Source organism: Apium graveolens, chromosome 2 (genome assembly GCF_009905375.1).
Source record: "Apium graveolens cultivar Ventura chromosome 2, ASM990537v1, whole genome shotgun sequence".
Lineage (NCBI taxonomy): Eukaryota > Viridiplantae > Streptophyta > Magnoliopsida > Apiales > Apiaceae > Apium > Apium graveolens.
The window spans coordinates 151,593,898-151,665,986 of NC_133648.1; the positions used below are offsets into that span (position 1 = coordinate 151,593,898).

Here is a 72,089-nt window from a genome sequence, read left to right on the forward strand (position 1 = left end):
AAATCATAGAATTTCAAAAAGAAGAGAATTTGATATCATAACGGGACCAAAATCTGAATTTGAGAAAAAATATTATTGAAATGAAGGAATAACTGAGAGATCAATATGATCAAATGAACTTGGTATTGCGTGTCTAAATTAAGACATTACTAAAGGTTGTTAACCTTCATGTATTCACAACACACACAAGTGATGGCGTCCCATCCAACTCCTATCACACAGACAGGTATACCTTGTGTCCCCTATAGTTAGGGTTGTTCATCTCAGTCAGAATAAAAGAATATGAAAGGAATTGAAAATCAAATGAATAAAGCTGAAAAGATTTCAAAGTTGATATTTCTGAAGGAAATGAAATCCAAAGATCGAAATTATGTCACCAAATGAGCAAATGGTGTCACATCATCAAGAAACTATCCACCAAATAAGAAAAGTGGAATTAATTATCATAACTTGACAGAGCTATCAAAACCTGAAAAATAGGCTTCATGACAGCCTCTGGCACATTTAAAACACAGTTATGATTGAAAATGAGTGTTATGGAATATATCCTCTAACAATTACTTCTTTTGAGAGAGGCCAAAAAAAATTATAGAAAGAGAAGGTATTGCCAAAGTCTTAATGCTTATCTTCTGTTTGAATTCTTCTGCTGACTCTGTTGGATTTTTAAACGCAGCGGGGCGTGGAAAAAATACTTTTACACATACAAAATCCAAATAAAAGCATATAAATCATGAATAAAAATTCGAGGGATCGAATCTAACCTTTAAAAATAATTCGGAGACAACGATCAGAGATCCTTAGCAGTTGCTCCTCAAGTGTGAAGCACTCCACCGGTATCCACCATGAAAACGATGTTAAGGAGGAGGAAGGAGGTGGAGAGAATTGGGTTTTCCAAACTTTTTGGGTTTTCGGGTTTGATGTGGGTTCGAATAAGATAGGGTCTATAATAGTGTATTTATAGGCAAAATTTTCAGCTAAAATTTTCCCATAAATAATATTATTATTATTCCATTTATTATTCTCATTAATAATTAAAATACCTTTTAATTATTAATCCTGTTTCTAAACACTTTAGAAATAATTCTCTCTCTTGATTTAATTTCCAAAAATTAAATCCTTAATTAATAATATTAAGAACTTTTCTTAATTAATTTATAATCAATTAAATCTCATTTAATCAATTATTAAATTTTCCAATTAATTATTTATTTCATAAATAAATAATTATTAGCCATTATTAATTAATTCCTCCACCATTAAATCATTCTCCTTTTATGGTGTGACCCTGTAGGTTCAATATTAAGCCGGTAGTAGAAATAAATAATAATAAAACTATTTTATCATTATTTATATAAATTCTCTAATTTATTAAATATGATTAATTAATTAATAACATTTATTCTACATCGTGAGTGATGCTTCTCAACATATCACGACTATCCGGATAATATGAATTCACTGCTTAGAATACCAAGAACCTGTCAGTGAATAGTTACCGTACAATAAACTCCTTCTACCCTACAATGTTCCGATTAAATACAAGGCATGGATCTCGTGTCAAACCTATTTAATTTAATCACTTGCTTACCATTTACTATGCTTTGTTCTATGCAAATTAGAAACTCCTTTCTAATTTCATTCACTCTGGCCAGAGATTCCTGAACTAGCATAAGTGGATCAGCCTTGAACATTCGCTTCCTTCACTGGAAGGGGTAGATCCTTTATTGATCATACACTATCTTCGTGTACAAATTCCTATACCCAGAAGAGCCCTAATAATTGTCCCTGGAGACTAAGAACTAAACCAAAGCATAGTTCAGTGTACACAAGATGACTATGATGACCTCAAGTCTAAGGATACTTGTACAACTATCACTAAGCGAACAACTGCTGACACGTGAGTGAACTCCATCAGTTGTTCAGCTGGGCGAGTCATGTTCAGTGAACTTATTCTATAATAAGCACCTACATACTAGCTATAGTGTCACCATACAAATGTCTATGACAACAGACATCCTTCATAATGAAGCAAGCATAGTATGTACCGATCTTTGCGGATTATTAATTACCAGTTAGTAATCCTATGACCAGGAACTATTTCAGTTTAGAGTTATCATCTTTTTAGGTCTCACTATTATGATCTCATCATAATTCATAAAAAGCTTTACTCTAAACTATGGTATATCTTATTTAAACACTTAAATAGATAGAGCCCGTAATAAAAACAAAACAAGTCTTTTATTAATATCAATGAAATCAAAACAGATTACATAAAAGTTATTCCTAAATCCTAATACATGATTGGACTTAGGACATATTCCTTTCAATCTCCCACTTGTACTAAAGCCAATCACTCTGGTATCCAATACCCATCTCATCTTTATGACGATCAAAGTGACTTTCAAAAAGTAGCTTTGTGAGTGGGTCTGCTATGTCGTTATGTGTGTCAACTCTACTTCAATACAATATAAGAAATGTTATCGCGCTCCCACTAACCCTTTTGTAGACGCATGGTTCATCTACGTTTTTGATAAAATCAAACTCTTTGATTGTCTCATCAAAATGAATGTTCCATCTTTCGAGAAGCTTGCTTTAAACCACATATGGTTCGCAGCAGCTTACACACTAGGTTTTCATTTCCCTTGGAAAGAAAACCATCTGGCCATCTGCCAGATTTCATAGTCGTAGTAAGCAGCAATCGCAAGCAAAATCCGAACTGATTTTAACAGGGCTACAGGTAAAAGGTTTCATCAAAGTCAATTCATTGCCTTTGTTTGAATCCTTTTGCCACAAGCATGGCCTTATAGGTTTCCACCTGGCCATCTGCTATAATCTATCTTTTATATACCGTATACATAGATTCCATTCTGGATTTCATGGCTCTATGCCATTTCTCTGAGTCAACACTACTCATAGCCTCATTATAAGTCACAGGGTCGTCATCATCAATGATCGACAACTCATTGTCATTCTCAATGACAAGGCCATAATACCTCTCAGGTTGGCGAGACACTCTCCATGATCTATGAATGGGCTATTCCATAAAAGGTTGTTCAGTCAGAACAGGTGTTTCCACTTGATCCGTAGTAGTTTGTGCTTCTTGAACTTCATCAAGTTCAATTTTGCTCCCACTGTTTCCTTCAAGGATAAACTCCTTTTCCAAGAAGGTAGCATGTCTGGATACAAACACCCGATGATCGGTGTAAAAGTAATACCCTAAAGTCTCTTTAGGATATCCCACAAAACTATATTTTACGGATCGATATTCCAGCTTATCTGGGTCAACTTACTTGACATAAGCTGGACATCCCCCAATCTTAACGTGTTTAAGACTCGGTTTCCTTTCTTTCCATATCTCATACGAAGTTTGAGGAACAGATTTGGAAAGCACCTTATTCAGTAAATATGCTGAGTTTTCCAATGCATAACCCCATAGGAATACTGGAAGATTTGCATAGCTCATCATGGACCGAACTATGTCTAACAAAGTTCGATTTCTCCTTTCATATACCAATCTGGAGGAGTCCACTGGGAGACTATACCATTTACTTTGAGATAATCCAGAAACTCTCCATTCAAGTATTCACCAACTCGATCTAATCGAAGAATTATAATACTATGTTTGGTTGTTTCTCCACTTCATACTTATACTTTTTGAACTTTTCAAAGGCTTCAGACTTGTGTTTCATCAAACACATATCCGAATCTAGATCTATCATCTATGAAAGTAATGAAGTATGAAAATCCACCCATGGCTTGCGTAGACATTGGTCCACATACATCTGTGTGTACCATTCCTAGCAAATCTACAGCCCTCTCTCCATGTCCACTAAATGGAGACTGCAGTGCCACTATAAAGTGAGATTTTCATCATCCCTTTTCTTTTATTAGTTTGTTCAATCTGAAGTAAATTATGTCACATTTATACAGAACATTATTTAAAGCACCACGTCCATAAAGAATATTATCTCTAAGAATAGAACATTCATTATTCTCAATAATAAATGAAAATCCAGCCAAGTCTAACATGGGAATAATATTCCTCACAATCGAGGGAACAAAATAACAATTATTTCAAACAATAGTCTTGCCCGTAGGCCTATGTAAATGAAATGATTCTACATCTACAGCAGCAACTCTTGCTCCATTTCCCATCAGTAGAACCACCTCCTCTTCCTCAAGAGTCCTACTTCTCCTTGGTCCCTGCAACAATTGCAGATATGAGAACCACAGGCGGTATCGAATACCCAAGTAGAAATTTGATTTAATGACATATTCACTTCTATCATGAACATACCTGAATCAAAAGCGGTAGTCTCACTACCCTTCTTCTTCTTCAATTCTGCAAGGTAAACCTTGCAGTTACTCTTCCAGTGCCCCACCTTGTTACAGTGAAAGCAAACAATTTTGCTCTCGGGGTCTTCAGCTTTTGGTGGAACCGGCATTTTCTCACCTACTTTCTTCTTCTTGGAAGAGTTCCTCTTCCTTTTCTTAGGATTGGAACCTTCACCAATTAGAAGAACAGAACTCTTCTTAGGGGGGAAATTCGATTCCGCAGTCTTCAACATGTTGTGGAGTTCAGGCAGGCTGACATCCAACTTATTCATGTGAAAGTTCACAACAAACTGCGAGAACGAACTTGGAAGCGATTGCAAGACCAAGTCTTGGCTCAGCTCCCCATCCATGGCAAAACCAAGTTGTCCAAGACGTTCAATCAAATTGATCATCTTAAGTACATGGTCATTCATAGATGCTCCCTCAGACATCCTACAACCGAACAGCTCCCTCGATATCTCATATCGAGCTGTCCTCCCCGCCACATCATACAACTCTTGTAGATGCATGAGGATAGTGTGAGCATCCATATGCTCATGTTGCTTCTGTAGCTCAATGTTCATGGAAGCTAGCATGATGCATTGAGCAACATTTGCATCATCTATCCACTTACGATACACAACATGTTCATCATTATGTGCATCACTAGCAGGTTCAGTAGGCTTAGGTGAGTCAATCACGTATTCCAGCTTCTCAATTCTGAGAACAATTCTCAAGTTTCGAAGCCAGTCAGCATAATTAGGACCAGTCAATTTGTGAGCATCCAGTATGCTCCTAAGTGATAGTGCAGAAGACATAATGTATATTGTAAACCTATAAATGATAAACACATAACAACACTTAACAAATATTCGAATTCATTTTAAAACACTATATGAATCGGGTCTTTATTCATAAGTGGCTCCCACTGGTTTTCCTAATTTATTCAACCCCCTACGTGAAAAATTAAGCATTCATAATGCTAGTGGGAATAGGGATCCTACATTCCATTACACGACCCCGGCTGTAGCACGAACCGCCATGTAATGTTCAATAGGCAGACAACTCTTGTCAATTACATCTCATGTTATTCCCTAATCAAACTTTAGCCTCTTGAATAATTGAGTCTCGGCTGTAGCACGACAAACTCAATATTCTAAGTCAAGTCTATCCCAACATTCCGTACAGTTGAATCAGTCCCCAAAGGCCCACGGCTGTAGCACGTACCGACCTTTAGATTCTTATTCAATGTACACATCTCTATGTAATAGACAAGTATTTCTTATTTCGAAATCAAAGCCCTCGGCTGTAGCACGAACCGACAATGATTCAAAAATAAGAACTACTTTTCTATCATGTTGGAAGGCTATGACCGACACAAGCTCGTTGTATCATTAGCCAATTACTACTTGATATTATTTAATTTTAGAGGGATTATATTACGTTATAATCATAATCATATTATAAAGAAATTCTTCCTTTTAAATTAAATATTTCAAATCAATAATCAATAATCAGACGATTCCCAGATCGGGTGGAGCATTGTCAAGAGGCGTCACTTAATAACCCTTTCTTACAGATAGAAATCTGTTGTTGACAGAATCATCCTTTCTCTCATATCGAAAATTCATATTCAATTACGTGTTTCACAAACACAAGAATCTCATGATTGTATTCATAATATTTTTCTTAAGGTTATGAAACAATTTCACTGTACTAGGTTGACTAACAAACGCCTTATGTTCATTTAAGTTCACCTAAATCTATCATCGCATGATAAACTAAGCATATATCACATATATCAACATGAATAAACATCAAGGTAGGCATGTTATATCATCTAGCACATTGGTCTAAGCAATATACATCTCTATGTATCACATGAAGCATTTAAAAGCAATTTAAACAGTTAAAAACAGCTTAAAAACACTTCTCTTAGCTATAAACAGTTTGAAACAATTTCATAAAATATCATATAATATACCATTAGAAGCGTCTCGAAAAGACGAATCCAACGGCACCAAAATCGCCCAATTCTGAACTTCCACGCGCCCTCACGCACCCTAAGAAGGTGTCCCACGCGCCGCCACGCGCACACGCGCTGTCAGGCGCGTGTCAGACCTCCCCCCACGCGCGCCCACGCGCCCACGCGCCTCACGCGCCCCTAACCCCTATGCTGATGTCAGCATGACGTCACCAGCGCGTGTCTTCCACGCGCCGCGCGTGGCACGCCAGAGCGTGAGCCCCACGCGCGCGTGGTCGATGCGCGGTCCTCCGTCCTTTTTCAGTCAGCCGCTGTTTTTCTCTTCTCGATCCCCGTGCCGACGTCTGACATTCTCTACCTTCTTTCTTTCCGTGCACAGCAGCACAGACAACAGCAAGCATATTTGCAGATGTGCAGATAATACAAATATATATATATACTATATATACATATAATTATACTTATTAAATTACGAATTTAATTGTAAAAACTTCAAAAAATCATAATAAAAAATCTATACATCATAAAATTATGAAAAAAATACCCAGACGATCTACAACACTTGTAGAACCCAGATCAACATTCAAAATTAGTCTGAGAAACGATTTCTCATCAGGCAAAATTAATCCATAATATAACTTGTAAAAATCATAATTAATTCATACAAGCACATAAAATTCTGAAATTTTTACCACAGATCTATATGCATACAACCTATGCTCTGATACCATTGTTGGATTTTTAAACACAGCGGGGCGTGGAAAAAACACTTTTACACATACAAAATCCAAATAAAAGCATATAAAGCGTGAATAAAAATTCGAGGGATCGAATCTAACCTTTAAAAATAATTCGGAGACAACGATCAGAGATCCTTAGCAGTTGCTCCTCAAGTGTGAAGCACTCCACCGGTATCCACCAAGAAAATGATGTTAAGGAGGAGGAAGGAGGTGGAGAGAATTGGGTTTTCCAAACTTTTTGGGTTTTCGGGTTTGATGTGGGTTCGAATAAGATAGGGTCTATAATAGTGTATTTATAGGCAAAATTTTCAGCTGAAATTTTCCCATAAATAATATTATTATTATCCCATTTATTATTCTCATTAATAATTAAAACACCTTTTAATTATTAACCCTTTTTCTAAACACTTTAGAAATAATTCTCTCTCTTGATTTAATTTCCAAAAATTAAATCCTTAATTAATAATATTAAGAACTTTTCTTAATTAATTTATAATCAATTAAATCTCATTTAATCAATTATTAAATTTGCCAATTAATTATTTATTTCATAAATAAATAATTATTAGCCATTATTAATTAATTCCTCCACCATTAAATCATTCTCCTTTTATGGTGTGACCCTGTAGGTTCAATATTAAGCCGGTCGTAGAAATAAATAATAATAAAACTATTTTATCATTATTTATATAAATTCTCTAATTTATTAAATATGATTAATTAATTAATCACATTTATTCTACATCGTGAGTGATGCTTCTCAACATATCGCGACTATCCGGATAATATGAATTCACTGCTTAGAATACCAAGAACCTGTCAGTGAATAGTTACCGTACAATAAACTCCTTCTACCCTACAATGTTCCAATTAAATACAAGGCATGGATCTCGTGTCAAGCCTATTTAATTAAATCACTTGCTTACCATTTACTATGATTAGTTCTATGCAAATTACAAACTCCTTTCTAATTTCATTCACTCTGGCTAGAGATTCCTGAACTAGCATAAGTGGATCAGCCTTGAACATTCGCTTCCTTCACTGGAAGGGGTAGATCCTTTATTGATCATACACTATCTTCGTGTACAAATTCCTATACCCAGAAGAGCCCTAATAATTGTCCCTGGAGACTAAGAAGTAAACCAAAGCATAGTTCAGTGTACACAAGATGACTATGATGACCTCAAGTCTAAGGATACTTGTACAACTATCACTAAGCGAACAATTGCTGACACGTGAGTGAACTCCATTAGTTGTTCAGCTGGGCGAGTCATGTTCAGTGAACTTATTCTATAATAAGCACCTACATACTAGCTATAGTGTCACCACACAAATGTCTATGAGAACAAACATCCTTCATAATGAAGCAAGCATAGTATGTACCGATCTTTGCGGATTATTATTTACCAGTTAGTAATCCTATGACCAGGAACTATTTAAGTTTAGAGTTATCATCTTTTTAGGTCTCACTATTATGATCTCATCATAATCCATAAAAAGCTTTACTCTAAACTATGGTATATCTTATTTAAACACTTAAATAGATAGAGCCCGTAATAAAAACAAAACAAGTCTTTTATTAATATCAATGAAATCAAAACATATTACATAAAAGTTATTCCTAAATCCTAATACATGATTGGACTTAGGACATATTCCTTTCAGACTCGTCATCCGATTCTCGACACTTCTTCATATTCCAGGGATATCAATAATCTTCATCGTCATCAAATCGTAGTAGCCTCGGAAGATTCCACCATAGAAGTTTGCAGCTTCCCGGATTTCCATCCAGCTCAACACAACCATCTCAAACGAATGCGCCTATCTTAACTTACTCGTTGGAACTATATCCGATAGTCCAACATGAACTCGATATGAGCTCAAACGTCCTCACATAGCTATACACACTCCTACACACTCTCGTTTCTAGTATACTATAACCTCAGCTCTGATACCAACCTGCGACGCCCCCAAATCCGGGGTCAGAGGATTTGGTCGTCACTATGAAACCTCAATCTAAATCAACCTGTTTAATCAATAAATAAATGCCAGCGGAAGATATTTAATATAAATGACCCCAACTAATCCAAGATATTTTAAGGTTACAGCTCTAGAAACAAGATATCAAAATTCTACCAATAACTTTTTCGCTTTCTTTTAAACATTTTTCAATAAATTCCAACTCAAAACTAAACCCACTAGTATAACTTCGAATTGAAGTACACTAGGCCCAAATAAAATATACAACTATAATATAATATAATATAAACAACTTTACACAATAAAACTTACACTAGTCCGCAACCCTGGACCAACCACCTCCCAAAAACTTCTTCTTTGCTTCCTCGAATTACGCAGCTAACTAGCGCAAGCTAATCCTCACTGGAGGTTAAATTTAAAAACAGAAAAGTATGAGCGGAAGAAATGCTCAGCAAAATCATTATAGCATATATATATGGTCGTTTTGATATAAAATTGACATCTGCATTAGTGCAGAACATTTTTAAAATCATAGTTGCTGAATCTTAAAATTTTAGTTGAGGAATCCTAGATTTAATTCCTTAATTATATTCAAAACCATTTTGATATTTTTGAGCAAAATGCTTCAGCAATACTTTGAATCTTGACGAGAATAAAACTGGTAAAACAGTGTTTACGGAAATATCGTAAACAATTCTAACATGAAACAATGATTCTGGATTGAATCGTAAACTTTACTCAAAACCGAACTCTTGAAATTAATACTTATTTTGTTATCATATCAAATTAGATATCACTACGAACTTTGATGCTCACAACATCCCATACTGAAGTCAACACCAATTATCTGTACTAATACCACCTTTGATATTTAACAACAAACTAAGCATTCTCAAAATAAGAAACTGAATCAAAACCATTTTTCATCTTTTATCTGAAAACAAAATACTTAATAATTCATTCCTTGTAAGATGTCAAAAGCAATATAATAATTTAGATTGGAATCCTCGAACGACGGTGTGTTGCCGCCGGTGATCAGCCGCGGAGCAACACCGGTATGCCGAAGCATATCTAACTAAACAAAGGGGTACCCAAGGCACATATCGGCCTAGCAAGGTGTTGTATCCTGTATAACACATAGCTCACGCTGGACCGCCGCCACGGCCTCTTACGCAACCATCCAATCTTAAAACATTTTTATTGAAAGGGGTCATAATACTCGACACCCTTATAAATTTTATTCGCCTATTCACTTGGGCAGAAAACCAAAACAACGTCATCTTTCTCAAAATCCAAAAATTTATAAATCCGATAATTGGATAAGTAAAATCACTTAGCTACTCTGAACATAGAATAGCGGAAGAATACTTGCATAAACAGAATTATTTAATTCAGCGATATGTAAAACATTTATCGATTCTAAACTGAGAATAGGGAAAGCAATACTTGCATAATACGATTCAAAATAAATATCACTTGAACAATAAGTGATGATAGAAATACTTGCCTTTGGGTTTTAGCAGTTAGTCACACTCGTAAAGACGCATCTATTCTGACATTCTGTCTTAAAACATCACCGTCCTTCTTTTCAACACTTGACTGATATGCTGCTCCTGTGATTGCTAGAAGCCAGTTATCCAATTTCATTCCATCTCACTCTTTATCCAACATCTTGTCTTGATTAACTCGAATGATCCGCATCTATAATTAAAATATAGAACTTTAATTTTCTAATTGATAACCACTCGACGAACTACGCGTCAAAAGCCTATCGTCTATCCATACGATAGCCCACACATAAATATAATAGACAAATATAGGACTCTTGATCAACATATGCACATAATTCACATAGCACATAAGCACATAATTCATATATCACATAAGACTCGGTTCATCAGAAGGGTCGACTCGGTACGTTTAAAACGGAAATCGGGTCAAAAATATAATTTTTTGATCAATAATCGACTCAAAATGACTCGTGAATCAAATGACCCTTTTGAAACAAAAGATTTTGGGTCTCGAAAGTATTTTTAATGAAAGCGGAATATTTTTCTGAGTCTAGAGGCATTCGTTTCGTATTAAACGGGCGAACGGTTGATTTATTATGAATTTTTGAACATTTTTCAGAATTAAAACGGGTCTCCGAATCATTTAATAATTAAATAATAGGGCTCGAACTCCCAAAAATAATTTTATAAGAATTATCGAGCCTGGAAAATAATTTAAAAAAATATTTTAAAGCTCGAACTATTTTTCGGAATTTTTAAATCATAAGAAATAATTAACTCGAATTAAATAATCAATTAAAATTCATTAACTAAATAATTTGGATTTATTTTCGAATAATAATAAAAATAATAATCTTCAGAACTAAAAATAATATTTTCTTAGAAATCGGAGAGCACCTCCTCTATTTCTCGGACTGCCAGTCGATATCATATCGACACAACCAACAACAATCAACACAATAATTTATATTTACGTGTATAAACACTCCAGAAATGAAAAACGCGGTCAAAAATGACTTCTACAACCACTTCTAAAAATTACGAAATAAATATATAAACACCGACATGCTATAATATACCCAAAATATAAAAGCAGAAACTCGGAATCCTTACCCAAAATAAATTCTGGTCACCCTGAGGAGAATATCTGATGTCCGGAAAATATCTCCAAAAAAATCCGAAATTAATAGCCATAGACATATACACGTTGAGATGCCATGTGGAGTAATCAACACCGTCATACTCCTTTTTAATGTCCCGAAAGTAAATTAAAACGGAAATATAACGGAAATATGCCCCGCAAATTTTCTTCTCAAAATCTCGCAATATATATACCTATGTGTAGGTATCGAAGCGCTGATCGTTTATATATATACCAATTGAAATTTGGATAAACGATTTGTAAGATATGAATTTTTGAAAATTAAAAATAAATAAAAATATATAACAAAGAGGAGGGGGAGAGGAGGCGTTGGATAATAGAAAGGGGGTGGTTGTGCGCCTAACAGGATAAGTGGAGGGGTGCGGGTAGTTTTAGGTTTTTTTTTATTGTTTTTTTTATAACTAAAATCAATACAATATAATCAAAATTAGCCCAGAATTAATAATTAGAGGGGAATAATATTAAATCAAATAAATATAAAATTTATATCAAAATATCCTAAAAATTATGAATATTTCAAAACTGCAAAAATATAAAATATTTGGAAGTCCCCCAATTTTATAAAAATAAAAGTCTGATTTTTGTGGGGTTTGACATCCCGATAGTGGTCTGGTCCGATAATTTTTTTGAAACTGAAATATTTCTAAAATTCTCGGAATATTTTAAAAACTAATAAAATAAAATTTTCATAATTTTAAAACATTTTTATAAATCGCGTGTCATATCCGTATTTTACGATTTAACGAACAAACGTGCGGGTAAATATAACCCGAAAATTTTTCGAAATAATTTTAAAATTCTCGAAATATTCAAATACTAATAAAATATAAGTTTCATGATTTTTGAAATATTCTGAAATTTAATACTGAATTTACACTTATATATCGGATCCAAAAATAGATTACTTAGCCGCTAAGTAACTATATAACGATACAATTTAATACCAGATTTAGATAATTATCAAAACCGAACTTCTTATAAAACACCCTATGAGAAAATATTGTAAGAATATCTCGTCTCTCGAGAATAAGGGTTTTATTGATCTACCGAAATGATTAGCGTATCGAAAATTTTGCGCTGGGACACGCATAGGTCAAACCGTAATCCGGATCGAAAAAGTCAAAACACGGAAAATGTCCGGAATTACCAGATTTAATTAGGAAGGAGTTTTTCGAAGAGTTTCGGGTTGTAAAAATGCAAAAACAGTTGAGGTTGGACGATTCCCGGCTTTATAAAATAGTTTTGTAATTATTCAGAAAATAATTAATAAATCCATAAATCATTATAAAATCATCTAACAGTCCAAAAATTACCAGAAAATTATCACAATTATCTATATTTTATTCTGAGCACATAAAAATTAAAATACTCAAATAATATCACATATAAACACCCAAACACCAATTCCAATATCAGATAATTCACCAAAATTCACATAAAAATCACATAAATAAATCCAAATAATTATAAAATAATATCTGAAAATATGGGATATTACAGTTCCCATTAAGACTCATATTCAAACCGGTTGGTTGTCGAACAATGCTACTGAAGCACGAAAATTGGTTATTCGAGCACTAAGATACTCTTTGATAGATGAAATTCTGTATAAAAGATCTTTCGTGGTTCCCTACTTAAGGTGTCTCAGGCCCGATGAGGCACGCTTGGCTCTTGAAGAAGTACATGAAGGCATATGTGGGCAACACTTGGGGGCAGGGCCTTAGCTCATAAGATAACCCGTTTAGGCTTCTATTGGCCAGAAATGATGGCTGATGCCAAAGAATATGTGAAAAAGTGTGACCGCTGTCAGAAGCACGCACCAGTCGTTAGACAACCCCCCGAGATGTTGACCTCCATCAACTCGCCCATCCCCTTTGCTATATGGGGAATGGATATATTGTGGCATTTCCCCATGGCCACGGCACAAAGGAAGTTCCTGATTGTAGCCATTGATTATTTTACTAAGTGGATGAAGCCAAGCCTTTGGCCAAAATCACAACTAAGCAAGTTGCACAATTCCTGTGGGAAAATATCATGTGCCGGTATGGAATTCCCCGCATCCTAGTCACTGACAATGGAACATAATTCAATAATGAGGAATTCAAGAAGTATTGTGAGGAGAATGAAATTGAGTTGCGGTTCACCTCTGTGGCTCACCCGCAAGCCAATGGGCAAGCGGAAGTGGCGAATCGAATAATCTTGGATGGACTAAAGAAGAGGATCGAGAAGTCAAGGAATAACTGGGTGGATGAAATACTCCCAATACTATGGGCCTATAGGACTACATGTAGAGTCACGACTGGAGCAACTCCCTTCATGTTATAATATGGTGCAGAAGCAGTTGTTCCTGTAGAGATATCACATTCCTCCCCCAGGATTCAAGCTTTCAATGCTGAGGAAAATGAAGAAGGGCAAAGGTTAGCCCTGGATCTAATTGATGAAGTACGAGATGAGGCACATGCGAAGATAGTGGAATATTAGAAAAAATCTTCGTTCTACTACAACCTAAGGGTTAAAGAAAGGTTCTTCAAACAAGGTGACTTAGTCTTGAGGAAAGTGGAAGCTTCTAGTGTAGGACAGAAAGGGAAACTTGCCCCAAATTGGGAAGGGTCATACAAAGTCAAGAGCGTTCAGGGTAGAGGAACCTACAAGCTGGAGACTATGGATGGTTTTGAAGTACCGAGAACTTGGCATGCCCAAAACCTGAAGGTTTACTATATGTAGAACAGTTAAAGTATGATTCTCACTTGTCAGAGTGACAAGTAGGTTTAAAAGCACCTTGAAGTTTTGCTTCCTTAGGATTTTTTACATAGAAGATATCTTTAGATTTTATCAGGGTTCGACTTAAGGTATCAAGAATACCAAGTTATAATAAAAAGCGTTCGACTTAATCTTAGCCTATTAGATTGATGCATTATGAAGGATAAAACCAAGTTATGAACTTGAGTTTGAAAACTCAAAAAAAATACAATGATACGTGGGCAATACAACTAAAAATAATAAAAGTCAATTACAAAGTTCAATATTGTCTAAGAAAGAAAAAATACATAAAACTTAGGCCTTGTAAGGTTCAGACTCTTCGGAATCACTATCCGAAGTCTCCTCGGGCGTCTCTTCAGTCGGTCCCTCGGAAGTCTCTTCGGAAGTCCCCGCAGAGGTTCCCTTGGAACTATCCTCGGACGCTTTGGATACCGCAGGAGATGCTGGCTTAGGGGATGCTGGTTTTGGAGACTCTTCTACCCTGGCCTTCTTTATAACGGGCTCAGGCTCCTCCTCAGAAGAAGATTCCTCCTCTTCAGAGCTAGATTCAAGCTCCTTCCTTTTTTGGCCTTGGCCTTGACTCCCCGATGGGTCATCCTTAATATGATCGGCAAGCTTATCTGCAACGCCCCCAAGTGCTGGAACTTTCACAGGGCAGGGGAAAGAAGATTGTTCAAGAACCTCAGGAAATTCTTCCTGAATAGCCTCCACAGCAGCGTCCCAGCCTTCCTTGTAGCTGACTGGATGTAGGAGGGCGTCATGCTCCACCATTAAATCCTTGAATTCCTGAGTATCCATCCAGCCGTCAAAAGCTTTGTCTTTTTGAGCCTTGAGGATAACATTCTTAGCCCGGGCCGTTTCAAGGTCAGAAGTTGATGAGGCGAGTTGGGCTTCAAGGGCCTCTATCCTCTGGTTGACCTCCTCCAGCTTCTTGTTTGCATCCTCTAGGCCAACTTTCCAATCCTTGGCTTGGTGAATCGCCCCTTGAAAATGGACATTCGCCTACAGGATACAAAGCAAAAGTGAGAAATGAGAAAAATTACGGCAAAAAGCTATGAATGTCAAAATAAAAAGACGTGTCGTCGCCAAAGCCTAAGCTCCGAAAAGCTCGTTAGCCTCCAAGTCCTGTTGAAGGACAAGGTCATGATAGTCAACCGGGGAAATGGAATGCATAGACCATTCCTTGGCAAGCACTGTGTTTCCAACAATCGAATCCTTGTCCCGGATTCCCCACGCGGGTTGGAAGAAAGCCCCTGGTTTTTGTTTAGTACGTAAAGGTTGGCTGGGGCCTTCCTCGCTTGGTTCCTTCGCCTGGAGTAGGAACTCCGGGAAATGATCCCTGAGGCGCGGGTCTTTGAAGACCTTCCCAGCACGTTTCATCCTGGTTGTCTCCAGGTCTTTAGGCCTTGTAGCCTCCTCAATCTTCTCAGGCACTGCAACAAATAAGATAAGTGAGTTTAGAAATTAGCAAAGTAAAAGATGGAAGAAACGAAGACAACTAGAGAAGGAAGGAAACATACTCTTTCTAGGAACGGGAGAAAGGCCACGTTCTACAAGAACGGTCTCCCTGATGAGATCCCAGGAGTGGGAAGTCCCATTATCTTGAGTAAGGAGGTTGAAAGCTCTGGTCTCCTCCTCAGACAAAACTATATTGTTAGGGCTCCCATCTACAGCTAGCCCAAAAGACGAACGAAAGAGGGTGCCCCAATCGCCGCCCTCCCAAAGAACGTACAGAAAATCTTTCTTCCACCCCAAATTATTGTCGAGGATGGACTTCCCATTCACTATGTGGGGAACGGTTGGGCGCTGGTTCAAAGAAACCCACCCCGGATTCTTGTCGGGACTATTCTTGAACTGAAAATCTTTCTAAAAACGGCAACCGAAGTAGGGACGTTGTGATTGGCGCATTGCGACAAGTAGCACAGAATCAACCACCAAGAGTTTGGAGGGAGTTGGCAAGGGCTGACGCCCACATCAGCTAGAAAAACCGGGACAAATGGGTGAAAGGGGAGTCTGATACCTGCCCTTAGAGTGTCCCTGTAGACACATAGTGCCTCCTTCCTCCATTGACAGGCCCTGTCGGCCGGACCCGCAATAACTAGCTTGAAAGGTTCCTTAATTTTGAAGCTAGCACTCAACTTGCTTAGCTCCTTTGGATCTCGCAAGACACTGATGTGGTCGTGCGCGTCTAAATGCGCATCAGACGGGTACTCATCCCCTCGGGTGTTGATCATATCAATCAAGGAAGTGTACCTTGATCGAATGGGGAATTCATTGGACTTTCTAGCCACGTTCATCTTGGCCAAACGAGTCATTTTCTTATCAGCCATCTGAAAAAAAAAGGGGGGGCACATAAGAAGACAACTTTAAACTCAAATTATGCAAAAACAAGCACAAGAAGAAAAAAGGGAAAAGTGTTTACCTGATGTAATGCTGCTAAAAGAGGTTGGCTTGCTAAATGGAGGCTTTGGGGCTCAAAGAACTCCGACCTACAGTTATTTCTCTGAGATCCTTAACAGAAGAAAAGAGAAGGAGAAGTTAAAAATAAGAAAGTGAGGAGCAATAGACTTTACTCACTCCTTTATATAGGACAAAAAGTGAAGTTGAAGGGACAAAAAGCCCAGTAAGATTAAAAGCCCAAAAAAGAAAGCCCAGAAATGGAACGTTCCAGAATACTCCAAGAAATTCCAAAGGAAATAAATAAAAGTTCCCGAGAATTCTAAAGAAGGTGTTTTAACATATTAAAGTCCAGATTAATATGGAAGAGGCCCAAATCCAATTAAGATTTCGAAAAATAGAAGGCCCAAATCCAATTAGGATTTGGAAAAATAGAAGGCCCAAATCCAATTAAGATTTGGAAAAATAGAAGCCCAAATCCAATTAGGATTTGGAAAAATAGAGGCCCAAATGCAGGCCCAAATGCAGGCCCAAGTCAAGGCCCAAATCAAAGCCCTAAAGAGAGAAGGCCCAAACAAGGCCCAATCCAAATTGAATTAGGAAGAAACCCAATACAGATCAGGATTGAGGTCGAATTCCAGGTCGTGAATTCTATTCGAATTCTTTCGAACAGGTGCCCAAAAATTATGAGTAAAAAAGACCATGATTGAGGTCGAAATCAGGTCCTGAATTCTATTCGAATTCTTTCGAACAGGTGCCCAAAAATTATGAGTAAAAAAGACCAGGATTGAGGTCGAATTCCAGGTCGTGAATTCTATTCGAATTCTTTCGAACAGATATCCGAAAATTACGGGTAAAAAAGATCAGGATTGAGGTCGAAAACCAGGTAAATTAGACCAGGATTGAGGTCGAATTCCTGAATCAAGCACAATATTTTTCGAGAATAAGCACAGAAATCTCGACTAGAATCCAGGTCGAAGGTTCGACTAGGATCCTGGTCGAAATCCAGGTCGTGAATCCTAGTCGAAACCTTACGACTAGGAAGCAAATAAGCTCAAAAATCTTGACTAAAATCCAGGTCGAAGGTTCGACTAGGATCCTGGTCGAAATCCAGGTCGTGAATCCTAATCGAAACCTTACGACCAGGAAGAAAAGAAAGACACAAATTTCGACCAAAATCCAGGTCGAAGATTCGACTAGGATTGTGGTCGAAATCCAGGTACTGGATCCTAGTCGAAATCCTTCGACCATGATTGAAAGGCTGGCCCAAAATTCGACTAGGATCCAGGTCGAAATTTCGACTAGGATCCTTGTAATAACCCCAAAAATTTTCAACTTTTTGTAACCCTTGTGAATAGTGTTTTAGCTGAATGAGAAAACTTTTCACGCCACACTATGTAGGGGTTCTGTTATGGATATTCTGGGATATTATTAGTACTCTATGAAGTATATAAGTGTATGTAAAGATCGTCAGAATCCAATTCCGAACACTTTGGTTTTTCCCGGAAATCCACAAGATACGGAGAGAATTGAGTATAAGGTAACAGGATAAAAAGGATTTAAATTAAAGGATTATAATAGAGGATCATAAAAAGGAATATAATGTATTGAGAAAGGTTAAGGGAACCTAAGTAATAAGATCCTGGGTGTGATCCTTCAAACGATAAACGAGAACGAAAGTTAAGCGAACCGTATAACAGATCAGCGGTCATTAGGCAAACGATTAGGAAGTTAATCAAAGGGATTAGCGGGAAGGATGTCATCCAACCAATAGAAAGAGGACAAGGAAGGGAGGATGACATCATGAGGATGACATAAGCATGACATGGGAAGGAAGGAGGTGTGGTAGCTTTGTAACCACACAATTTCAAGGGCAAGAAGGTAATTGACTAAATCAAATACAAAACAAGTCAACCAAGCCAAGTAAAAATCATTCTCATCAAAAATCAAAAGCAACCAAGGCATGAGTTCTTCATTTGCTCTCGGCTTTTAGCTTTTTTAAAGGAATAAAATTTCAAAACTCAAGATCCAAGCCTCCTAAATTGGTAAGATAATTCCCTAATCATCTTCATGCTTAGTTAGGACTATATCATGAGTTTAAGCCATTAATTCTTTCTCAATCTTCTTCATTTAATCAAAGAAGAAGACAATGAATAGTGTTTTCAAGTTTTTTAACTTGAACTTTTCTTGGTTTTCTTGAAGATCCAAGCATTCTTAAGACTTCTCCAAGCTTCTTAAGGCTTCCTAGCTCCACCCACCACTTCAAGGAAGGTATACCATCTCCAAACCCTAGATTCCTATATATTATAAGATGATTTTGATTAGTGGGTTGATATTGTAGCTTGTTGTTATGATTTAGAGTTTGGGATTTGGAATGGTAGTGAAATGGAATGGTAATTGTTGTGGTTTTGATTTAAAGGAACTTAAGTATGATTAAAGTTAAGTTTAAGCATAAGTATGAATGATTAAATTGAATTGGTTGGGGTTTTTATGATGTGATAAGGATGGATGTTGGTTGTATGTTGGATTTGAGGTTGGTTTGTGGTTGGTTTTGTATGGTTTAAAATTTGGAAATCGCGTAAACATAGCCGTCGTAACGTCCGATTTTCTTTGGACTGTTTTTGTGCATAGCATTAGGACCCGAGAACCCCCTGCTAGATTAATACCACTGCCATGATTAGATAGCTCATGTTACGAGCTTCGTTTTGATATGTAGTTCGTTCAATTCCGATGCACGGTTTAGGAGAAACGACCGTTTCAAGTAACGGCGTTTCGCGAACGAAACTTTTTCCCTCGCCTTACTTTGAAACATAGGTTAAAGACCAAAAAGGGTTAATTAATGTATGAAACATTTATGGTAAGTGTGTTAGGCAGTTGGTAAGACATTCGCGAAGGAATCGCTTTAAAACTCGTAAAGGTTAAATTATTAAAAATGGTGGAGCCGAGGGTACCCGAGTGACTTAAGCGAATCGGTGAGCGCAAAACAAGCGTTAGAGTCTAAGTTAGTTAAAGTATAGGTTTACAAGTGATTTTGGTTTAATTCCAACTTACTTGTTGTTTATAGGTTATCAGACTTGTCCCGAGCCTTTCTCACCCCCAAGTCGCTCAGGCAAGTTTTCTACCCGTTATACTGTTGTTGTGATGTATATGTGTATATGCATGATCTTGTGATAAATGCATATTTGTTATTAGCAAATTCTTGCGATATATTGTAGCATGTGATATGGTATATATGCATGCCTGTTTCGTATTCTTGATTTATATATCTGTTGGTTCAAATGCTTATTCGTTGCATAATACCTATGCTAGAGATAAGCGGTATTTGCGTATACCCTTAGTATAGGGAATCAAAAGGTGAACTTTTTCTAAAACCGGGAGGCGAGGCTCCCGAGTATAATATATATTTATATATATATATATATATATATATATATATTGATATAGTTTTTAAAACTATTAATCGAATAAGGTTTATTCGATAACTTTATTTTATTTAATGAATATTATTACGAATATTCATTCGAGGACTTATGACTCCTTTATTTTATTTAATGAATATTATTACGAATATTCATTCAAGGACTTATGACTCCTTTATTTTATTTAATAAATATTATTACGAATATTCATTCGAGGGCTTATGACTTCTTTATTTTATTAAATGAATATTATTTTGAATATTCATTCGAGGGCTTATAACTTCTTTATTTTATTAAATGAATATTATTTTGAATATTCATTCGAGGGCTTATGACTTCTTTATTTTATTAAATGAATATTATTTTGAATATTCATTCGAGGACTTATTACTCCTTTTATTTTATTATTTGAATATTATTTGAATATTCATTCGAGGGCTTATGACTCCTTTATATTATTTATTGAATATTATTTGAATATTCATTCGAGGGCTTATGACTCGGTTTATATTATTTAATGAATATTCATTTGAGGATCTATGACTCCGATTATTTGCTGAGATATATTCTTTATTTTATTAAAGAATAAGGTGTCGATAATCAAACTTATCTTTAATTATTCAAATAAAGATAATACTTTCATATAAGTATATCTTTGGTTATTTAATACTCGTTTCAAGTATAAGTTTTAATACTTCTACTTCAATTATTTTTATAAAGATTATTCTTATGGGAATATTATTTAAATAATAATATTCAGTCATTTTCTAAATATTCTGGGGACTGATTTACTTCATTAAATCAGCTTTACTCCAAACACTCTATAAAGTGTTTTCGAGTCTTCAAAATGATTTTTAAAAGTTAGAGCGGATCCCAAAACTCAATTTTATATTTAAGATCTTCCTTTTTAAGGGGATTTAAATACTCGCTTAAAACCTGAGGGATCCGGCTCTGTGGTGTATTTTATATTCGCAACAAGGTTGCAGTTTTGGTAAATGAATTGATTACTTACCCAACGTTCGGGAAGTAAGTCCATCTATTGAGTCGGCATAAGCAACATGGGCTCAGTGGGCGTCCATGATAGTGTAAGTGGCTCAGTGGGAGTCCATCAAATGCATAAGTGGCTGAGTGGCAGTCCAGCATAAGGTCCTAATTATGACCAGGGTGATGACCAGTGGGGAATTCGTCCATCTACTAGTAGAAAAGGTTACTAATGGGTATCTTTGCCTGATCAGCAAGATATCTGGTTTATGCCAAAGGTTTTCTTTTCCTTCCAAATTTATTGGATATTGCAACTCTGTTCATACTTTACATAACAGAGGTTCCAGGAAATGTTTTAGAGATATATATATATGTGGATATATATATATATATCGGGACTAAATAAAGTATCTCATAACTTTTTTTTCATTCAATAATATTTCAAAGATTGAATCTATTCAAGTCTCAACTTGTGGTCTCATCTATGGGATGTTTTTCTTAAAACTTATAATACTTTGAACGGTGGTAGTTCAAGTAGCTTTATAAATGATATAAGTGTGGCGAAGTATTGGTAACTTCATTCCTTGTTTTTACATTATATCTAGTAAGTAATTATCTTACACACGATAAAGATTCTAGTGAGTATCCATTTAGATACTTATATTATTGTTATCACTATGTATTATCTTGCGAGCTGTAAGGCTCACTCTTGCTTTATTTCTTCATCACACAACAACAGTTAGGAGAGATGGCCAGACTCCAGCAGACCCAGTGCAAGCGCGTGGGAAGCGCCCCGCGTCTTCCCGATGATGTTGTGGCTGCTATAGCTGCAGAGGTAGATCCATTGTAGTTCAGACCATCTACTTTTGAGAATCAAATTATGTATAATTATAACTTGTGGCAGATAATGGCAATTAACTGTAAATTATCAAGTAATCATTTTGGGTTGTAATAATTTTAAATTGTGGATTCAAAGACTTGTACTTATTTCAATTTCATCTCTGAGACTATAACGGGTTGTGGTGTGTGTTAGTGTGGGGTCACAACATAAGGTTATTTATTATTAATTAAGTGAAGTGATATTGTGGAAAGAAAGACCGTGACAACCCGGATCCCCGACCCCGGATCTGGGGGTGTTACAGAAATGGTATCAGAGCTAAGTGTTATAAACCTCAGAGATGATGCGACGATATAATAACAAACTCACAAAGATAATAAGAACTCTTGCCAAGTTCATGGTCGGACTACTTAAAGTAGTGCTGACAGTTAAAACCCTTATGGGAACCCTTATAAGTATCATGATAGTAACTTAGCTCGTTTAATGTGTAGGCGCCTGAGATAGAGGACCCTGAGATGTTCGAGCGTGAGCATGATGAGGCATTGCTAGATGTTGAGGATCAGGAGGAGCCTGAGATGGAGGAGGATGAGGAGGACCCCCCAGAGGAGCCTGAGACGGAGGTCATTGCTGTTTCAGATGAGGAGGACCCCTCAGAGGAGTCAGAGACAGAGGTTATTGCTATTCCAGATGAGGAGGACCCGGATGAGGTCCCAGTAGCTGAGGAGCGTGTTGGATCTATGGTAGTGTATGCTGGTATCCCTTTACCCACACTTCCGGTGGTCAGAGCCCCTACCCCTCCACCACTATCTTGGATTCCTGATGATGACAGCTCAGAGACCCATACTTCCGAGCCTAGGCAGACCGAGGAGGCACCCTCAGCGGCTCCGGATTCACCACCTCTTGACCCTGCCCACAGGCAGTCTTCGTTAGCTCATGGATATGTTCAGGATGTATTGAGGACCCGAGTGGCTGTTGCCGAGGGCCGACTAGATGAGGCCAGGAGGGAGTTGGATGCAGAGAGGGCGGGTAGGCATACCCGAGCTTATGAGACCAGGGCTTCTATACCCCGATCCTTGAGGAGGGAGCTTACGGGGATAGAGCTCACATCCCGAGCGAGACTCAGATCTCTCCAGGGGGACAGGCATGGTAGGATCTCCAGGCGGCAGGCCGACTATATCTTCCGTCGTGCGATGGAAAGGGTTTGGGAGCTGACCCGCTCCGGTGTGTGATTCGGGATTGATGATGGAATAGTCTAGTTGTCTAGTTAGCCGAGGCCTTAGTAAGAGCCAATTTTCCGGGATAGTTGACTTGTATATAGCATCCCTTTTTCTGACTAGACAGATAGACTCTTGTGTATCACTTTTGGGACAGGTGACTGTAGCACTGTTGTACTTTTGACCAGATCAAACTATGTATTTCTCGCATTATGTATATATTTGTTTCCTTTCGGTTCAGTTCCATAGTGACGTGATCACTGTTTTATCATTATTATTACTGCACTTCGTATTAGAACTTTCTTAAAATAATAGGATTGCGATATACGTTCTCCCCATTATAAGAGCCGTGCAAGGCACAATGATGTATATGATTGTGACCTAACGTTGAATTTTCCCAATAATTGTTTTTATTATTATCAGAATCATGCCGCCAAGAAAGATTGGAACTAGGGCGAACCCTGGATCTGAGGACCAGGGAAGCCATAATCAGGACAATAGAAACCAAGAACACAGTGAAGAGGAAGATGAGGATTATGTGGAACAGGATGACTCCCTGTATGAAGAGGAAGAGGAAACATATGATGTTGAGGGATTTGAGATAGAGGCTGAAGAAGGAGAAACCGAGGTTGAGCAACCAGTACCAAACCCAGGCATGGATCCCATGAGCCAGTTCATACAACTCCTAAGACAGAATTTGGAACGTCAACCCAACCCACCCCCTCAAGGAAGTAACAATGTTGTGGCAAACTCTTTCAGGGCTTTTAAGTCCCTTAAGCCCCCTGAGTTCCACGGATCAGCCGACCCAGTTGAGGCAAGGGCATGGTTAAAGGAAATGGAGAAATCTTTTGAGATTTTGAGTACCGAGGAGGCACAGAAGACTGTATTTGCTACCTACCTTCTGAAAGGAGAAGCTAACTACTGGTGGGAGGCCAAGAAAAACATGGAGACAGATGCTATTATAACCTGGGAGAGATTTAGTCAGTTGTTTCTGGGGAAGTATTTCCCGAGGTTTATGGAAAGCCAGATGGAGCTCAAGTTCTTGGAGCTAAAGCAGAATAACTTGTCTGTAGCAGAGTACGAGGCGAAATTTACTGAGTTATCAAGGTTTGTGCCGGAGTTTGTGAGCACCGAGGAAAAGAAAGCTAGGAGGTTTCAGCAGGGACTGAAACCGTGGATCCAGAATAGGGTGGCAATCCTTGAGCTTACGGATTATGCCACTCTGGTGCAAAAGGCAACGATTGTAGAAGTTGGAAGTGAACAGATGCAGAAGGAAAGAGAGGAGAAAGGAATAAAGAGGAAAAGTATGAGCATGGGTGGAGGTTCCGCAGGAAGGAGCTTCCCAACTAGATTTAATCGAGGAGCAGTGTCCCTACCAGGAAGGAACACTGGGTTTAAGCGGCCAATGAGTGTGAGTGTGAGCCAAGGCGGCCAGAAGTCAAGAATGTCCTATTCCAACCAGTCTCGACCCCCATTACCAGCCTGTAACATATGTGGAAGGAATCACACTGGGGAGTGTAAAGGAAGGCCAGTAACCTGTTTTAAGTGCGGTCGGGAAGGCCACTATTCAACTAAGTGCCCGTCATCAATCCCTGCCGTCGTTCCAACCACCAATTGTCATCGGTGTGGACGCCCGGGTCATTGGAAGAAGGAATGCCCAATGAACAAACCAGCAGCTTCGGGAGCAAGCAGGGCTGCTTCTAATAAGCCACCTACTGCGAGGACTTTCAACATGACAGTCCAGGATGCTATGAAAGATTCAGATGTGATAGCAGGTACCCTTTCTCTAAATTCAGTCAGTGCAAATGTTTTATTTGATTCGGGAGCAACTAAATCTTTTATATCAAAGGACCTTGCGCGTAAGTTAAGACTTAAGGCTGAACCCTTGATAGAACCCTTACAAGTAGAAATAGCCAATCATGAAATTATTCCTGTTAACCAGATTCACCCCGCCTGTGAGATAGGCATAGGGGAGCAATCTTTCAGTGTTGATCTGATTCCTTTTAAATTAGGGGAGTTTGATGTGATTTTGGGAATGGACTGGCTATCTAGCAACGATGCTCAGATAGACTGTAAAGGGAAGAAAGTTAAGTTAAATATCCCCGGGAAGAAAGAAGTTATATTTAGAGGAAAGAGGCAGACGCAGAAATTTTTGACTATGGCCCAGGCCAAAAGGATGCTACGAAAAGGAAGTGAGGCTTACCTAGCCTATGTGGTGGACACGCAGAAGGAGGTGCCCAACTTGCAAGATATTCCAGTAGTCAACGAATTTGAAGATGTATTCCCACAAGACCTTCCGGGATTACCACCCGATAGAGTGATTGAATTCGCTATTGAGTTGGCCCCAGGGACGGCGCCAGTTTCAAAAGCACCTTACCGGTTAGCCCCGTTAGAAATGAAGGAATTAGCTATCCAATTGCAGGAACTCTTGGATAAGGGTATGATAAGACCCAGTGTGTCTCCGTGGGGAGCACCAGTTTTATTTGTTAAGAAGAAAGATGGGAGCATGAGGTTGTGCATAGACTATCGAGAGTTGAACAAGCTAACCATAAAGAACAGGTACCCATTGCCTAGAATAGACGATCTGTTCCACCAGCTAAAGGATGCTGTTTATTTTTCCTAGATTGATCTGAGAACTGGATATCACCAACTAAAGATTAAACCCGAAGATATTTCCAAGACAGCGTTCCGTACCAGGTATGGGCATTATGAGTTCTTGGTAATGTCCTTTGGATTAACCAACGCCCCAGCGGCTTTCATGGATTTAATGAATAGAGTATTTAAGAAGTACTTGGACAAGTGTGTGATAGTTTTTATCGATGATATTTTGATCTACTCAAGGACTGAGGCAGAACATGCAGAGCATTTGAGGATAGCTCTAGGAATACTCAGAGAGGAGCAGTTATATGCCAAATTCTCGAAGTGTGAATTCTGGCGGAATGAAGTACAGTTTTTAGGACATGTGATCAATAAAGAAGGAGTATTGGTCGACCCCTCCAAGATAGAGGCGGTCTCAAATTGGGAAAGGCCAACCACACCCACAGAGGTAAGGAGTTTCATAGGGTTGGCCGGCTACTATCGTAGATTTGTACAGGACTTTGCGAAGATCGCAGCCCCTTTGACACGACTTACTCGTAAGACAGAGAAGTTTGAATGGACGAAGAAATGCGAGAACAGTTTTCAGGAATTAAAGAAAAGGTTGATAACGGCTCCGGTATTGGCATTGCCGGACGGAAAAGGAGATTTTGTGATATATAGTGACGCGTCGCACAAAGGATTAGGATGTGTGCTTATGCAGCACGGTAGAGTTATTGCGTATGCGTCGAGACAATTGAAGGAATACGAGGTTAGATATCCTACTCATGACCTTGAGCTCGCGGCAATAGTATTTGCTTTAAAAATTTGGAGGCACTACTTGTATGGAGAGAAGTGCGAGATTTTCACAGACCATAAGAGCCTCAAGTACATATTTACGCAGAAAGAGCTCAACATGCGCCAGAGGAGATGGTTAGAACTAATCAAGGACTATGATTGTGAGATTCTCTATCATCCAGGGAAAGCCAATGTGGTGGCTGATGCCCTTAGTAGAAAGGAAAGACTCAGAATGATAACGACTTCGGAAGAGTTGATAAGGGATTTTGAGAGAATGGAAATAGAAGTAAAGGTAACCGGAACCGGAACTGAAAAGCTTTTTGAGATCTCAATGCAGCCAGAGTTATTGGAAAAGATCAGATTGTGTCAGGAGAAAATAATGAATGAAGGCAGAGAGTCGATGACTGGAGAGGAGATCCATACTGAAAAAGATGATAAGGGGATAATGAGGTACTCCTACCGAATTTGGGTTCCGAATGTTCAAGAACTTAAAGATGAGATTTTGGATGAAAGCCATAGTTCAAGGTATTCCATTCACCCAGGAAGTACCAAGATGTATAGGGATTTGAAGGAATATTATTGGTGGCCCAACATGAAGAGGGACGTAGCAGAATGGGTAAACAAGTGTTTGACTTGCCAAAGAGTAAAGGCAGAGCACCAGAGACCCAGTGGACTTTTGCGACCCCTGGAGATTCCCGAATGGAAATGGGAACAGATAGCGATGGATTTTGTTGTAGGCTTGCCAAGGACGAAAGCCAATCACGACGCCATTTGGGTAATTATAGACCGACTGACAAAGTCAGCTCATTTCATTCCTATCAATGAGAGATACACAGTCGATAGACCGGTGGACATTTACCTTAAGGAAATAGTGACACGACATGGAGTCCCAGCGTCCATTGTCTCAGACCGAGACCCTAGGTTCAACTCCAGATTTTGGAGGAGCTTTCAGGAGTGTGCGGGGACTAAGTTAAATATGAGTACCGCGTACCATCCCCAAACGGATGGACAGAGTGAAAGGACCATCCAGACACTAGAGGATATGTTGAGAGTCTGTGCAATAGACCTTAAAGGAAGTTGGGATGATCACTTGCCGTTGATCGAGTTTTCTTATAACAATAGCTTTCATGCTAGCATCGGAATGCCGCCTTATGAGGCCCTATACGGAAGAAGGTGTCGATCTCCCTTATACTGGGATGAAGTAGGAGAGCGGAAGATGCTCGGACCCGAAGTGGTCCAAAGGACCAAAGATATAGTGGATCTTATCAGAGGGCGACTTGTAGCAGCCCAAGACAGACAAAAGAAATATGCAGACCTAGCCCGAAAGGACAAGGAATATGAAGTAGGGGACTTAGTACTGTTGAAAGTATCCCCTTGGAAGGGATTAATGAAGTTCGGAAAGAAAGGAAAACTAAGCCCAAGATACATTGGACCTTTTGAGATATTAAGACGGATTGGAAAGTTAGCTTACGAGCTAGCCCTACCCCCTAATTTGCAACAAGTTCATAATGTGTTCCATGTGTCAATGCTAAGGAGGTATCATCGGGATGCCAGGCACATAGTGGAGTATGAGCAGGTGGATATGCAGCCAGATCTAACTTACGTGGAGAAGCCAGTAAGGATTATGGATAAGAAGGAGCAGGTGCTTCGGAACAAAGTGATCAAGCTAGTCAGAGTACTATGGCAGAATCATAATGTGGAAGAATCAACTTGGGAACTAGAGAGCACAATGCTAGAAAAGTACCCCCATTTGTTTTCTGTTTGATTCCGGGACGGAATCCTTTTAAGGAGGGGAGACTGTAATAACCCCAAAAATTTTCAACTTTTTGTAACCCTTGTGAATAGTGTTTTAGCTGAATGAGAAAACTTTTCACGCCACACTATGTAGGGGTTCTGTTATGGATATTCTGGGATATTATTAGTACTCTATGAAGTATATAAGTGTATGTAAAGATCGTCAGAATCCAATTCCGAACACTTTGGTTTTTCCCGGAAATCCACAAGATACGGAGAGAATTGAGTATACGGTAACAGGATAAAAAGGATTTAAATTAAAGGATTATAATAGAGGATCATAAAAAGGAATATAATGTATTGAGAAAGGTTAAGGGAACCTAAGTAATAAGATCCCGGGTGTGATCCTTCAAACGATAAACGAGAACGAAAGTTAAGCGAACCGTATAACAGATCAGCGGTCATTAGGCAAACGATTAGGAAGTTAATCAAAGGGATTAGCGGGAAGGATGTCATCCAACCAATAGAAAGAGGACAAGGAAGGGAGGATGACATCATGAGGATGACATAAGCATGACATGGGAAGGAAGGAGGTGTGGTAGCTTTGTAACCACACAATTTCAAGGGCAAGAAGGTAATTGACTAAATCAAATACAAAACAAGTCAACCAAGCCAAGTAAAAATCATTCTCATCAAAAATCAAAAGCAACCAAGGCATGAGTTCTTCATTTGCTCTCGGCTTTTAGCTTTTTTAAAGGAATAAAATTTCAAAACTCAAGATCCAAGCCTCCTAAATTGGTAAGATAATTCCCTAATCATCTTCATGCTTAGTTAGGACTATATCATGAGTTTAAGCCATTAATTCTTTCTCAATCTTCTTCATTTAATCAAAGAAGAAGACAATGAATAGTGTTTTCAAGTTTTTTAACTTGAACTTTTCTTGGTTTTCTTGAAGATCCAAGCATTCTTAAGACTTCTCCAAGCTTCTTAAGGCTTCCTAGCTCCACCCACCACTTCAAGGAAGGTATACCATCTCCAAACCCTAGATTCCTATATATTATAAGATGATTTTGATTAGTGGGTTGATATTGTAGCTTGTTGTTATGATTTAGAGTTTGGGATTTGGAATGGTAGTGAAATGGAATGGTAATTGTTGTGGTTTTGATTTAAAGGAACTTAAGTATGATTAAAGTTAAGTTTAAGCATAAGTATGAATGATTAAATTGAATTGGTTGGGGTTGTTATGATGTGATAAGGATGGATGTTGGTTGTATGTTGGATTTGAGGTTGGTTTGTGGTTGGTTTTGTATGGTTTAAAATTTGGAAATCGCGTAAACATAGCCGTCGTAACGTCCGATTTTCTTTGGACTATTTTTGTGCATAGCATTAGGACCCGAGAACCCCCTGCTAGATTATTACCACTGCCATGATTAGATAGCTCATGTTACGAGCTTCGTTTTGATATGTAGTTCGTTCGATTCCGATGCACGGTTTAGGAGAAACGACCGTTTCAAGTAACGGCCTTTCGCGAACGAAACTTTTTCCCTCGCCTTACTTTGAAACATAGGTTAAAGACCAAAAAGGGTTAATTAATGTATGAAACATTTATGGTAAGTGTGTTAGGCAGTTGGTAAGACATTCGCGAAGGAATCGCTTTAAAACTCGTAAAGGTTAAATTATTAAAAATGGTGGAGCCGAGGGTACCCGAGTGACTTAAGCGAATCGGTGAGCGCAAAACAAGCGTTAGAGTCTAAGTTAGTTAAAGTATAGGTTTACAAGTGATTTTGGTTTAATTCCAACTTACTTGTTGTTTATAGGTTATCAGACTCGTCCCGAGCCTTTCTCACCCCCAAGTCGCTCAGGCAAGTTTTCTACCCGTTATACTGTTGTTGTGATGTATATGTGTATATGCCTGATCTTGTGATAAATGCATATTTGTTATTAGCAAATTCTTGCGATATATTGTAGCATGTGATATGGTATATATGCATGCCTTTTTCGTATTCTTGATTTATATATCTGTTGGTTCAAATGCTTATTCGTTGCATAATACCTATGCTAGAGATAAGCGGTATTTGCGTATACCCTTAGTATAGGGGATCAAAAGGTGAACTTTTTCTAAAACCGGGAGGCGAGGCTCCCGAGTATAATATATATTTATATATATATATATATATATATTGATATAGTTTTTAAAACTATTAATCGAATAAGGTTTATTCGATAACTTTATTTTATTTAATGAATATTATTACGAATATTCATTCGAGGACTTATGACTCCTTTATTTTATTTAATGAATATTATTACGAATATTCATTCAAGGACTTATGACTCCTTTATTTTATTTAATAAATATTATTACGAATATTCATTCGAGGGCTTATGACTTCTTTATTTTATTAAATGAATATTATTTTGAATATTCATTCGAGGGCTTATAACTTCTTTATTTTATTAAATGAATATTATTTTGAATATTCATTCGAGGGCTTATGACTTCTTTATTTTATTAAATGAATATTATTTTGAATATTCATTCGAGGACTTATTACTCCTTTTATTTTATTATTTGAATATTATTTGAATATTCATTCGAGGGCTTATGACTCCTTTATATTATTTATTGAATATTATTTGAATATTCATTCGAGGGCTTATGACTCGGTTTATATTATTTAATGAATATTCATTTGAGGATCTATGACTCCGATTATTTGCTGAGATATATTCTTTATTTTATTAAAGAATAAGGTGTCGATAATCAAACTTATCTTTAATTATTCAAATAAAGATAATACTTTCATATAAGTATATCTTTGGTTATTTAATACTCGTTTCAAGTATAAGTTTTAATACTTCTACTTCAATTATTTTTATAAAGATTATTCTTATGGGAATATTATTTAAATAATAATATTCAGTCATTTTCTAAATATTCTGGGGACTGATTTACTTCATTAAATCAGCTTTACTCCAAACACTCTATAAAGTGTTTTCGAGTCTTCAAAATGATTTTTAAAAGTTAGAGCGGATCCCAAAACTCAATTTTATATTTAAGATCTTCCTTTTTAAGGGGATTTAAATACTCGCTTAAAACCTGAGGGATCCGGCTCTGTGGTGTATTTTATATTCGCAACAAGGTTGCAGTTTTGGTAAATGAATTGATTACTTACCCAACGTTCGGGAAGTAAGTCCATCTATTGAGTCGGCATAAGCAACATGGGCTCAGTGGGCGTCCATGATAGTGTAAGTGGCTCAGTGGGAGTCCATCAAATGCATAAGTGGCTGAGTGGCAGTCCAGCATAAGGTCCTAATTATGACCAGGGTGATGACCAGTGGGGAATTCGTCCATCTACTAGTAGAAAAGGTTACTAATGGGTATCTTTGCCTGATCAGCAAGATATCTGGTTTATGCCAAAGGTTTTCTTTTCCTTCCAAATTTATTGGATATTGCAACTCTGTTCATACTTTACATAACAGAGGTTCCAGGAAATGTTTTAGAGATATATATATGTGGATATATATATATATCGGGACTAAATAAAGTATCTCATAACTTTTTTTTCATTCAATAATATTTCAAAGATTGAATCTATTCAAGTCTCAACTTGTGGTCTCATCTATGGGATGTTTTTCTTAAAACTTATAATACTTTGAACGGTGGTAGTTCAAGTAGCTTTATAAATGATATAAGTGTGGTGAAGTATTGGTAACTTCATTCCTTGTTTTTACATTATATCTAGTAAGTAATTATCTTACACACGATAAAGATTCTAGTGAGTATCCATTTAGATACTTATATTATTGTTATCACTATGTATTATCTTGCGAGCTGTAAGGTTCACTCTTGCTTTATTTCTTCATCACACAACAACAGTTAGGAGAGATGGCCAGACTCCAGCAGACCCAGCGCAAGCGCGTGGGAAGCGCCCCGCGTCTTCCCGATGATGTTGTGGCTGCTATAGCTGCAGAGGTAGATCCATTGTAGTTCAGACCATCTACTTTTGAGAATCAAATTATGTATAATTATAACTTGTGGCAGATAATGGCAATTAACTGTAAATTATCAAGTAATCATTTTGGGTTGTAATAATTTTAAATTGTGGATTCAAAGACTTGTACTTATTTCAATTTCATCTCTGAGACTATAACGGGTTGTGGTGTGTGTTAGTGTGGGGTCACAGCATGAGGTTATTTATTATTAATTAAGTGAAGTGATATTGTGGAAAGAAAGACCGTGACAACCCGGATCCCCGACCCCGGATCTGGGGGTGTTACAATCCTGGTCGAAAAGGGGCTGAAAATTTAAAGATATTTGTGAAAAATTGCAGAAAATTTGGAAAAATCTCGGAAATAAAGGGAAAATTCCTGAAAAATACCAGAAAATTCCTAAAAATAGGGAAAAGGTAAGAAAATAAAAAGGAAGTTTTTAAACGACCCTGAAGCCGCGTACAAGGCAAATCTTTGTAAACGTGTAGGTCGCTCCACACTTTACGCAAAACGATACCTTGTAAGGGAATGAATGAACTTAACTTTTGCGAAATCTTATACGGTTTCCCAAAAGTTGGGGGGCAAATGATAGAGATAAATAAATCCTGAATGTGTAAATTAAATATTATATTAATTATACATGATTTGGGCTGCTAGGCCCAATAAGAAGATGTATGACATTCAGACCAAAAAGGTTAACACATTGATCAGGCCTGATGGACCAGATCAGGCCTGTTGGAACAAATAAGGCCCAAAAACCCTGAATATTAATTAATTTCGTAATAATTAATAAGGGAAAAATCAGGTATTGAGAAGAGTCCCAATAAGGACATAAATCCTTGCAGATTAGCCTCTAAGGGACCTAGAAGGATAAGGAATCAGTTTCCTACTATTTAGGACTCCAAAGTCCATTCTAATTCTGAGACTACCAAGTCTCCTATACCAAGTCCAATTCAAGGACCACCAACATCTATATAAGGGGTCTCACCCCACAAATCAGAACTACGTTTTTTGACTTAATCCTTGGCAATCAGCAAGGTACGTTGGCATCTTGTTAAGGCAGATTGAGTCACAAAACACAAGAGCAGTCAAATTGAGCCTCGAAACTCACGTTCCTTAGTAATAAATACAGCAATTATATATCTTATTTTTTAATCCATAACAAAAGTTAAAATTATTCAAAAAAAATTACAATGATTAAAATAAAGATACATTAATCTCTATATTAGAAAACAAAACAATATGTAGTGTTTTAGCAAAAAAACAATATGTAGTGTGACACGGATTGTTCCGCACACAGTGATATATTATAAAGTACACATCTAATGTATAAATAATAGATATGCATACGTTACGTTGTTAACTAAACACCGTCGTAAATAATTTAACATTATATTGGTACTTCAACACCAGAAATTTGTGAATGGACTGAAACATCTTCTACATCCTATGCAATAAATTTTCATCACGTTACACTTATATATATAAAGTAAACAAATTATAATAAACAATAATATATTTGACTTAAACATCACGTACAATCAAAATATTTGTTATTACCACAATCATCAAACCTGAAAAAAGAAGAGGAATTGTAATAAAATAAATTTATAACTCTAGAATTTAAATATTCATTGAACATAAACTATTTATAGGGCCATTTTTTGTATATTTTAGTTAAATTATTAAAAAATATACTTTATTTATTAATCCCAAAAAGTTGAATTTTGAAAAACTTTAGATGTCGAATTCCAAATTGCTAGAAAACAACTCGTATCTCACACAAGTTATTATGCTAATTACATTATATGTAATTACAAATTAACTCATTATTTGCATAAAAGAAAAGGTTGGGAATTCTTGTCTCACACTAGTTTTAAATTTAAATGGAGATGGCAGATATACAAATAATTTAGCAAAAAAGAATTCCATTGCCGAATTTTAAAGGGCTGAACGTTGTGGGAATGCGTCTAGGCTGTTTGGGGATTTATTTCCAACACTAGGTTGGTGATTTCAAGGATGTTTCAAGGCCCCTGTAGCTTAGCTGTTTGGGTGTCACTGATAACCAATATGTGAAACTTGACAGAGTATACATGCATACAGCATGCCAGTGACCAATGTACCCAATTCCAAGCATTGAATCCTTCCCATGATCCCATCACTCCGGTCCATAGCTCAAAATATATGTGGACGTTATCCAAGTCCCATTTAGTAGCGAGACCCAAATTTACAAGACGAGGAATAAAGATGGTCACCTGAAAATACGATTTGAAAAAAAGTCCTATCGATTCAAGAAATTACACTGTACAAATATTTTTCTTAATTTCATGTATCAGCATCTTCATACATTTACAGCAGTAAATGTTATCCGGAATACTAAACACCTCAAAAGCTGCAAGAGCACAATTGTGAACTATCCTATCAACTGTCAAACTGCTCTCTTGCATACTGCGTACGACTTTTTAGCAAAAAACTTCCAAGCAGGTAGGCATACTAGGACTTTTTTGCAAAAACCTTCCAAGCAGGTAGGTTAATGTACCAAGTTGACACACGATATACTGTCATTTCTCTTCATGTAATATATCAGATCTTTGGTTATCTGATTTGCTATCCACCTCAACAGAATTACGACCCTCCTTGAGGGATTCAACTTCCATACTAGCACTGCAGGTCTTCCTGTTTCTACGATCCTACAAAAAAATCAAAAGTAATTACTAGATGACCCTGTCTCTCCGAACTACTATGAACATCTTACCAGATCCAATTTGGTGGACTTGTTCACCTCCATCATAATATCATATTTGCAAAAGAGTATATATTTGACATGGTTTTCAAGACTCCCAACTAGTCACGAATAAATATAACTCGTAATATCATATTTGCAAAAGAGTGTGTATATATATATATTTTCTTGACAAAAAAAAATATAACTCATGATTTGTAAGCTTACAGTGAGATATGCAGGTGCTATTGTGATGTAATCTACGTGATATAAGCATGCAGACCATTCAGCACTAGGTTTCCAGTAAAATCAATTACACAAACTTGAGCATTTTTGGCTGCTGTTTTTTTGTTTTTGGTTTATATGCAAAATTAACGAATTGTATCTTAGTACGGATTGACCTATTGAAATTTAAAATCGCATAATCTTGAAACCATATAGAAAAGCGAAAAATTAACAGCTATAAAGAGAATAATAACTCCAAAAGAACTGATGAGTACCTCACGATGAGGAAATTCATCTGCTTCTAGCATCCGAACAACTTGACTCATTTTTGGCCGTTTCTGTGAGTCTGGATCAACACACCTAAGTGCAACCAGAAGTGCACATTTCAAAGCACGTGTCGGAGGCTTAATTTCAAGATTTGGATCCAAAACTTCCTCAGCTCTTCTATCCCCAACCATCATTTTCAGCCATTCAACCAGGTTAACCTGTCACATGCATACGAACTTGATAGGTGCAAGACAATCTACAAGTGGACTCTTATCTTTACTCCCAACTAAAAGAAGAGATGGATAGAAATTGACAGAGAAATCAACAGTACTGACTTAGTACCTCATTGGCAGGCCGGCTATAGTCCACCGGGTCCCTTCCAGTAATTGCCTCCAGAAGGAGAACCCCGAAACTATAGATATCACTCTTTTCATTTAGCAAGCCAGTGTTAGCATACTCTGGCGCCACATAGCTGGAAATCACATAAGATGCAGATGTTTAAGACCAAGATGGTATGACAAGCTTTAATTTCTTATCAAAAGGCTAGTGTACAAGTGGTATTAAGAAAGATAATACATACCCAAATGTCCCCATTACTCTGGTAGTTATGTGACTTTCTCCTGAATCTAGGAGCTTGGCCAATCCAAAATCAGAAACTTTGGAATTGAATTCATGATCAATCAGGATATTGCTAGATTTTATGTCTCGATGAATGACTTTAGGTTCAATAGCTTCGTGCAAGTAGGCAAGACTGCAACCCCGTTGTAACAACCATTCACATGGTTACAAGAAAAACAACATGACGAACAGCATAGTAAATTTTACATGCAGAGAGATGTACTGACAGTAAGAGTTAGATGAATGATCAACTAAGTTTAAAAGGTCCCAATGGAAATGCAAGATATTGCAGCAAGTAATTAGGCAGAAAAAGAAGACTATAGAATATTATTTACTGGACCAAAAAAGTTGAATGTTTAAGCAACTTGATCAGAATGTCTTACGCTTTGGCGGTACCAAGAAGGACCTTCATACGGGCTTCCCAAGTAAGGCTGCCATGTTCACGCATGGCCCCATGAAGCCATTGTTCTAAGTTGCCATTATTCATATATTCATAAACCAGCATCCTGCATATATAAAAATAAATATAAAGATTGACATCAAAATAGAGTTAAGGTGGAAAGTCCTGATATAGAAGTAAACTAATTTACTGGTAACTTGAATTTTGTGTTTCTCTTTCAAGAAAACTTAAGTACATCTTTAAGATTACAAAACCTAACTGTTGTGTAAAAGCTTAAAGCTTACCTATGAACTCCTTCTACACAATAGCCAAGAAGTCGTACAAGATTTTTATGCCGAACATGACCAATAGCTTCCACTTCAACTCTGAATTCTCTCTCCGCCTGCCCACTACATAAAAAGTAACAAGATATCTGTAACAGAATATGCAATGAAGTAACAGTAAAGTTGAGACTTGAGACTTCAGAGTCACGGGTGATTTTCCACATATTTCAAGATTATAAACTTGTACTCACAGATTATTAAGAAGCTTCTTTACTGCCACTTCAGTTCCATTGACTAAAGTCCCATGATAAACAACTCCATATCCGCCCTCCCCAATCACATTTTCAGCTGAAAAACGATTTGTTGCAAGCTGAAGATCTCTGAGGGTAAACCAATGACCCCACCCAAGATGTGACATTTCTGGCAAGCCAATTAAAGGAGAAGCTGTTGCATATGAGGACTGCTTCCGGATTGTACCAGAACTCCCTTCCCCTGATAGCGAACTACAAGTCCTCTCAGGATAATACATAGAACTGGACTGGCTGTCAGCATCACTTGATATACTCCTTCCTAGGTGCGCTAACATGTTCTCGGAATTCTTACCACTTAATTTATCAGGTACTGAAACAACTAAACTTTCTGAGTGATCATTTATATTTTGGACCCCTACTCTGTCAACCTTAATATCTTTAGAGGCGTAAGGTATTTGAGGGTCATTGTACTTCTTATTATTCCTTTTAGATCTTTTTCGACACGTGACCCACAAAGATAAGATACACAAAATCAACCCTATAGACACACCGACGCATATGCAAACAACCACCCACAATCTACTGCCCAGAACTTTCTTATTTAATTCTGTGTTTAAATCCCCGGAAGCCATTCTGTTAAACTGATATAAAAAAAAATGCTCCGCAATCTCAGATTTCTGCAAAATTAACCCATAGCCCCTTCTCGATCCGAAAATGGGTCAAGTAACTGAAACAATTCAAATATCGAGTATATTCATATAATTGTTAATGAGAAGTCTAAAATGTTGCAACAGAAACAAAGTTGTAGTGTCTAAAAATTAGAGTTGGTAACAATCTTAATCAAACAGAATAGTGTTAGAACATCGACTTTATTACAATTTGAAACCAAGACACATCAAACATTTGCTACTAACCAAGACAAGTCAACTAATAAATTAGTTACATACCACACCAAACCTCAATACAATCCACAGCACTTGCACATACATTTTCATGTAATAATTCTTGTAAACACAATTTAAAAACCAACTAAAGCCCACAACTTTAAAACATAGAATCAAACACAATACTGTAACAAATCTAAATCTTGGAACTTGGGGTTCAAGCAAATCAAACAAAAAGGGCATTAATTAAGATTAAAAGAAAGAAGTTACCTTTGTGAATTATAATTGAAGTGATTGAGCTTGAGATTCGATATGAAAATGAAAAAATGGGTTGTTTTTGAAGAAGTGGGGTTTTGCAAAGCATAATAAATTATGAAATGCAGAGGTGGAGCTCAGAAGGTGAAGAGGCGGAGTTCGGAAGCTAGAAAAACAAATTAGCCGTGCGCACGATTTAGTTCGGCTCAGTTCTCACGGAAAATCGTTATCAAATTGTTTATGTTAGGTTTAATTCGGTTTCTAGCTATTAATCATAATCGAATCATTTGAAACTGTTATTTGCGGTTGATTAACCATTTCTTGGTTTCAATTTTTTCGGGTTTTTTTTAATCGAAAATTACTAGCTTAAATCCCGTGAGATGCACGAGTTCTCGTTAATATTTAAAAATCAGAGTTAGTAATATATCAGCAAATCAGAGTTAGTAATATATGATCAGCAAATACTGATATTCAGATTAAACAATATAACAAGTCAATAATTATTTTAATTAAACAAGCAGTAAAATTTCTCGCCCAGGTCACCTCGCGTACGCGAGATGCCGAGACATTCGCCCAAATCGCCCTTCGACCTGACCCGACCCGAGTCGAGTCGTGTCGTGGCGAGGCGGCGCACATATGTGTGCACGCGTGAGGCACATAATAACACCATGCACACCCACATGCCTTAGTAGTTGGTATACTACTTTTGCATATGGTACTATATAAAGCACTACACCCCTCTTTACTTAATAAATATGGGACAAAACCCACAAACCCATTTCAAGCTACTAACTTCACCTCAATTTCTGTATGGATTACACTAAGAAAATGACTTAGATCCAAACATGAAAGTTTAAGTCCTCATTATAAAGAACAACCTCCAATAATTAGTTTTAGGAAATTACATCAAGAACATGTCTAAAACATGTCTCAAACTTTCCGTTTTCTAACAATCCCCCACAAGTCCATACATAAATGCATATCAGATTTTATCATAACTTGCTTTTCAAAGTCGGTACCCTTCCAGGTTTGAACCCTTCTAAGTCCCCTAATTCGATGGCTATCGGATATAGATGGAATGTTTCAGCTTAAATCTCTATCCGTTTGGTGTAACCACACTCCATAGATGACGAAAAGTCAAAAGGCTATGGCGTAGATCTACGGCTTTGAGACATTATGGTCGTGTCTCGATCCTGTTCGTCGAATGCTTGAAGGAATAACCCTTTCCTCTAATTGCGACCTCACAATTGCATTCGCTTAGCTGGGCATCTCCAAAAATGTACTGCCAACATCTCGTCTTACGACTTGACCCCATTCAGAGTTTATAAATCCTGACACAGTATGTGGTCCATCAGTATTTATCAAATCCTGATCCAAAACTGTTTCCATCAGATTTTATTAAAACTCTTGCTCACTAGCAGTTCAAGTACCTCTTAAGGTTTATAAGGGATAGACTCAGATACATAAGTATCTAAATGTATATGGTAGAGGTACTACCAATTCATCCTTACAACTTATTATTACCACATTGAATACACTTCGAGGGACCTCCTCTCAGGTGTATTGGGTTCCCGCTGTTGATGAATCATGATGGGTTACAAGTCTCATCCCCAACCTTGACTTAAGGACTACAGCATGCTCAAGGCCCTTAATCAGTGGATTAGCTATATTATCTTGAGTTCATATGAACTCTATAGCAATAATCTATTAGAAACAAGATCCCCTATAGACTTTAGTCTAACTTGGATGTGTCTCTTTGTCTTAGCGTTATATTTCACACTTCTGATCTTTTCGATAGTTGTACGACTAACATAATGAACAAAAATGGCTGGAAGCGGCTTGTTTACTACAGGTAATATAGACATAAGCCCATATAGCCATTCAGCCTGCGTCCCCGTGGCATCAAGTGCACACAACTCAGGCTCAAAAGTAGACCGAGTAATCAAAGTTTGTCTAGAATACTTCCAGGACACTTCTCCACCCGCAAGGGTAAACACATATCCAGTCACTCAATTGGAACTGAATTTCTTAGATATCCAACTTGCATCACTGTACCCCTCGAGTACCCTCGGAAAACTCCGATAATGCAAGCCAAGGGAAATAGTTCCCTTGAGATATCTAAGAACTCTATCATGTGCCTCCCAATGAGTCTTATTTGGATAGCTTGTATATATAGCTAACTTAGACACATAATAAGAAATATCTAGTCGAGTCATATTAGCACGATATTGCAAACTCTCAATAATCTGAGAATACCTTAACTGAGACATAGGAACTTCTGAACTATTCTTGACTAAGGCGACTTTTAAATCATATGGTGTACTAGCGATTCTACAATTTGAATAACCGTACTTCTCAAGTATAGATTTCTCTATATAATGAGACTATGACAATATTATTTCATCAGTTGACTGAGTCAACATGATCCCAAGAATCACACTAGCTTCACCCATATCCTTCATTTCAAAGTGCCTCTTCAAGAAACTCTTTGTCTCGTTAATAATCTCAATATTGGTTCCAAACAACAATATATCATCTACATACAAGCACACAATCACACAATCATTACCTTTAACCTTATAGTAGACACACTTGTCACTTTCATTAACTAAAAACTCTAAGTCTAAAATAGTTTCATCAAACTTTTTATGCTAGTCTATAGGTGCTTGTTTAAGGCCATAGATGGACTTGACTAGTCTATATACTTTCTTCTCATTACCAGAAGCAACAAATCCCTCAGGATGATCCATATAAATCTCTTCTTCAAGGTCACCATGAATAAAAGTTGTCTTTACATCCATTTGATGGATGATAAGACCATGTACGGAAGCTAATGCAATAAGCATTCTGATTGTTGTCATTCGGTCAACATGAGAGTATATATCAAAAAAGTAAATGCCTTTCCTTTGCTTAAAGTCATTAGCAACTATCCTAGTCTTGTACTTATCGATTGAGCCATCAGGGTTTAGCTTCCTCTTGAAGATCCATTTACATCCGATAGTAGAACACCCAGGAGGGAGATCAATTAACTCCAATGTTCCGTTAAAAATAATTGAGTTAATTTCATTCTTCACCGCGCCTTCCTAATGCCTTGACTCCGAAGAATCCATGGTTTGACGGAAAGTTAAGGGCTCATCGTCAACATTGTAAGTGATAAAATCACTTTCAAAGTCCTTGACTAACTTTGCACGCTTACTCTTTCTATGCTCCTCTACTTCATTAGGAGTAGAGCTACTACCAGGATCCGTCCCCAGATTTGTCATCTTTTCCACATGATCAGGAATAGAACTCGATGTGTGAGTGGGATCATCCTCAGAATTACTCAAAGGTATACCAGTCTTCATAGGGAACACTTACTCAAAGAAAGTTGCGTCACGAAACTCAACTATTGTATTCGCCACAATACCATCTATGTCAGATTTTAATACTGAAAATCTCATAACAATAGTGGTTTCAAGATAGCCCAGAAAGATACAATCAACATTTTTCGGACATAGTTTCTTTCTCTTGTGTTCTGGGACAAGCACCTTAGCAAGGCACCCCCACACACGAAGATAACTCAAACTTGTCTTACGTTTTCTCCATAATTCATAAGGTGTCTTGTCCATATATTTCAGAGGAACTCTATTCAGAATATGGCAAGCCGTATTTAGAGCCTCTCCTCACATGTACTTAGGCAACCCAGAATTGATCAGCATAATGTTAATCATCTTTAAAAGTTCCGTTCTTTCGTTCTGCCACCCCATTAGACTCAGGTGTGTATGGTAGAGTAACCTCATGAACTATACCATTGCTTGCGCAAAATTCATTAAACAAGGTACTCGTATACTCACCACCTCCATCATATCTCAAACATTTAAGTACTTTTCTAGTTTGTGTTTTAGCTTCATTTTTATACATAATGAATTTATCTAGTGCTTCATCCTCATGTTTAGCAAATAAACATAACAATATCTACTACAATCATATATAAAAGTAATGAAATATCTACAGTGATCTTTAGTCAGCATACCACCGAATTCACATATATCTGAGTGAACTAAATCTAACATGTCTGAATACCTAACAACATTATAAAAAGGTTTCCTTGTTTATTTAGCAGTTACACACAGTTGACACTTAGATTTCTCATTAATGGCATGCTTTGGAATCAACTCTAAATTCATCATATTCTTTAGAGCACCAAAATTTAAATGACCAATTCGTAAGTGCCACAAATCAGATGATTCAACACAATTAATAGAAGGTATAGCACTATCATTAATAAAATCACCCAAAACGGGTTCAGCATTTATCAAAAATAAACCGTCAGACAAGTAACCCTTGCCAAAAAATGTATCAGTGTGAGTAATAACAACTTTATTACATTTCAAAGAAAGTTCAAATCCGTTCTTAACCAAACAACTTCCACTTATTATATTTCTACGAATAGAGGGAATATGATGCACTCGAGTGAGAGATAGAATTCGCCCAAAAGCAAACTTCGTGTCCACATCTCCTATTCCAAGCACTTGTGCAGCACTAGCATTCCCCATCGTCACTGTCACTCCATGAATCTGTTGATAAGATACAAACAAACTAATATCAGCACAAATATGTACATTAGCTCTAGTATCAATCAACCACTCATGTGACAGATAAGTGGAAAGTAGTACAGGGTTGTAAGTAACATACCCGTCATCAGTTCCAGAGGCAACAACCTCACCAATGACCATGTTAGCTACAGGCCCACTCGTTTTTCCAAGTCCAAGCACAGTATTTGCTTAAGCTACCACTCCAGCTTTCTTAGCTTTCTTACTTGGACAGTCCTTACTCCAATGACCAACCTATCCACAAGACCAACATGGTTTGTTTTCCTTTGGTTTCTTAGCCTTGTTCTTGTCAGGTTTAGTGTTAGACTTCTTAGTGACTACCTTTCTTTTATGTCCTACAGTCACTACATTCACCTTCGAGCTCCCATGTTCAGCAGGCATCACATGTCCTTGTTTGGACTTGTGTTGCTCCTGCACAGATATGTCCAACATCAAGTTAGTCCATGTGACCTCTCCATCTGTCTTTTCAGGGAGAGAGAAAACTATTTCCAAGACCTAGGGAGTTTTTTAATCACTGACATAACCCGAAACTTCTTGGGCAAGACCATACCGGACTCACCCAAAGCATGAACCAACATCTCAAACTCATGAACATGTTCAATCATGGATTTTCCATCCACCGGTTTGAAATCAAGGAACCTAGCCACATAATACTTCTCAAGTCCTTGATAATAAGTATTGTGGGTTTGGTCAAACTTATCCCATAAGACCTTAGCAGTATAGGCATATGATGAATAAACATCGAACAAGATGTTCGCCAAGGCTTCCAAAATGGCTTCCCTAGCCACCCATCCTTCTCATCCCATCAAACATAAGCCTTAACAGATTTAACCTTCTCTTGATCCAACACAGAAGGATTATACTGTACCACTGGCCATAGATCCTTAACTGTTAACCAGAGCTTCATCTTTTTCTGCCAACGAGAAAAAGAAGCTCAACCACTGAATTTATCAGGCATACCCGATAAATCAATTGGCTGGGGAAAACGATACGTCATCCAATCATATGGTAGCATTACCACCATAACCAGAACCAGTCTCAAGAGTTTCAGGAAGATCAGCAGTTTCGTTAATCATCTCGATGATTACATAATATAACAGTTAATCTCTTCAAGATTGTAGGGTAATAAACTAACACTACACACACAATGAGGCAGTTATATAAATCACAAATTAACAAGAACATGAAATAAACCAAATTACGAACCAAAACACGAAGGCAAACAAGAAGATAAATTAGTATCTAAATTGACAAAGATGGATAACAACACTTATCTCTAACAGAATCTTTAATAAATCTGAAAGAGCCAAAAACAGCTGAGGCGCCTAACCTTCGAGAAATCTAGACTATTTTTGAAGAGATTATTGCCCCACTTACGCTGTGTTGGGTTGCAACAATATCACTTCCAGGATACAACAGTACAGAGCAATTCGTCCATAGTTACGTAAAGCTCAATGACGACCTAACCTTAGTTCGCCCTGAAAACCTATGCTAATATGTATGTTATGGAGGAGAAAAAAGCGAGAGAGATAGCAGCTAGGGTTTCACTATTATGTGATTGACATATATATCTTCCAAACATTTTAGTCTGTATGTTATATAAAATAAAAATGTAACTGAAGATATGCATTAATAAAAATAAATATTCTGACTTAATATGCATTTAATAGAATATTTCCAGAAATGTAACCAGGATCCAGACACGCATCGGGATTTATTACAGCAAATCCTGACTAGTCAGCCATCAGGATCTGACAGTGTCAGTAAATCCTGATCATCCAGCCATCAAGATCTGACAGTGTCAGTAAATCCTGATCAGTAATATTCCAGCAAATCAGAGTTAGTAATTTCTGATCAACAAATACTGATATTCCCCGTTACACAGATTCAATATTCAGATTAAAATAATATAACAAGTCAGCAATTATTTTAATTAAAAAAGCAATAAAATTCCTCGCCCAGGTCGCCTTGCGTATGCGAGACGCAGAGACATTCACCCAAGTCGCCCTTCGACTTGACCCGACTCGAGTCGTGTTGTGGCGTGGCGAGGCGGTGGCGCGCGCGTGTGTGTACGTGTGAGGCACACAATAACATCATGCACACTCACATGCCTTAGTAGTTGGTATACTAGTCTTGCACATGGTACTATATAAAGCACTACACCCCTCTTTACTTAATCAATGTGGGACAAAACCCACAAACCCATTTCAAACTACTAACTTCACCTCAATTTCTATATGGATTACACTAAAAAAATGACTTAGATCCAAACATAAAAGTTTAAGTCCTCATTACAAGGAACAACCTACAATAATTAGTTTTAGGAAATTACATCAAGAACATATCTAAAATATATCTTAAACTTTCCGTTTTCTAATATTTCACAGTATGACTTAGAAGTTTAATACCATGATAATTACTACAACTCCATGCATCTCCCTTATTTTTATAGATTGGCACTACCATGCTAAGCGTCCATTCCTGCGGTATATCACTAGTCCGAAGTATAGTATCGAATAATCTTGTTAACCATTGCTCTCCCTCTTCACCTAAACATAACCATACCTCTATAGGTATTTGATCAGGCCCCCATACCTTTACCTCTACCTATCTTCTGTAATGCTCCCTTAACTTTAGCTCTTTTTATTGAAAGCTGAACACTAAAGTCAAGGTGAGACTCATGAACTTCTCCTAACTCCCTAACATTGATTCTCTCCTCATTAAATAACTCCTTAAAATAGTTATGCCATTTGCTTCTAATATCATAATCCTTCACTAGCACATTTCTATTAACATCCTTTATAAACTTAACAAAACCTAAATCTCGTCTCCTCATTTCTCTAGCCTTCACTAATTTATAAAAACCATTTTGACCTTCTTTTGTACCAATGTGATTATACATAACCTCATACGCCTTTGATTTTGCCTCCGCTATTGTCTTCTTGGCATTACTTATTGTTAAATGCACAGACATCAAACTATTTATATTAGGTTATATATTAAATAATGTAATATACATAATTAAACAACTTATTATTTTAAGTCATATAATATTATATAAATGGTTTGTATTTTCGGTTCGGTTATAGGCATAAAACTGTAACCGTTACCAAATTGTTACATCGGTTAGGTTCGGTGTGGTTCAAATTTTTTTCGGGTTTTAACCGGTTTCAGTTTTTTCGATACGATTTTTCTATTTTTCGGTCCAATTTTAATTTTTCAATTTTCATTTGCTCATCTCTATAAAAAATGCCTAGGCCTAATATACTACTATACTTTCATCACAATTTTTTTTTAAATAAAGGGGTTTTGTTTGGAGATACATTTATATTTTAAGTCCGAATGTAGAGGGCTAGCAGTATAAATTGAACGATTAAACAATTAATCGGCCAATTAATCATAGTTCAGACAGTTTTTGTCTCCACTAATTGAAAATCGGGACAATATACATTTTTTTAAAAGCGGTAAAAAGTCGGTCGATTCGGGTCGAAAATCGGCCTATTCGACCAAAACATGAAATTAAAAAAGAAAACTTTTTTAAGAAAATATGAGATTTAAAATAATTGTTAATATTTAATAATAATATATTGACTTATGTGGAATATCTTCTACCCCTAAATTCTCATAAAATTATGCAAATATTTAATAAATGAATTAGTTTTTTCATTTAAATTACTCTCATATCTTCAAAAAAAATTGCCCGATCGATTCATTCACTTCTTTTTTTTTTGTAATTGATTTGATATGTAACTAATTTTACAAAATTATGAATTGATATATATTATGTACTACTTTTCTCGCACCTAAATATTGAGGAGTAATTATTATGTAAAAATCACTTGAATATCAAATATTAACTAATGATTTTTTTTATAAATCTTCTCTACATATTATAATAACAGGGATCGAAGAGTTTCCAAAATATTTCATGCTATTTTTGTTAAATTCTCATTTATTTGATTTTTTATTAAAATATTTTCTAGCATTTAATGACATAATTATAATCATTAATTACAACCAGTAATTTATATATCAAATTTATTTAATTTATTTATGTGAAAGTTAAGCAAACCTTTTTTAGCATTAAAATTAGGAAATTGTTAAATAAACTCCATTTTTTACTATTTAAGTTTGATTATTAAATTTTAGACATTTTTATTACACATTTGCCCATAATTTTTAATAATGAAATTCTTGGAATTTGTCTTTGTCATTAGTAGTTATGTCATTTACAATACATTGGAGCTTAAATAGTTAACTAGTGTTTTTTGAATTTTATTATCAATTTCCTAATATTAAAATTTTAATATAAAATATTTATTATTAATCAAAATATTTTTTAGGTAAAATGATGACGTAAAATTATGTGGCACTACACCAGATATGGCCTATTACGATATAACGACTCATATATTTTTATTATTTAAATATGTAATCGAAGGTCTAAGTTGGGGTGTTTCGACTTTGTAGGTTCTAGTCGGAAAGCCCAAGAGTTGGCGTTGGTCTAAAGATAGCCTAGTGGACAGTCGACGAGCTCAGTAAGGTTCCAATCGAAGGACCTGAGTGTTATGTCATTTACAATACATTGGAGCTTAAATAGTTAACTAGTGTTTTTTGAATTTTATTATCAGTTTCCTAATATTAATATTTTAATATAAAATATTTATTATTAATCAAAATATTTTTTTAGGTAAATTGATGACGTAAAATTATTTGGCACTACACCAGATATGGCCTATTACGATATAACGACTCATATATTTTTATTATTTAAATGTGTAATCGAAGGTCTAAGTTGGGGTGTTTCGACTTTGTAGGTTCTAGTCGGAAAGCCCAAGAGTTGGCGTTGGTCTAAAGATAGCCTAGTGGACAGTCGACGAGCTCAGTAAGGTTCCAATCGAAGGACCTGAGTGTTGAAGTCGAATCCAGGGTAATTTAGTGGTTAGGCGATAAAGCCTGAGCATCCGTGTCGGCTCAAGGTCAATCGGTAATGTTTGTAAAGCTCTGCAAGGCAAGTACCCCTGAACAAATCTTTTACGGTTCAGTATATATAGATAGTTGTTGATTTAAATTACGTACTGGAACAGAACGATTTAAGTTATGTATCCCCTGGGTTTTAAATTGTGTTGTTAACTTGTGTTTTGGGGGAAAAGTAACTTCTGAAAATACCTATCTCTAAATTTTGAATAAAATGAAAATGTTTTGGAAGTGTGCTGTGATATAACTGTTTTGACAAAAGATAGGTAAGTGATTTGGAAAACTGGATAAAAATGATCAGATAATTGGATAAGTGTGCGCAGGAGGCCCGTAACGGCCTGGAAGTTAGCGTAAGAGGCGAAGTGGTTGCGCACCTTATTATAACCACCAGCCCAGCGTGACAGGGACCTAACTAGTCTCTAAGTTCTGGAACAAGTTTTCATAGGATAGCCAAGATAGAGTTATCCTATGGAGATAGCCTGATCAACTGTCTCACCAGGGATCATCCAATACTTTTATATCTGAGCAAGTTTTATGAGTCCTGTGATGGGACAAGTTTTATGGGTCCTGTGATGGGACAAGTTTTATGGGTCATGTGATGGGACAAGTTTTATGGTTCTCGTAACAGAACAAATGATTTTGGGTCTCCGTAACGGGACAAATGGTTTTATGGGTCCTGCAATGGGACGGAAGATTTGAAAATGAAAGTAGCATGCTAAAATTGAACTCTGGTATTTATGCACAACACCCAACTGTTGATTTTGTTTTACTGAGCATGATAGTTTTGATATCCAGTTCATACATGTTTTACTTGTTTTTTAGCAAGTTATGAATTATGTTCCTATAACTGTTTATCATAAACTGTTTTTGATTATTATTCATATAGTGGTACTGCTGAGCAATTGATTGCTCACCCTTACAAAACTTTTTATATATGTATTGCAGATGCCTAGGAGATTCTTCAGTGGTAGTCGGGGTAGAGTTCCAGATCTTTCCGTGTCAGGCTCCTCTGAGGTGGTTGTGACGGACTAGAAATGGTCTGTTGAGTTGCTATATTAAGATAATATTGTCAAGGTGGTTGTAATGAATTAGTTTTGTGATAAATTATAACCTAAATCATACTTAAACCTGGTAAAGATGTTGGTAAGAGGGGTCGTGATTATGTTTTATCAGTGAAATGAATTTTATTATTCTGGTTGCTGTGTTGTGGATGACGTCAACTCCTGACCCCGGGGTTGAGGCCGTCACAGTTCGTATTAGAGCTACAGGTTTGAGTCCCTGATTTAGGTTATGAATAGGGTCAGAAGAGTGCAAGAAGGTTTATATATAGATGTGAGTCATCAACTCAACCAGAGGAGCGAGTCTTTGAGTTCAGTCAAGGGTTTCAGAGGTGTAACCCTGATGTCTATTGAGGATTGGTCGGAACTACCCTAGCTTGTAGTAAGTCTCCCTTATATATAGGTATCACTGGCAATGTCTGGTAGAGATTTCTAGTTTCCCTTCTCGAGGATGCGAGTCTGACTGTGAAAGTTCAGGTGGAATGGTAATAGTGTGCTGGTGCCATGACAGTCGAATCTCATAGTGAATGTGAATCAGTACTGAGGTTTATACCTTGAACCCTTATATTTCTTTTCTAGGAGGTTCTATCAGTTGATTGGGGCAAACAATACATATGATTTGATTATTTGTCTGTGTGGCAAAGGGTCTGGTGGGACGCCACCGAATTATGTGTTGTAAACTGTATGGTACTAAGACTGGTCATCTTACGTACTTGTATGGTTGCTGCCAGTCATATCCATATTTTCTTCACTTTTCTTTGAGAATGGATTACCTTGATTTCAAAATTTTATTTGGCATTTTAAGGCAATGAATTTCCTTCAGTAACCTCGGTGGTCAGACCGTCCTAGTTACGGAAAGTAAACGAAGAGTTGACCGTCACAAAAAGTAAAAGTTCTGTATCCGGTTGCTATTTTAGAATAACGATAGCAGAAAGGATTGGCGATCCTTTGGAGAAGGTTTTCGTCTTAGAAAAGTTAATTTAGTGGTACACAAGCCTATGGCAAATGATAGGAAACCGCCCTTAGGAGAATGGGTGGTTGAAATAGGACTAGTATGTCCAACATGATTCGGAGTTCCTTAAGTCTAACCTGGGTTGCGAGGCTGCTTTTTGGTAGTTATGGCTGATATAGCCAACCCCGTTTTGTTAAGTTGGATAGTGATACATATGGTTATTAGTATGTTATGTGTCACAGTATTGTAAATCGTGGAGTAGAGTGGTGGTAGTTGGTTAGTATATTTGTTAGTGCTTTGGTTGATGGTGATGGATGGATATGGTTGTTGGTTGATTGTTGGTGTCGGCTTGAGTCCGACTGGTAATGAATAATACAGAGGGGACGCTGCCCAAATTTTTGAAAAAATACCCTACTTTTAAGGATACAACGTATACTTTTGTGTGTTAGTGGTGTTTCGGTTGATACTCCAATTGGTCAATTAAAAGGAAGAGTTGGTTAATTTTACCAGCTAATGGTCAGTTAGATAGAAGTTGGTTCCAATTAGGTCAAGTTAAATTCTGATGTGAATTTCAGATCCGAAAACAAAGAATGTTCAATGTTTCAAATATGGTCATAAGGGTCATTATACGCAGGAATGCAACCCAGAAAATCCAAGAGTTATTTGTTACCATTGTGGTAAGATTGGGCATATTGCAAGGAGTAGTGGAACGATTACTCAAGATACTACATCCCAAGGGCCAACATCTAGCACGGGCAGAGACAGAACTTCCAGAGTTACCAAAAGATCGAGCATTTAGAATTCGGACGTAGTGCAGCTGATCTGACACCCTTCGGGCTAGAGGAGTTGATATGATTTTAGTAACGAATTGGTTGTCCAGTCATAAGTCAAGGATTAATTCCGGAGAAGCGAATAGTAAAGTGTATGGAAGCCATTAGTAGGGTGAGTTGCTAAAGGAAGGAGCAAGATAAGAAGCTATTCCAAGCGTGCAAAGAAAGAAGTTAATAAGCTAAGGAGATAAAGTAGATCCACCTTGTGTAAAGATACGAAGAAGAAAATACTTAAGCTGAAGGAAGTTGAGTAATATATAAATGCCCTGGAGTTTCTTTGAAGACCAGTTGAGCAAAATAATTAGTTCGACAATTGTAAGAGTTGTTAGAAAGGGAAGTAAGCATATCAGATATAGTCCTTTGAGCTGCACCAATGATGTTGTTGGAGAAGAAGGATGAAGTTATGAGAGTGTGTACTGATTATTGGGAGTTTAACAAAATGATGAATACAAATAAGTAACCCTATTAAGAATTGATTACTTACGAGACCTAATTCAGGGAGTGTGTTATTTCTCGGGGATTAACTTAAGATCCAGCCTGAGGACATATTAAAGATTGTGATTAGAATGAGCTATGAGTATTACAAGATTTGGTGAGATCATGTGGAGTAACAAGCGTATCAGTTGCCTATAAGGAGTTAAGGAATATGGTGTATCAGGAGAACTTAGATAAGCAAATTGTATTTATTGATAACATCCTCAGCTATTTAAAGATTAATAAAGTCTGTGTAGAATGCTCAAGGATTTCCCTATGAAGATTAGAAGGGAAGAAATTATACGCTAAACTTTCCAGAATGAATTTTAGCTGAGATAAATAAGGGATTCCGATCGTTTCATCAAAGATCACCTAAGCAAAGGCGGTGTAGTAATAGATGCCCTGCACAAAAGGAAAGGATTGAATGGGATTAAGATCACTGGGGTGTTAACAAAAGAATTGGGAATAGTGGAATGTGAAGTTTAAATATCTGAAGGTGAGAAGAATGAAAATATGAAATTAGTTTCCAGTTTTAACTGATAGAAAGGAGTAGGAGGTCTCGAATGTTTGGAAACTAAGCTGAAATGAGCACCGCCTATCATCCGTAGACGAAGGGTCAAGTGAAAAGGCGGTTCAAACAATGTAAGATATGTTGAGAGTATATATTTTGGATCTAAAAGGAAACTGAGGTGACCACTTACCGTTGACTGAGTTTTCTAATAATAACAGTTATCAGGCTAGTAAAGGAATACTACCTTGTGAAGCTTTGTATGGACATAAATGTAAGTCCTCACTCTATTACGAGAAAGTGGGAGCAGAAATGTTGTTAGGTCCTGAGTCAATTCAGCGCATCAAGGACGTAGTGGTGTAGCTTCGGAAAAGAGTTGAAGCAGCTCGGGATGGATAAAGAAAGAAGACGGATTTGTATTGAAGGAGTATGGATATAGAAACAGGATCATTGGTATTGATAAAAGTTTCACCATGAAAAAGATTGGTTAGATTTGATTAAAAAGGGGCGAGTGGAGTCCTAAATATATGGAACCCTTCGAGGTATCGAGACAGATAGATGAAATTGCTCATGATTTAGTATTATCGCTGCAGTTGTAGCAAATTTATAGTGTGTTTCACATGATAATGTTAAAGCGATATGTCCCTGAATCAAACCAAGTCGTTGATTAGGAGCCAATGGGCTCTCATCCAAATTACTCTGTGAGGGATGATCGATACAAATGCTAGATCGTTAAGAGCGAGTCCTTAGGATTGAGTTCATGTCTATAGTGAGCATGCTTTAAATAAATCCTCGAGTAGAAGAGTCTACTTCGGAGTTAGAGTCAAATATGCTTGACAAAAATCCTCACTTGTTTAGTTAAGTTAGATCCTGAGGAAAAAATCTTTTTAAGGGGGGAATGATATAATGACTCATATATTTTTATTATTTAAATGTGTAATCGAAGGTCTAAGTTGGGGTGTTTCGACTTTATAGGTTCTAGTCGGAAAGCCCAAGAGTTGGCATTGGTCTAAAGATAGCCTAGTGGACAGTCGACGAGCTCAGTAAGGTTCCAATCGATGGACCTGAGTGTTGAAGTCGAATCCAGGGTAATCTAGTGGTTAGGCAATAAAGCCTGAGCATCCGTGTCGGCTCAAGGTCAATCGGTAATGTTTGTAAAGCTCTGCAAGGAAAGTACCCCTGAACAAATCTTTTACGGTTCAGTATATATATAGTTATTGATTTAAATTACGTACTGAAATAGAATGATTTAAATTACGTATCCCCTGGGTTTCAAATTGTGTTGTTAACTTGTGTTTTGGGGGAAAAGTAACTTCTGAAAATACCTATCTCTAAATTTTGAATAAAATGAAAATGTTTTGGAAGTGTGCTGTGATATAATTGTTTTGACAAGAGATAGGTAAGTGATTTAGAAACCTGGATTAAAATGATCAGATAATTGGATAAGTGTGCGCAGGAGGCCCGTAACGGCCTGGAAGTTATCGTAAAAGGCGAAGTAGTTACGCACCCTATTATAACCACCAGCCCAGCGTGACAGGGACCTGGCTAGTCTCTGAGTTCTGTAACAAGTTTTCATAGGATAGCCAAGATAGAGTTATCCTATGGAGATAGCCTGATCAGCTGTCTCACCAGGGATCATCCAATACTTTTATATCTGAGCAAGTTTTATGGGTCCTGTGATGGGACAAGTTGTATGGGTCCTGTGATGGGACAAGTTTTATGGGTCCTGTGATGGGACAAGTTTTATGGTTCCTGTGATGGGACAAGTTTTATGGTTCCCGTAACATAACAAATGATTTTGGGTCCCCGTAACGGGACAAATGGTTTTATGGGTCCTGCGATGGGACGGAAGATTTGAAAATGAAAGTAGCATGTTAAAATTGAACTCTGGTATTTATGCACAACACCTAACTGTTGATTTTGTTTTACAGAGCATGCTAGTTTTGATATCCAGTTCATACATGTTTTACTTATTTTCTAGCAAGTTATGAATTCTGTTCCTATAAATGTTTATCATAAACTGTTTTTGATTATTATTCATATAGTGGTACTACTGAGCAATTGATTGCTCACCCTTGCAAAACATTTTATATATGTATTGCAGATGCCTAGGAGATTCTTCAGTGGTAGTCGGGGTAGAGTTCCAGATCCTTCCGTGTCAGGCTCCTCTGAGGTGGTTGTGATGGACCAGAAATGGTATGTTGAGTTGCTATATTAAGAGAGTATTGTCAAGGTAGTTATAATAAATTAGTTTTATGATAATTTATAACCTAAATCATACTTAAACCTGGTAAAGATCTTGGTAAGAGGGGTCGTGATCATGTTTTATCAGTTAAATGAATTTTATTATGCTAGTTGCTGTGTTGTGGATGACGTCAACTCCTGACCCGGGGTTGAGGCTGTCATATGCAATGACAAAAAATTGTAATATTAGGGCCCAAAAGTGTTATAATATATTTAAATGTAACATATTTACCAAAAATCGGCATTGCGTTTACCACCATTGCAGTAGAACCTTATAACAATGCATTTTTGTTTATTGCCACACTTTTGTTGTACTACAATAAAAATGTTGTTGTATGATAAGTGGATTTTATATCCACTTGAAATGCTTTATTACAATCTTAAATTGGTGTTTTGGACTCAAGTTATTGGTATTTTGATGTGTTTTTGTGTTATTGCATTTCAGGTATAAGTTAAATGAAGAAAAGAGCTTTTAAAGGAAATATGATAAAACGTGATCATAATTGGAAGCCAATGTCATTGTCAAGTTGTAGAGAATCTCAATAGCTTCGCGTGGGCAGTTGAATCGCCTAATTCTGACGAGTAGAACTCAAGTTATGGCCAAAACAAGATTCATCAGAAATTTTTCAAGATAGGAGCTGAGCGCCCGCCCAGGAGAGCTAACCGGCCGCCCAAAGCGTGGCTGGTCGTTGATTTCGCTGAAAAAGCCTTTTTTGAGTGGAATTTGATGATTTTAAGGGTCCAAGTCCATTAGGGGCGTATATATACTTAAAAAAAGGGTTTTCATCATCCGGGAAGATTGGGATACCAAGGAGAAGACCTAGAAGCACAAAACAATTTTGAAAAAGAAGATCTTGTTTTCAACTTGTGATTCTTTGAATTAGTTGTAACTTTGGATGCTCGTTTTCGTTCTTGTTGAACCTAGATCTCGTTTATTCATACTTTAATTATTATTAAGTTTATTAAGACCTTGTTTATACCATGTTTCAGTGGAACCCATGGTGACGATGAGTTCGATTATGGGCTAATCATTGTCATGGGATTCTAGCGGATTTACTTATGGATTTCAATAGTTAATTGTTTCGATATATTGGTGTGTGGTGATTGATTGATATCCAAAATATTGGTTGTGCTTATTCGTCTTATGTGCGTAGCTAACATTTAAGATATCGTGTTAATCTCTATTGAAGCGACAGTGAATATAGAGGTTTAGAACTTACCATGCTAGCATAGGTTCATGTATGTGTATGCATGATTCGTAGGTAACTCTAACCGTTTTACTTGCCCTATTTAATCATTATGGATAACTTATGCTTAAACTGTTATGTTGTCAAATTCTATAGATATATAGGGTCTCAATATAATTGGTGCCTATTCAGCTTCTATCTCTTTTGTGGATGTCTGGTAGAATGGTACTCATACAACGAAAGTTGGCGTTTATCAGTTTCATGTTATCTGATTAGTGTCATCACCATCACATGCTAAGGTTAAGAACAATAAGGCTATTGAATGAAGTATTTAATGAAGTTAGAATCCCATGTTTGTCATATATAGTAATTCAACCTCAATTCTCTTAGTTAATATTATTTAGTATAATCTCTTAGTTTACTCAAAACCCAATTTGTTATTTGTCTTAGCATTGAGCGATAACCATACATTGTTGCATAGGTGCATAAATTGAACTTAACCTAAACCAGTCCCTGTGGGAACGAATCTGATTTATATCTTATACTACTTGCGAACGCGTATACTTGCGTGAATTTTAGCGCGTGTTTTCGCCCTAACAAGTTTTTGGCGCCGCTGCCGGGGACTCGGTGTTAATTTTTAGTTTATGTGCTTGTCATCAGTGGCGTTAAAGTTCACTGACTCTAATTCTTTTACTTTCATGGTTTATTTGTTTGTGTTTCTGGTACTCATTACAATGGGAGATCCAGCAGCACGAACGAAAGCCTTGATGGATTTTTCCTAACCCAAGATCAATGACATTCAATCTAGCATTGTCAGGCCAGCTATCACAGCTAATACCTTTGAGATCAATCCTGGCATAATTCAATGGGTGCAGAATTCAATCCAGTTTGGGGGTTCTTCAACGGAAGATCCCAATATGCACATTAGGGATTTCATTGATATCTGTGACACCTTCAATTTCAACGGTGTTTCTGAAGATGCTGTGAAGCTGAGACTGTTCCCAATCTCTCTGACGGACAAGGCTAAGAGCTGGTTACACTCTCTACCAGCTGGTTCGATTACTACTTGGGAAGATCTTGCTCAGAAGTTTCTTACTAAATTCTTCCCTATAGCGAAGACAGCTGCAATCAGGAATGCTCTTACTCAATTTGCGCAGGCAATTAGGAGAATCTTTATATGAAGCTTGGGAGCACTACAAGGAGATGCTTAGGAGGTGTCCTCATCATTGAATTCCTGATTGGATGATCATCAATTGTTTTTACAATGGGTTGGGAGCACAGTCCAGACCTATGCTCGATGCAGCAGCAGGTGGAGCATTATGGGCAAAGAGCTATGAGGAAGCTTATGATCTAATTAAACTGATGGCTGCTAATGAATATCAATATCCAGCTCAGAGATTTCCACAGAGCAAGGTAACAGGAGTTCTTGAGGTGGATACAGCTATGGCTATCACTGCTCGACTAAAGGAGTTGTCTATGAGGATCGATTCTCTGGCTAACTTGGGTGTTAATCAGATAACCAGTGTTTGTGAGCTATGTGCAGGTTCGCATGTGATAGAGCAATGTGCTATATCTAGTGAATCAACTCAGTTTGTGAGCAACTTTCAGAGATCGCAGCAACCAGTTCCAGACACTTATCATCCTGACAACTGGAATCATCCTAACTTCAGCTGGAGCAACAATCAGAATGCGATGCAACAACCATTCCAGCAGTTTGAAAATAAGCTATTCAACCCTCCTGGTTTTCAGCAACAAATTGCACCAAAATAACAACTCCAAATTCAACAACAAAATCATGATACAGGTCTATCTTCAAATAAAAAATCTGAATTGGAGGAGTTGAGACTTATGTGCAAAAACCAGGCTCTTATATGCCAAAGCCAGGCTATTTCTATCCAGAATCTGGAGAACCAAATAGGGCAAATTGCTAATGCCTTATTGAATCAACCAGCAGGAACGCTTCCTAGTGATACAGAAACAAATCCAGGCAAGAGGGAAGTTGAAGAACAGGTGAACGCCATCACCTTAAGGTCTGGAAAGGTTGCAAGCCCCCAAATTCAGCAAGACGCAGAGCCTGAAAAGTCTCAAGTTCCAGAATCTGAAGTTTTGGATGAAGAAGATGTGCAGAAGGAAGTAGAGGTGGAACTAAGAAAGACTACTGTGGAACACACTCCTCCTGAGGGTAATACAGGGGGAAAACAGATCTATCCTCCACCTCCTTTTCCTAAGAGACTGCAGAAGAAAAAGATGGATAAGCAGTTTGAGAAGTTTTTGGAGGTTTTCAAGAAACTTCATATCAACATACCTTTCGCTGAAGCTCTTGAACAGATGCCTAGCTATGCGAGGTTTATGAAAGGTATTCTCTCTCGAAAAGTGAAGCTCGATGACTTAGATACCGTTGCTATAACAGAGGAATGTAGTGCTGTGCTGCAACAGAAGTTGCCTCTGAAGCTTAAAGATCCTGGAAGCTTCACTATTCCTTGCACCATCGGAAACTTGTCGTTTGACAAGTGTTTATGTGATTTAGGAGCTAGCAACAATCTGATGCCCTTATCTATCTTCAAGAAGCTTGGTCTGCATGATCCGAAACCAACATACATGTCATTGCAACTAGCTGACCGTTCCATCGCTTATCCACGAGGTATAGTGGAGGATGTCTTGGTCAAGGTGGATAAGCTCTTCTTCCCTGCTGACTTTGTAATTCTTGATTTCGAGGAAGATAAGAAGATTCCCATTATCTTGGGAAGACCATTCTTGGCTACAGGCCGAACTATGATCGATGTGCAAAAAAGAGAGCTTTCGATGAAGGTTTACAATCAAAAGGTCACTTTTAATGTGTTCAAGGAAATAAAATTACCCACGGCTAAAGATGAGTGCTTTAAAGTAGAGCAACTGCAGGTTTTGAATGCACCTCCGTGGAAGAGGAAGTTAGATATGCCATTCGATTCTTTTGGGTTAGCAGAGCTGAAATTTTCTCAAGACCGTCTCGAGCCGTCTATTGAAGATGTTTCCACACTTGAGCTCAACGGACTGCCAGATCACTTGAGTTATTCATTCTTAGGTGCACCCCATGATAAAGGGTTGGGATATATTTTTGATGATGTAGAGAGTGGCTGAACGGATCTTCCAGTGCCTATAGAGGGTTCTTCTCATGTGCAACAGGTAGTTGATAGGACTGGTATTGGTGATGCACAGTACAGGAGAGTGACTAGGCGTATGGAGGCCATGCACGACATTCACCATCATTTTGCTGAAGATTTGACACACGCTTTCGGTACTGTTGTTCGAAACACCGGTGGAGAGGTTGATTGACCACCTAATCCTCCACCCGACGAGGGTGACTCTCCCGCTAATTAGGTATGCCTGAAATCCTTATTATTGCCTTCAATGAGGATATTGACAATTTTAAGTTTGGGGGTGATAATGTAAGGATTAGTAGTGTGTGTGTCCATATAGATTCATATTGCATGTTTAGTTGTAGTTCATTCATATTTTTGCATGATTATTCATTTAGGACATATTTGTTTGTTTTTATGTGATTTCATATAGTTGCATTTGCATGCATATTTAGCATGATGACTATGATATTTGATAAGTTGATGTTGATTTCAGTGTGGTGATGACGAATAGAGGGATGTTTAAGTCTTAATGAATTGATTTGCATGCCAGAAACAAATATTTTCACAAAGTCTTATAGGGTTGCTTTTGATCTAGATCATGATCATACTTGTTTGTTGTTGAGATTTAATCACTTAGTTATATTTAGAATTTGTGATATTCTCGTAATGACGTAAAAACACTAATTTTTTTTATCTGGAGAAAAACTTGGATTTCATTGCTAGTTGTTGTAAGGCTAGGTGTCAAATGGCTAGTAGCCGACTCATATTTTTATGAGTAGTCTAAGGTTGAATGAGATGGAGCGAAACACACTCATTCAGAAATTGTTGAAAAAAAAGAAAAAAAAAGAACGAAAAGAGAAAAAAAAAGAAAGAAAAAAAGTATGTGTTTATGCATAATTGATCAAGAGTGAGCTCTTTAATACTCGAGTTATTAAGTTCTAGGGGACTTTGTGCCTAGTGACCTAAGGCTTTTATAGTCTGGGATCCGCTAACCTAACGCTCGCTACATGGGTATTATTGCATAAGTCTTTTGGGACCTCATTCATTGCACGGTCAAATAAGCATCTTTGTTATGTATTCAATAATAAGCACGTTTATTGTCTATTCTGTTTATAAACTTTTGATTGTTTCGATGATAGATAAGTTATGGTTTTTGATCTAGTATCGAGAGTATATCTGTTAAGCATCCACACACGCACGTTTCTGGTTTGTGAGTTGGTTTGTGGGATTTATTCGAGTTCTGTTTAAAGTTATTGCATTCTTAGAGGCATTGGATTATTCATTTGGTTATGGTTATTCAGAGGGGATCGATTGCATTATCATTTAGTTGCATTCACGTAGTTGCATTCATGCATTAGGTTTGTTTTATAGTTTTGAGTCTGTTTATGCTTGAGGACAAGCATCGATTCAAGTTTGGGGGTGTGATAAATGGATTTTATATCCACTTGGAATGCTTTATTACATGCTTAAATTGGTGTTTTGGACTCAAGTTGTTGGTATTTTGATGTGTTTTTGTGTTATTGCATTTCAGGTATCAGTTAAATGAAGAAAAGAGATTGTAAAGGAAATATGATAAAAAGTGATTATAATTGGAAGCCAAGGCCATTGTCAAGTTGTAGAGAATCTCAATAGCTTCGCGTGGGCAGTTGAATCGCCTAATTCTGACGAGTAGAACTCAAGTTATGGCCAAAACAAGATTCGTCAGAAATTTTTCCAGACAAGAGCTGAGCGCCCACCCCGGAGAGCTGAGCGGCCGCTCAGGAGAGCTGAGCGCCTGCCCAGGAGAGCTGAGCGGCCGCCCAAGGCGCGGCTGATCGCTGATTTCGCTGAAAAAACCTTTTTTGAGTGGAATTTGATGATTTTAAGGGTCCAGGTCCATTAGGGGCGTATATATACTTAAAAAAGGGTTTTCATCATCCGGGAAGATTGGGATACCAAGGAGAAGACCTAGAAGCATAGAACAACTCCGAAAAAGAAGATCTTGTTTTCAACTTGTGATTCTTTGAATTAGTTATAACTTTGGATTCTCGTTTTCGTTCTTGTTGAACCTAGATCTCGTTTATTCGTACTTTAATTATTATTCAGTTTATTAAGACCTTGTTTATACCATGCTTTCATTGGAACCCATGGTGATGATGAGTTCGATTATGGGCTAATCATTGTCATGGGATACTAGCGGATTTACTTATGGATTTCAATAGTTAATTGTTTCGATATCTTGGTGTGTGGTGATTGATTGATATCCTAATATTGGTTGTGCTTATTCGTCTTATGTGCATAGCTAACATATAAGATAGCGTGTTAATCTCTATTGAAGCGACAGTGAATATAGATGTTTAGAACTTGCCATGCTAGCATAGGTTCATGTATGTGTATGCATGATTCGTAGGTAACTCTAACCGTTTTACTTGCCCTATGTAATCATTATGGATAACTTATGCTTAAACTTTTATGTTGTCAAATTCTATAGACATATAGGGTCTCAATATAATTGGTGCCTATTCAGCTTCTATCTCTTTTGTGGATGTCTGGTAGAATGGTACTCGTGCAACGAAAATTGGCGTTTATCAGTTTCGTGTTATCTGATTAGTGTCATCACCATCACATGCTAAGGTTAAGAATAATAAGGCTATTGAATGAAGTATTTAATGAAGTTAGAATCCCATGTTTGTCATATATAGTAATTCAACATCAATTCTCTTAGTTAATGTTATTTAGTATAATCTCTTAGTTTACGCAAAACCCAATTTGTTATTTGTCTTAGCATTGAGCGATAACCATACATTGTTTCATAGGTGCATAAATTGAACTTAACCTAAACCAGTCTCTGTGGGAACGAATCTGATTTATATGTTATACTACTTGCGAACGCATATACTTGCGTAAATTTTAGCGCGTATTTTCGCACTAACATTGTAACACTTTTTAAAGTTATAGTAAGACATATATGTTGTAGGTATATGTGTTACATTGCTAGGGCTGAGCATTCGGTCCGTTCGGTCAAAAACCGAACCGAACCGAAATAACCGAACACCAAATTAGTATTTTTTTTGAAACTGAACCGAACCGAAGTTATTAATGAACCGACCGAAAAACCGAACCAAATTATTTCGATTTATTCGGTTCGGTTTATAAAACCAAAAATTTTAAAATCTTGTATGTTTAAATTATGGATTATCAAAAAGCAAACAATAATAATCAAAAACAAAAATGCAATAGATCAATACTAGTAGTAATGTGCAGAAACTATCAATTGAAAGAACAATGAAAAAAGTTTAAGCCATCACGTTTTCAACTTCAAAAATCAGAAAAGCATTTAGATACTTGGACTAAATCGTCGATTTACAGCTCAGAGGTCGGCGGCGGAGTTGAAAAAGAAGATCTGGGGTTATCACTCTATATTTTAGTTTGTGATAGAGTAGTAGCAGAGTCTCCTTCACACTAGTAACAATATTAGTATTAATATAATAACAAATATGTTATATATAAGATATAATTAAAATAAATATATATATATATATAATTCGGTTTTAACCGAACCGGTATTCAGAAAAACCGAACCGAACCGATTTTATTTCGGTTTAAATGGAAAAACCGAAAAAAACAAAATTTTGAAAAAAAATCAAACCGAACTGAACTGAAATTGCTCGGTTCGGTTTTTCGGTTTTAGTTCGGTTTTGCTCAGCTCTGTACATTACTGCAACACTTTGAGACCCCTTTGTAACATATTTTTAACCTTTTGTAACATTACTTGCAACATTTAGTGGTAACGTTTAAATAAGATTGCAATATTTTTTTAATGCTGTAGTAACATATATGTGTAACATTTTATCAAGCTATTATAATACATTTATAATATATTTTATTTGGTCTACAACATATTAGTGTAACAAATATAAAGCTATTGTAATATATGTTAGGCCTTAAGTGATACTATAGAGGGGTGAATAGAGTATATAACAATCAATTCAAATTTAAACTCAAAGATGAAGAACAACCTTTATATTAATGCATAAAAGCTGTTTACAAACCTCTCTGAAAGGATGAATATATATCCTTGAGAGCTACTAGATTACACATAATGATATATCAATAATCGACACCTATAGTGTTAATCTAATATGTGTTTATATACCTTACCATTTTACAATCAATCTAGTTGATATGATATACTTAAATAAGGATTCCTAATACATATCCAACTATTAATTGCTATAAATAAGTAAAGTCCTACACCAATAAATCTCTACAAATATTATCACTTTAACATCTTCTGGTTTCCAGCTTGACAAAAACCGATAGGAATATATGTTGATGACAAATGATGATCATCAAATACTGATGACAAATGCTGATGACATCATCCTTTGTCAAATTCTGACATCACAGATACTACAACAAACTCTGATAGCCTAAATATTGATATCATCAATTATATTTAACAATCTCCCTCAATTTGTGCATTATGTAAATATGTACAAGTTCTTAATTGATGATTTCCAAAACTATCTACATGTAGAAATATTAACAAGTGTTCAATCTTATAGTCAGTGTATCATACTTTAATCTTTAATCTTGAATTCTGGCATATCCTATAGCATCATGAAAGAATTGTCTGAGCAGGTTCTCCTCAGCTATGTTCAAATACATCTCTAGTTTTTGCTTGAAATCCTCGAGCTCTTGAGAAAATTCATCAATCTGGTAAATAGCAGCCTTTAGATCAGAAATTTTACTTCTACTTAAGTTAAGATCGTCCAGTTGAATCAACCCATAGTTTTTAGCATCAGGATTGAAAGAGATCAGCTTGGAGCCAAATTTCTCAATAAGTTGTGGTCCTCCTTTAGGCATGTCAGCAACTGAGTCATCCTCAGTATGTATATTGGAATGAACTTGGATTTAGCCATAAATTCCGCTTCTCATGAGCTAGGCCTTTTAAGAACTTGGACCATCTTCCAGTAGTTGTATTTTTAACAGAGAGCCTGTAGACAAGGTATTGAAGTTCTTGCCAGGATTTGTTCAGCATTTGTTCTTGTGACACTCTCAGCCTTTTTCCAGAATCAAGGAAGTATAACAGCTTTTCCTTAAGCTTATCACCATCAAATTCATCAAGAACAACCTGAATACAAATTATCTTCTATAGATCCTGAAATTTCACATCTTCACCAATTCCAGTTAGTAAATTTGTGTCTTTGATCATTAAGGCATCTCTCTTATATATTCCAACCTTTTTGTAGCCAAGATCACCTCTCTAATAGGCTTCTCTAGCTTGAGATCCTCCACTGTAGATATTCTTGACTATACCAGTATCTCTATCACCACTAAGGGTACTTTGAAGTCATAAGAGTGCTTTGAAGCTATATTTTCTCTGATAAAAGAGAGTTGTAGGGCACTTTGAAGGCATACGGGTACTTTGAAGTAGGGATGAGCAAAACCAAACCAACAACCGAAACTGAAACCACAAAAAACCGCACGAAATCAAACCATTACAAACCGCACCAACTAATTACTAAACCGAATAAAAATTGAACTGATAATATGGTTGTTGTTTGGTTTTAATAAATTTCGAACCTAATACAAACCGAACTGAATTGAATAAAATTATTTATATAATATTTATATTATACATATTAATATAATTATATAAATAATATATGTATATATATTTATAAATTGTTTTAAGTATTTATAATACCGACTCAACTTCAAATTTCAAAACTCGGTAATGTCTTTGCCTTGTGTGGATGAATCTGTTTGTCCTTGGTAAACCATTATGGCATTATCTATCATTTAGGCTCTCTAGGCTGTATGCATACAAATGAATTCACAGAGTTTCTCAACTTTAATTACTCTGTCCAGGTGATTAACACTAGTCTAATATACATGGATTGTTCAATAAAATTCATTATAACTGCCCTTATTTTGATTCATATTTTTTTAAAAATACCTCTAATCAATTGTGTTTAATTATATTTAATTTTGTTGGTTTTAAAAACTGAAAATGTACCACATTTAACTAAAATTACAATTATGAAAACTGAACCGAACCGATGATGTTTGGTTTGGTTTTGGTTTTAAACTTTTAAAATAAAAATAATTTGGTTACGGTTTGGTTTTAGGTTAAAACCGAACCAAACCGAACCATGCACATCCCTACATTGAAGTCATAAGGGTACCCAATATCTTGACTATTCTTGACCACCTCTTCTTCTTAATTGGTTAGTTAGTTTTGAGACACCACTAGATCCAATAATATCATTTCCACCTTTATGACTTCTAGGTGTTTTGCCTCCCTTATTCCCTCCATCAGGAGCATCATCCCTGTCATTAGTATCTGACTTGAGTTGCTTGCATTTAGAATTTGATATAATATTCCCCTTTTTGGCATCATCACAAAGTAAGAGAAAGACTATCAACTCTATGGATTGCTTAACGTTTTCAATCTACCTACACGTCTTTAGTTTATTTGCTTCTACCTTGTCTTGTCTAGCAGTGAAAGGGTTCAATTACTTCTGAATTTTATACTCAATTTAGTATTGACTTCAAAGAAAGAATCTTTTAGTGCATCCAGCTGGGACTGAGTCTTGACTTGAGCAGAGTGAATAGACTTTACCAAGAGAGAAGAGGCTTTGAGATGATCCAATATATTAGAATCTGTAATTTATCTCTTAGCTGTCTTCAAATGCTGAGAAACATGATTAACAATGATAGGATAATTTGGATCCTTCCACCTAGAAATCCATTATTCCTCTAAATACTGTTGTGATATTGCAATAACTCTCTCATCTCTTTTCTTCTTTTTCTCCCTCTATGGCATGTCATTTGAAAAGATGATTTCATTAAGATCTTTATCAGGGTCCAAAGCAATATTGATCTTAGAAGGATCAATATCATCTTCATTATCATCATTATCATCCTCATCACCAGAATAATTATAAGCTTCATCATCAATAATTGATTCTTTAAATTTTTGTGCAACTTCTCCTTCAGCATAATAGTTTAAGTTGGAATCTTCAAGAGGAGATGTATGGGAAACAATGGCTTCAGAAGTTTCCACGTCAATAGGTATAATGTATGTAGCACCCTAAGTAGTGTGTAGCTCAATTCCCTCAGGAATTGTGATCATAGGGATGTGAACATCAGTATCTAACTCCAATACCTCAGTTCCAGTAGAATGAGTAGGAAACACCGATATATCAATATGTGGAATGAACTATGCTACAACTTCAGCTCCAACAGTAACATGGATTGTAGCAATGGTAGAAGTGAATACATGAGTGGACTACAGTAAATTATCAATATTTGTAAGTGCAGGGAAAATATCAGCTTGAGCACTTGGATCATCAAAGTTTAACTTAGGGGCTACAGGTTGTTCACCAATAACTGTTTTTCTATACTCTGAGTACCTTCAAGAGAAGAAAATGAACCACTTAGATCTCTATATTTTTTAAAGTAGTCTCACTACTTCTCACACCACTCATCTCATGACTTTTAAGAGTCAGAATTTCCGTACAAGGATTTGCTAAATACTGACTCTCATCTACCTCTCTTTTTTCCAGGTCAGGAGCCCGCCTCTTTATATTTCTATTTTTCCCTAGATCTTTTCTCTTAATCTTACTAGAAAAACTTAGATTTTCATGTCCTACAGAAATAAGTTATGGCTGAGAATAGATATCAGAGGTCACATGAATACGGGTACTCTCCTCTGGAGGACTATCCATGATCATACCATCAGTATGAGAATTAAAAGTAAATGATGACAAAACAATATTAGTATATAAATTAAATATCAATAAAGAAGAGTCTGTATTTATACCATGTGTTGTAAAAATCTCAACTTCCTGTAGAGGGAGTGCATCCAACAAAAGAACTGAAAAAACTTCAGTAATTGTTGGAGTGTGATGCACCCTTCCTTGTAAATCCAAAGCTATGATGGAAGTATCAGGAGATAAGCCTGCACTACCACTTTGAGGTAGTGGTACTTGTGTGGCTTGAGGTGTTGGAGTTGTTGAACCCTTTAAGATTCAGGTTCTTATGGACTCCCCTCTTTTTTATCTAGATCATCTTCCCGTGCTTTGCTGAGATCCACACCAGCTATATTCTTCTTATAATGAGACACAATGGTCTAGTAGAAGCTTTTGACCTTGGATACTACATCTGTCAGCTTGGTATTCTCAACATTATGCCTTTCCTGAATAGTTTGGATGGCTAGTGGAACATGATCTACAATGTCTTTTACACCACTTTGAGATGTCGGTTCATGTGGGACAGAGCCATCAGTAGATGCTTCATCATGAGGAGATAAAGGTTCTTGTGGGCTTGGCTTTCTTTAAATGAAGATTCTGGTAGACAGAACTCTTTTAGCATCTTTTTACTGAGCTGCTCTTTGTGTAATATCAACCATTATTCTCTACACTTGCCTCTGCACTTGTTCAGAAGTGGAAAAAATTTCCATCACCCTTGGATAAGACTTTAATGGTGAGTCAGAAATTGTAACCAGTGTGGTTGCAACATGTCCATCCTAATGTCTCCTACAGCTTTTGTGAGTGACTGCAACCTCACCTTCCTCTACAATTTTTTGCTTTATTTTCAATGCCTGATTGGCAAAGTAAGTTTTGACCTGTTTTCTTTTCTTTGGCCCAGGGATTGCATCATCAATATCATCCATATTTGATGTACCCTATTTAGCTGGTAATACAACTGGTGCTTGAGTAGAGTCATCTTTTAATTTATGAAATTTGGATGATAAGGGAGCATTGTCCTCATCATCTAATTCTGACTCATCCACAACTAGCCTTCTCTTTTTGAATTCTGGAAGTTGTTTAGAAGATTAAGAAGCTGTTGTCTTACTCCCACCCTGTCTTTCATCATTATTTGAAGGGGGTTTCTGAGAAGCCCTAATTCTTGATGCCTGAGAAACATCAGACTTTGCTAGCCTCTTTCTTTTTACAACAGGTGCCTGTTGAGAGACACCCGAGGTGAATTATGTATGGGGTTGTGTTTGGGTATCAGATCTTGGGTTAACCACACAGGGGTTCCCATGAGTAATTCCTTGTAGTTTAGCTCTTTGCATATTTTGTTGTGCAAATATCTCAGGAAACCTTGTATTTAGCAAGTCCCTGGCAGAAACTAGAATCTTAAGAGCTAAAAGTTGATCCCTTTCATTGTCCTTTGAGATCAAATCATAGAAAGCTCTTTTGGTCAATTTAAATACTTATATGATCTTATTGGCATCAATAGCAACATTTAGACAATAATTATTAAAAATAAGCTGACAGAATCTAACATAATAAACAATATTGGGATCAACTCTTAATCTTTCCCCTATAAAAAATTATTTGTTTAAAAAATTGCTTATTTTGATTTCTTATTATGTTTTATTAGATATATAGTCAACCATTTGATCGTTGATTTAGATGTTGAATTTGTAATTTAGATCCAATTCACGCGGAACGCTGACATGACGGTAAATTCAACCGTTATCGGTTGTATTTAGGAGTGTCAGTTTTTATAAATTCAATCGGTTGAATTTATAAATTCAATAGATATTGGTGGATACTACCTGTTATTCACTAACACTCAACTAGGTTAATTTGTAGAAGGGGTGTAATATCCGGGATATATCGTGTGATTATTTTTGCTATTAAATAATTATTATGTGTGTTCAATATCTATTCTGTGAGTTAATTGTTAAATGTTATCTGTACTTGGGTATTCAAAAATAATATATATTGAGTATTTTAATTTTATATGTCCAAAATAAAACATAGATAATTGTCATATCTTCTTAATTATTTTTATGTTGATTTATGGATTTATAAGGATCATATGAAATTATAAAATCTTTTTCCGGGTATTTAAAATATATTTTATAAAAATGGGAACCAATCGACGTCATCCATTGTTACGTTTTTGGAACCCGAAACTGTTCCAAGAACTCCTTCCTAACCTAATTGTAATATTCTGAGCATATTCCACGTTTCGACTTTTTCGATCCGGCGTACGGTTTGTTCTGCGCGGGTCCCGGCGTAACATTTTTGATACAATATTCGTTTTGGTAAATCAATAAAACCCGTATTTTCGATAAACGGGAGCTTTTTATTAAACTATCCTAATTATCACTTCGTAATACGTGTAACCAGGCGCTGAGACCAAGACCGCAGTACAAATTGTACTGATTTGGATAATTATCCCGAAAACTGATACCGTTTGGATCAGTTTTTACAAATAAACGTACCGTTTTATATCCGGAATGATCCAACGGGATACTAATATTCCGTAAATATAAATAGCCTTTTTTTGTATTTTATTTCGTATCAAAATCATTTGCAGATAGTTAATTCTATAATTTTCAGAGAAAAACCCTAATTACATAAACTGTTCTAAGAATCAAACAGCAAAACGAAGGCGTTACCGATCTCTATTTTCAAAGCTTGAGTAACCAAAACGAAGGATTTGAAGTGTTCTATCAGATTCTGAGCTTTGTTTCACTGCAGGATCAAAGGTTTATTTTTTGGAAATTTATTTATTTTCGAATTAAATTTATTAAAAATATGAATTTTTGTTCGGATGATTGTTTGTATGATTTGATGTTTGAATGTTGTAGAGCTTGTTTTCCTGATGATTTTGATATATTATACGTCTGATTTGGAGTTCAATAACATGTTCAAATTTGAGTTTGATTTTCGAATTTTAAAATTAGGGTTTATAACCCGTATGAATGTTCTTAATTGAAATTTAGGGGTTTCTTATTCTGAAATAGATTGATGTTGTGGTATAGTGTATTGTATTCTCTGTGAAATTTGTAATCTAGTCGTACAAGTTTCATGAATCAACGAGGTCTGTAGAGAAGGGAGTTGTGTTTTGAAGTTTACGTCGAACCCGCCGCAAAACCGGCGAGTTTCTTGATCAAATTCCGGTCAAGTCTGGGGTTATTGATGAATTTTGATTGCAGATATAGGTTCCTGGTGTTGTGTAGTTTAATTCTGGAGGTGATGGTGGTGGGAGGATGCCGGAGGTGAGTTCTCCGGCCACCCCCGATTTTTTTCTGGCGACTGGAACTGCAAAATTGCAGTTTAGTCCCTGTATTTTTGAAGATGGTGAAGTCTAGTCCCTGTAGTTTGCAAAGTTTTCAAAAATAGAATTCCTGTTTATAAAATGTCTAAAAATCATATTTCCTATTTATTTTATTATAAAAATTCATTTTTAATTTCTCAAAATTCTGAAAATTATTATTTTAATTCCGAAAATTATTTTTAATTCAAAAATAAATCTAAATTAATTAGTTAATTAATTTCAGTTAATTTTTAATTAATTAGTTGGTCAATTAATTCGAAAATTAATAGATTAATTGATTTAACTAATTATTAATTGATTTCAATCAATTATTTAATTAGATTTAATTATTTAAAAATGATTTAAAAATTCCGAAAAGTAGTTTCGAGCTTTAAAATATTATTCTAAATTATTTCCAAAGCTCGATAATTAGTATAAATTGTTTCGGAGCCAGAATTGGTCTACTGAACCCTGTTTATTAACCCGAAATTGATCCAACGACCCGTTTTAATTCCAAAAAATATTTTAAAAATCATTTTAAATATCAGAAAGCTTATTTATGACCCAAGACTTCTTTATAAATAATATATCATTGATTACGTGGTGTATTATGTGCTATATTTGACTTGTTGATTGACCATCAGTCTATATATTTGGTGTTTACTTGATTATTGCATAACTTTCAATCCGTTAATTGGATTTGGGTAAAACGAAGTGTAGATAGAAGTATGTGTTGAATAGAACTCTATGAGTCGATTATTGATAGATGCTTATGATATGTGAGCAGAAGAGGCAAGGCGTAGGAAAGGGAAACAGGTAGTTGAGGAGTAAGATGATTGTGATTGGAAGTGAGTGCAGTGTAGTAAGCTAATACCAGGCAAGTGTTCTGAACTTTCTCGAGATATTGTAGTACTTGATAGTCTTGTTGATATTACGAGTGCTTTAAAGCACTGTACCCTAAACCTTGATTCCAGTTCTTGATCTTGAGCCGTAACCTGATTCTTTCTATACCATTGATTATTGTATACCCAAACACGAACCTCAAGTATACGATCCTACTCCACAAATACATACAAACTAAATATTAAACACTGAACCAGATTGCTTACACAATTAAATCTTTGTATTTTATGCTTTGAAAGACCAAATCCTTGAAACCCTGAAACATTAATTCCTTTATTATCCAATTCTTTCATTACCCAGCATCCAAGCTTTGAAATTACCTTATTGATCCTTACAAGGATTGAAACTCTTTCATTGTTAAACACTCATTCTTGTTAATGATTCTGGTTATTGATTATTATTGCTTATTCTGTTATTATGTTAGAATTGGATTGTTTTTATAAAATTGTGGACCAAATTTGTGGTCAGACCATATAATGGTCAAGTTAGGCCAATGTGTACCTTGGATCCAGTAGTTAGAGCAGTGCTGTGTGCTTTGCTCAGGGTTAGTGCGTGACTGATCAGCAGCCTAACCTTGGTTTTTAACATGAAAATATAATATCCAATTCTAAATCATAATCCATTGTTCACTTGATATCATAATCATGTTCACTTGATGATCATTATTCTCAGTTTTGTCATTGTGACTTGCTGAGCTAGTTAGCTCATTTGTGCGATATTGTTTCTGTTCTTTTCCAGTTAAGAAGGAACCAGTTGGTACCGCGGATCCCCAGTCCAGCGCGAGAGCTAAGGGTTCAGGTTGATTGAGCTGAGCTAGTAGGCTTCTTTTGGGATAATTTAAGTCTGTAAAAGTTTGTAATAATGTTTAATACTCAGTTTTGAGTTTGGAATAGTTGGGATTTGAACGGTATGTAATATAAGTAGATGTGTGGCTTGTGTGCATACTTTATCCTGTTGCGATCCGTGGTAGTTGGTAAATAGGGTCACTGCATATTATTGTTATCTTTATTATTGTTATAAGCAGGTGATAAATAAAGTGTGTATGTGGACCCCAAACTTCTGACCCGGGTTTGGGGGCGCCACAGGTTTGGTATCAAAGCTACAGGTTATAAGTCACTGACACAAGCCTAGGTTGACGGGAATGGGTAGAGGGTTAGGATTAGAAGTAAGGAATAGAAAGATAAAACATCGAGAGGGTGAGTGCTTCGGTATATTAGGTATTAGTGTAACTCGCTTTATGGTTCGAGATTCTTATATTGCGATATGATTTCAGATAACAGCGATGGCCGACTCTTTTATTCCCGTATCAGCTGATCACTCAGAGCCTTCAGTGGGAGTGCCGTCTTCGGATCCACGTCCTGTTGTTCCACCAGTGTTGGCTATATTACCTCCACCTGTGTTGCAGCCCGTACCATTGCAGGCTATTTCACCTCCAGGCATGAGGCCACCTGTCAGAGGACCCCCACCTGCTCTGGTCATTCAGTTACAGGAGTACCTTTTCAGTTCTCTTCCTATCCTGTCCCATATCATCAGTTTGAGGCTTGCCTTATGGAGCAGCGATTCCTTCAGGGTCAGATTCAGGAGTTACTACATATCATGCGTACCAGAGAGGTTGGGAGTGGTGAGAGGCGACTCAGAGAGAGGCTACAGGCATTTCGTAGGACAGTTGCAGTGAGGATTGCCGAGGCTACATATGAGGACATCACTCCTGATTTCTTAGTGGAGTGGGCTAAGTGGGTTCTAGAGGAGCTTGAGGAGATTGGAGGTCCAGATTTGCCATGAGCCAGAGATTTAGAGATGGAGATGCTGAGCAGTGTTGTTATGTTTATGTAGTATGTACAGTAGTGTGTAGTGTGTATCAGTAGACTTTTGAGTTGTCTTTATAGACTAGCTATGCTGACTAGTGAGT

The 72,089-nt window shown here is 36.7% G+C and overlaps 1 protein-coding gene and 1 non-coding gene across 2 annotated transcripts; both read right to left on the minus strand.

The window, feature by feature from the left end:
* Positions 1 to 34,661: 34,661 nt before the first annotated feature.
* LOC141707924 (putative receptor-like protein kinase At2g42960) lies at positions 34,662 to 38,529 on the minus strand. Its single transcript, XM_074511369.1, has 8 exons — positions 38,300 to 38,529; positions 37,146 to 37,872; positions 36,916 to 37,020; positions 36,615 to 36,737; positions 36,194 to 36,364; positions 35,956 to 36,085; positions 35,622 to 35,831; positions 34,662 to 35,089 (listed from the first exon to the last, which is right to left on the minus strand). Exons 2-8 carry the CDS (start codon positions 37,775 to 37,777, stop codon positions 34,961 to 34,963), a joined length of 1,500 nt encoding a protein of 499 aa, XP_074367470.1. The 5' UTR covers positions 37,778 to 37,872; positions 38,300 to 38,529; the 3' UTR covers positions 34,662 to 34,960.
* Positions 38,530 to 56,232: 17,703 nt separating this feature from the next.
* On the minus strand, positions 56,233 to 56,338 carry LOC141709642 (small nucleolar RNA R71). The gene has a single exon (XR_012570207.1). It is a non-coding gene; the product is annotated as a small nucleolar RNA R71 (small nucleolar RNA).
* Positions 56,339 to 72,089: the final 15,751 nt, after the last annotated feature.

What these genes read in the sequence shown, in the direction of transcription:
- LOC141707924 (XM_074511369.1), bottom strand. Translation starts at nt 37,777, where the DNA reads ATGGCTTCCGGGGATTTAAACACAGAATTAAATAAGAAAGTTCTGGGC. An exon ending in AAGAAGCTTCTTAATAATCT is followed by an intron (nt 37,021 to 37,145) that starts GTGAGTACAAGT and finishes CTTTTTATGTAG; the next exon opens with TGGGCAGGCGGAGAGAGAAT. An exon ending in ATGAATTTCCTCATCGTGAG is followed by an intron (nt 35,090 to 35,621) that starts GTACTCATCAGT and finishes ATTTTTTTGTAG; the next exon opens with GATCGTAGAAACAGGAAGAC.